We start from the raw sequence: 72,089 nt of genomic DNA, 5'->3' as shown, positions 1-72,089 counted from the left end.
CGCTGAGGCCGGTGGTATTTTGAAGATCATTGGTGGTGGTATCCGCACAAGATTTGTTATGAACTTCCTGGAAGCGGAATAAACAAGCCCCTCATCTCCTTCCATTGCGGGTTGATTCCTCCATAGGACAGGGTAAGCTCCTCTCCTGCCCCCTTGGCCAAAATAAAAGGGTTAAATAATAACTCCCACAATGGAAAGCATATCCAGTATTAAGGGACTTCTCGACGGTTGCGCATGCAAAACAGCGGCTGCAAGAGCCAGTCCTCGTTAGTATAGTGGACAGTATCTCCGCCTGTCACGCGGAAGACCGGGGTTCGATTCCCCGACGGGGAGGCTTCTTCTTTATGACGGCCAAATAACACCTTGCATAAGCTCAGGCCTTACCGTCAATCTGCTGATAAAGCCAACCCGCCATTCAAGACTCACCTGCTGATGATTAGCCGATTGCACGTGATAGGTCTTATTTTCAATAAAACGTTTGAAATGGGTTTGTAAAAGGTGTTTTTATGCATGTTTGGCCTGGGTTTGTGTTGCATTTCCACTGTTGTGACCAGCAGGGGCCACCAGCGTGTGGCGCTTCAAAGCAGTGAAACATTTCGCCAAGCGTTTGGTCCTATTGACTCAGAGCTTTGAAAAGCTTCAGCACTCTCTGTTTTTCAACCGATGCGTGTGGCTCTGCTGTGAGCAGAGCATCCAAAAATACCAAAAACTCGCAAATGTTCCCCTCCACGGAAATCTTTAGTAAAAGGCGAAAGATTTATGCGTGAATGAAGAGAAACTCGAGCTGTACCCTGAGAGGTTGGGCCAATGTGCTCCCACCAACATGCCACAATGCTCAGCAAGGGTAATGTCTGGTGCAGGCTCCTCCCACCCTGCTTTTTTCTTTTTCAAATCATCGAGCCATTTCCATTGGAAGGAGCAAATGTAATAAGAACCCGCCCCATCACCAGATGACCGCAAACCCTGTCTAAGAGGATGTCGCTGAGGCCGGTGGTATTTTGAAGATCATTGGTGGTGGTATCCGCACAAGATTTGTTATGAACTTCCTGGAAGCGGAATAAACAAGCCCCTCATCTCCTTCCATTGCGGGTTGATTCCTCCATAGGACAGGGTAAGCTCCTCTCCTGCCCCCTTGGCGAAAATAAAAGGGTTAAATAATAACTCCCACAATGGAAAGCATATCCAGTATTAAGGGACTTCTCGACGGTTGCGCATGCAAAACAGCGGCTGCAAGAGCCAGTCCTCGTTAGTATAGTGGACAGTATCTCCGCCTGTCACGCGGAAGACCGGGGTTCGATTCCCCGACGGGGAGGCTTCTTCTTTATGACGGCCAAATAACACCTTGCATAAGCTCAGGCCTTACCGTCAATCTGCTGATAAAGCCAACCCGCCGTTCAAGACTCACCTGCTGATGATTAGCCGATTGCACGTGATAGGTCTTATTTTCAATAAAACGTTTGAAATGGGTTTGTAAAAGGTGTTTTTATGCATGTTTGGCCTGGGTTTGTGTTGCATTTCCACTGTTGTGACCAGCAGGGGCCACCAGCGTGTGGCGCTTCAAAGCAGTGAAACATTTCGCCAAGCGTTTGGTCCTATTGACTCAGAGCTTTGAAAAGCTTCAGCACTCTCTGTTTTTCAACCGATGCGTGTGGCTCTGCTGTGAGCAGAGCATCCAAAAATACCAAAAACTCGCAAATGTTCCCCTCCACGGAAATCTTTAGTAAAAGGCGAAAGATTTATGCGTGAATGAAGAGAAACTCGAGCTGTACCCCTGAGAGGTTGGGCCAATGTGCTCCCACCAACATGCCACAATGCTCAGCAAGGGTAATGTCTGGTGCAGGCTCCTCCCACCCTGCTTTTTTCTTTTTCAAATCATCGAGCCATTTCCATTGGAAGGAGCAAATGTAATAAGAACCCGCCCCATCACCAGATGACCGCAAACCCTGTCTAAGAGGATGTCGCTGAGGCCGGTGGTATTTTGAAGATCATTGGTGGTGGTATCCGCACAAGATTTGTTATGAACTTCCTGGAAGCGGAATAAACAAGCCCCTCATCTCCTTCCATTGCGGGTTGATTCCTCCATAGGACAGGGTAAGCTCCTCTCCTGCCCCCTTGGCCAAAATAAAAGGGTTAAATAATAACTCCCACAATGGAAAGCATATCCAGTATTAAGGGACTTCTCGACGGTTGCGCATGCAAAACAGCGGCTGCAAGAGCCAGTCCTCGTTAGTATAGTGGACAGTATCTCCGCCTGTCACGCGGAAGACCGGGGTTCGATTCCCCGACGGGGAGGCTTCTTCTTTATGACGGCCAAATAACACCTTGCATAAGCTCAGGCCTTACCGTCAATCTGCTGATAAAGCCAACCCGCCGTTCAAGACTCACCTGCTGATGATTAGCCGATTGCACGTGATAGGTCTTATTTTCAATAAAACGTTTGAAATGGGTTTGTAAAAGGTGTTTTTATGCATGTTTGGCCTGGGTTTGTGTTGCATTTCCACTGTTGTGACCAGCAGGGGCCACCAGCGTGTGGCGCTTCAAAGCAGTGAAACATTTCGCCAAGCGTTTGGTCCTATTGACTCAGAGCTTTGAAAAGCTTCAGCACTCTCTGTTTTTCAACCGATGCGTGTGGCTCTGCTGTGAGCAGAGCATCCAAAAATACCAAAAACTCGCAAATGTTCCCCTCCACGGAAATCTTTAGTAAAAGGCGAAAGATTTATGCGTGAATGAAGAGAAACTCGAGCTGTACCCCTGAGAGGTTGGGCCAATGTGCTCCCACCAACATGCCGCAATGCTCAGCAAGGGTAATGTCTGGTGCAGGCTCCTCCCACCCTGCTTTTTTCTTTTTCAAATCATCGAGCCATTTCCATTGGAAGGAGCAAATGTAATAAGAACCCGCCCCATCACCAGATGACCGCAAACCCTGTCTAAGAGGATGTCGCTGAGGCCGGTGGTATTTTGAAGATCATTGGTGGTGGTATCCGCACAAGATTTGTTATGAACTTCCTGGAAGCGGAATAAACAAGCCCCTCATCTCCTTCCATTGCGGGTTGATTCCTCCATAGGACAGGGTAAGCTCCTCTCCTGCCCCCTTGGCCAAAATAAAAGGGTTAAATAATAACTCCCACAATGGAAAGCATATCCAGTATTAAGGGACTTCTCGACGGTTGCGCATGCAAAACAGCGTCTGCAAGAGCCAGTCCTCGTTAGTATAGTGGACAGTATCTCCGCCTGTCACGCGGAAGACCGGGGTTCGATTCCCCGACGGGGAGGCTTCTTCTTTATGACGGCCAAATAACACCTTGCATAAGCTCAGGCCTTACCGTCAATCTGCTGATAAAGCCAACCCGCCGTTCAAGACTCACCTGCTGATGATTAGCCGATTGCACGTGATAGGTCTTATTTTCAATAAAACGTTTGAAATGGGTTTGTAAAAGGTGTTTTTATGCATGTTTGGCCTGGGTTTGTGTTGCATTTCCACTGTTGTGACCAGCAGGGGCCACCAGCGTGTGGCGCTTCAAAGCAGTGAAACATTTCGCCAAGCGTTTGGTCCTATTGACTCAGAGCTTTGAAAAGCTTCAGCACTCTCTGTTTTTCAACCGATGCGTGTGGCTCTGCTGTGAGCAGAGCATCCAAAAATACCAAAAACTCGCAAATGTTCCCCTCCACGGAAATCTTTAGTAAAAGGCGAAAGATTTATGCGTGAATGAAGAGAAACTCGAGCTGTACCCCTGAGAGGTTGGGCCAATGTGCTCCCACCAACATGCCACAATGCTCAGCAAGGGTAATGTCTGGTGCAGGCTCCTCCCACCCTGCTTTTTTCTTTTTCAAATCATCGAGCCATTTCCATTGGAAGGAGCAAATGTAATAAGAACCCGCCCCATCACCAGATGACCGCAAACCCTGTCTAAGAGGATGTCGCTGAGGCCGGTGGTATTTTGAAGATCATTGGTGGTGGTATCCGCACAAGATTTGTTATGAACTTCCTGGAAGCGGAATAAACAAGCCCCTCATCTCCTTCCATTGCGGGTTGATTCCTCCATAGGACAGGGTAAGCTCCTCTCCTGCCCCCTTGGCCAAAATAAAAGGGTTAAATAATAACTCCCACAATGGAAAGCATATCCAGTATTAAGGGACTTCTCGACGGTTGCGCATGCAAAACAGCGGCTGCAAGAGCCAGTCCTCGTTAGTATAGTGGACAGTATCTCCGCCTGTCACGCGGAAGACCGGGGTTCGATTCCCCGACGGGGAGGCTTCTTCTTTATGACGGCCAAATAACACCTTGCATAAGCTCAGGCCTTACCGTCAATCTGCTGATAAAGCCAACCCGCCGTTCAAGACTCACCTGCTGATGATTAGCCGATTGCACGTGATAGGTCTTATTTTCAATAAAACGTTTGAAATGGGTTTGTAAAAGGTGTTTTTATGCATGTTTGGCCTGGGTTTGTGTTACATTTCCACTGTTGTGACCAGCAGGGGCCACCAGCGTGTGGCGCTTCAAAGCAGTGAAACATTTCGCCAAGCGTTTGGTCCTATTGACTCAGAGCTTTGAAAAGCTTCAGCACTCTCTGTTTTTCAACCGATGCGTGTGGCTCTGCTGTGAGCAGAGCATCCAAAAATACCAAAAACTCGCAAATGTTCCCCTCCACGGAAATCTTTAGTAAAAGGCGAAAGATTTATGCGTGAATGAAGAGAAACTCGAGCTGTACCCCTGAGAGGTTGGGCCAATGTGCTCCCACCAACATGCCGCAATGCTCAGCAAGGGTAATGTCTGGTGCAGGCTCCTCCCACCCTGCTTTTTTCTTTTTCAAATCATCGAGCCATTTCCATTGGAAGGAGCAAATGTAATAAGAACCCGCCCCATCACCAGATGACCGCAAACCCTGTCTAAGAGGATGTCGCTGAGGCCGGTGGTATTTTGAAGATCATTGGTGGTGGTATCCGCACAAGATTTGTTATGAACTTCCTGGAAGCGGAATAAACAAGCCCCTCATCTCCTTCCATTGCGGGTTGATTCCTCCATAGGACAGGGTAAGCTCCTCTCCTGCCCCCTTGGCCAAAATAAAAGGGTTAAATAATAACTCCCACAATGGAAAGCATATCCAGTATTAAGGGACTTCTCGACGGTTGCGCATGCAAAACAGCGGCTGCAAGAGCCAGTCCTCGTTAGTATAGTGGACAGTATCTCCGCCTGTCACGCGGAAGACCGGGGTTCGATTCCCCGACGGGGAGGCTTCTTCTTTATGACGGCCAAATAACACCTTGCATAAGCTCAGGCCTTACCGTCAATCTGCTGATAAAGCCAACCCGCCATTCAAGACTCACCTGCTGATGATTAGCCGATTGCACGTGATAGGTCTTATTTTCAATAAAACGTTTGAAATGGGTTTGTAAAAGGTGTTTTTATGCATGTTTGGCCTGGGTTTGTGTTGCATTTCCACTGTTGTGACCAGCAGGGGCCACCAGCGTGTGGCGCTTCAAAGCAGTGAAACATTTCGCCAAGCGTTTGGTCCTATTGACTCAGAGCTTTGAAAAGCTTCAGCACTCTCTGTTTTTCAACCGATGCGTGTGGCTCTGCTGTGAGCAGAGCATCCAAAAATACCAACAACTCGCAAATGTTCCCCTCCACGGAAATCTTTAGTAAAAGGCGAAAGATTTATGCGTGAATGAAGAGAAACTCGAGCTGTACCCTGAGAGGTTGGGCCAATGTGCTCCCACCAACATGCCACAATGCTCAGCAAGGGTAATGTCTGGTGCAGGCTCCTCCCACCCTGCTTTTTTCTTTTTCAAATCATCGAGCCATTTCCATTGGAAGGAGCAAATGTAATAAGAACCCGCCCCATCACCAGATGACCGCAAACCCTGTCTAAGAGGATGTCGCTGAGGCCGGTGGTATTTTGAAGATCATTGGTGGTGGTATCCGCACAAGATTTGTTATGAACTTCCTGGAAGCGGAATAAACAAGCCCCTCATCTCCTTCCATTGCGGGTTGATTCCTCCATAGGACAGGGTAAGCTCCTCTCCTGCCCCCTTGGCGAAAATAAAAGGGTTAAATAATAACTCCCACAATGGAAAGCATATCCAGTATTAAGGGACTTCTCGACGGTTGCGCATGCAAAACAGCGGCTGCAAGAGCCAGTCCTCGTTAGTATAGTGGACAGTATCTCCGCCTGTCACGCGGAAGACCGGGGTTCGATTCCCCGACGGGGAGGCTTCTTCTTTATGACGGCCAAATAACACCTTGCATAAGCTCAGGCCTTACCGTCAATCTGCTGATAAAGCCAACCCGCCGTTCAAGACTCACCTGCTGATGATTAGCCGATTGCACGTGATAGGTCTTATTTTCAATAAAACGTTTGAAATGGGTTTGTAAAAGGTGTTTTTATGCATGTTTGGCCTGGGTTTGTGTTGCATTTCCACTGTTGTGACCAGCAGGGGCCACCAGCGTGTGGCGCTTCAAAGCAGTGAAACATTTCGCCAAGCGTTTGGTCCTATTGACTCAGAGCTTTGAAAAGCTTCAGCACTCTCTGTTTTTCAACCGATGCGTGTGGCTCTGCTGTGAGCAGAGCATCCAAAAATACCAAAAACTCGCAAATGTTCCCCTCCACGGAAATCTTTAGTAAAAGGCGAAAGATTTATGCGTGAATGAAGAGAAACTCGAGCTGTACCCCTGAGAGGTTGGGCCAATGTGCTCCCACCAACATGCCACAATGCTCAGCAAGGGTAATGTCTGGTGCAGGCTCCTCCCACCCTGCTTTTTTCTTTTTCAAATCATCGAGCCATTTCCATTGGAAGGAGCAAATGTAATAAGAACCCGCCCCATCACCAGATGACCGCAAACCCTGTCTAAGAGGATGTCGCTGAGGCCGGTGGTATTTTGAAGATCATTGGTGGTGGTATCCGCACAAGATTTGTTATGAACTTCCTGGAAGCGGAATAAACAAGCCCCTCATCTCCTTCCATTGCGGGTTGATTCCTCCATAGGACAGGGTAAGCTCCTCTCCTGCCCCCTTGGCCAAAATAAAAGGGTTAAATAATAACTCCCACAATGGAAAGCATATCCAGTATTAAGGGACTTCTCGACGGTTGCGCATGCAAAACAGCGGCTGCAAGAGCCAGTCCTCGTTAGTATAGTGGACAGTATCTCCGCCTGTCACGCGGAAGACCGGGGTTCGATTCCCCGACGGGGAGGCTTCTTCTTTATGACGGCCAAATAACACCTTGCATAAGCTCAGGCCTTACCGTCAATCTGCTGATAAAGCCAACCCGCCGTTCAAGACTCACCTGCTGATGATTAGCCGATTGCACGTGATAGGTCTTATTTTCAATAAAACGTTTGAAATGGGTTTGTAAAAGGTGTTTTTATGCATGTTTGGCCTGGGTTTGTGTTGCATTTCCACTGTTGTGACCAGCAGGGGCCACCAGCGTGTGGCGCTTCAAAGCAGTGAAACATTTCGCCAAGCGTTTGGTCCTATTGACTCAGAGCTTTGAAAAGCTTCAGCACTCTCTGTTTTTCAACCGATGCGTGTGGCTCTGCTGTGAGCAGAGCATCCAAAAATACCAAAAACTCGCAAATGTTCCCCTCCACGGAAATCTTTAGTAAAAGGCGAAAGATTTATGCGTGAATGAAGAGAAACTCGAGCTGTACCCCTGAGAGGTTGGGCCAATGTGCTCCCACCAACATGCCGCAATGCTCAGCAAGGGTAATGTCTGGTGCAGGCTCCTCCCACCCTGCTTTTTTCTTTTTCAAATCATCGAGCCATTTCCATTGGAAGGAGCAAATGTAATAAGAACCCGCCCCATCACCAGATGACCGCAAACCCTGTCTAAGAGGATGTCGCTGAGGCCGGTGGTATTTTGAAGATCATTGGTGGTGGTATCCGCACAAGATTTGTTATGAACTTCCTGGAAGCGGAATAAACAAGCCCCTCATCTCCTTCCATTGCGGGTTGATTCCTCCATAGGACAGGGTAAGCTCCTCTCCTGCCCCCTTGGCCAAAATAAAAGGGTTAAATAATAACTCCCACAATGGAAAGCATATCCAGTATTAAGGGACTTCTCGACGGTTGCGCATGCAAAACAGCGGCTGCAAGAGCCAGTCCTCGTTAGTATAGTGGACAGTATCTCCGCCTGTCACGCGGAAGACCGGGGTTCGATTCCCCGACGGGGAGGCTTCTTCTTTATGACGGCCAAATAACACCTTGCATAAGCTCAGGCCTTACCGTCAATCTGCTGATAAAGCCAACCCGCCATTCAAGACTCACCTGCTGATGATTAGCCGATTGCACGTGATAGGTCTTATTTTCAATAAAACGTTTGAAATGGGTTTGTAAAAGGTGTTTTTATGCATGTTTGGCCTGGGTTTGTGTTGCATTTCCACTGTTGTGACCAGCAGGGGCCACCAGCGTGTGGCGCTTCAAAGCAGTGAAACATTTCGCCAAGCGTTTGGTCCTATTGACTCAGAGCTTTGAAAAGCTTCAGCACTCTCTGTTTTTCAACCGATGCGTGTGGCTCTGCTGTGAGCAGAGCATCCAAAAATACCAAAAACTCGCAAATGTTCCCCTCCACGGAAATCTTTAGTAAAAGGCGAAAGATTTATGCGTGAATGAAGAGAAACTCGAGCTGTACCCCTGAGAGGTTGGGCCAATGTGCTCCCACCAACATGCCACAATGCTCAGCAAGGGTAATGTCTGGTGCAGGCTCCTCCCACCCTGCTTTTTTCTTTTTCAAATCATCGAGCCATTTCCATTGGAAGGAGCAAATGTAATAAGAACCCGCCCCATCACCAGATGACCGCAAACCCTGTCTAAGAGGATGTCGCTGAGGCCGGTGGTATTTTGAAGATCATTGGTGGTGGTATCCGCACAAGATTTGTTATGAACTTCCTGGAAGCGGAATAAACAAGCCCCTCATCTCCTTCCATTGCGGGTTGATTCCTCCATAGGACAGGGTAAGCTCCTCTCCTGCCCCCTTGGCGAAAATAAAAGGGTTAAATAATAACTCCCACAATGGAAAGCATATCCAGTATTAAGGGACTTCTCGACGGTTGCGCATGCAAAACAGCGGCTGCAAGAGCCAGTCCTCGTTAGTATAGTGGACAGTATCTCCGCCTGTCACGCGGAAGACCGGGGTTCGATTCCCCGACGGGGAGGCTTCTTCTTTATGACGGCCAAATAACACCTTGCATAAGCTCAGGCCTTACCGTCAATCTGCTGATAAAGCCAACCCGCCGTTCAAGACTCACCTGCTGATGACTAGCCGATTGCACGTGATAGGTCTAATTTTCAATAAAACGTTTGAAATGGGTTTGTAAAAGGTGTTTTTATGCATGTTTGGCCTGGGTTTGTGTTGCATTTCCACTGTTGTGACCAGCAGGGGCCACCAGCGTGTGGCGCTTCAAAGCAGTGAAACATTTCGCCAAGCGTTTGGTCCTATTGACTCAGAGCTTTGAAAAGCTTCAGCACTCTCTGTTTTTCAACCGATGCGTGTGGCTCTGCTGTGAGCAGAGCATCCAAAAATACCAAAAACTCGCAAACGTTCCCCTCCACGGAAATCTTTAGTAAAAGGCGAAAGATTTATGCGTGAATGAAGAGAAACTCGAGCTGTACCCCTGAGAGGTTGGGCCAATGTGCTCCCACCAACATGCCACAATGCTCAGCAAGGGTAATGTCTGGTGCAGGCTCCTCCCACCCTGCTTTTTTCTTTTTCAAATCATCGAGCCATTTCCATTGGAAGGAGCAAATGTAATAAGAACCCGCCCCATCACCAGATGACCGCAAACCCTGTCTAAGAGGATGTCGCTGAGGCCGATGGTATTTTGAAGATCATTGGTGGTGGTATCCGCACAAGATTTGTTATGAACTTCCTGGAAGCGGAATAAACAAGCCCCTCATCTCCTTCCATTGTGGGTTGATTCCTCCATAGGACAGGGTAAGCTCCTCTCCTGCCCCCTTGGCCAAAATAAAAGGGTTAAATAATAACTCCCACAATGGAAAGCATATCCAGTATTAAGGGACTTCTCGACGGTTGCGCATGCAAAACAGCGGCTGCAAGAGCCAGTCCTCGTTAGTATAGTGGACAGTATCTCCGCCTGTCACGCGGAAGACCTGGGTTCGATTCCCCGACGGGGAGGCTTCTTCTTTATGACGGCCAAATAACACCTTGCATAAGCTCAGGCCTTACCGTCAATCTGCTGATAAAGCCAACCCGCCGTTCAAGACTCACCTGCTGATGATTAGCCGATTGCACGTGATAGGTCTAATTTTCAATAAAACGTTTGAAATGGGTTTGTAAAAGGTGTTTTTATGCATGTTTGGCCTGGGTTTGTGTTGCATTTCCACTGTTGTGACCAGCAGGGGCCACCAGCGTGTGGCGCTTCAAAGCAGTGAAACATTTCGCCAAGCGTTTGGTCCTATTGACTCAGAGCTTTGAAAAGCTTCAGCACTCTCTGTTTTTCAACCGATGCGTGTGGCTCTGCTGTGAGCAGAGCATCCAAAAATACCAAAAACTCGCAAATGTTCCCCTCCACGGAAATCTTTAGTAAAAGGCGAAAGATTTATGCGTGAATGAAGAGAAACTCGAGCTGTACCCCTGAGAGGTTGGGCCAATGTGCTCCCACCAACATGCCGCAATGCTCAGCAAGGGTAATGTCTGGTGCAGGCTCCTCCCACCCTGCTTTTTTCTTTTTCAAATCATCGAGCCATTTCCATTGGAAGGAGCAAATGTAATAAGAACCCGCCCCATCACCAGATGACCGCAAACCCTGTCTAAGAGGATGTCGCTGAGGCCGGTGGTATTTTGAAGATCATTGGTGGTGGTATCCGCACAAGATTTGTTATGAACTTCCTGGAAGCGGAATAAACAAGCCCCTCATCTCCTTCCATTGCGGGTTGATTCCTCCATAGGACAGGGTAAGCTCCTCTCCTGCCCCCTTGGCCAAAATAAAAGGGTTAAATAATAACTCCCACAATGGAAAGCATATCCAGTATTAAGGGACTTCTCGACGGTTGCGCATGCAAAACAGCGGCTGCAAGAGCCAGTCCTCGTTAGTATAGTGGACAGTATCTCCGCCTGTCACGCGGAAGACCGGGGTTCGATTCCCCGACGGGGAGGCTTCTTCTTTATGACGGCCAAATAACACCTTGCATAAGCTCAGGCCTTACCGTCAATCTGCTGATAAAGCCAACCCGCCGTTCAAGACTCACCTGCTGATGATTAGCCGATTGCACGTGATAGGTCTTATTTTCAATAAAACGTTTGAAATGGGTTTGTAAAAGGTGTTTTTATGCATGTTTGGCCTGGGTTTGTGTTGCATTTCCACTGTTGTGACCAGCAGGGGCCACCAGCGTGTGGCGCTTCAAAGCAGTGAAACATTTCGCCAAGCGTTTGGTCCTATTGACTCAGAGCTTTGAAAAGCTTCAGCACTCTCTGTTTTTCAACCGATGCGTGTGGCTCTGCTGTGAGCAGAGCATCCAAAAATACCAAAAACTCGCAAATGTTCCCCTCCACGGAAATCTTTAGTAAAAGGCGAAAGATTTATGCGTGAATGAAGAGAAACTCGAGCTGTACCCCTGAGAGGTTGGGCCAATGTGCTCCCACCAACATGCCGCAATGCTCAGCAAGGGTAATGTCTGGTGCAGGCTCCTCCCACCCTGCTTTTTTCTTTTTCAAATCATCGAGCCATTTCCATTGGAAGGAGCAAATGTAATAAGAACCCGCCCCATCACCAGATGACCGCAAACCCTGTCTAAGAGGATGTCGCTGAGGCCGGTGGTATTTTGAAGATCATTGGTGGTGGTATCCGCACAAGATTTGTTATGAACTTCCTGGAAGCGGAATAAACAAGCCCCTCATCTCCTTCCATTGCGGGTTGATTCCTCCATAGGACAGGGTAAGCTCCTCTCCTGCCCCCTTGGCCAAAATAAAAGGGTTAAATAATAACTCCCACAATGGAAAGCATATCCAGTATTAAGGGACTTCTCGACGGTTGCGCATGCAAAACAGCGGCTGCAAGAGCCAGTCCTCGTTAGTATAGTGGACAGTATCTCCGCCTGTCACGCGGAAGACCGGGGTTCGATTCCCCGACGGGGAGGCTTCTTCTTTATGACGGCCAAATAACACCTTGCATAAGCTCAGGCCTTACCGTCAATCTGCTGATAAAGCCAACCCGCCATTCAAGACTCACCTGCTGATGATTAGCCGATTGCACGTGATAGGTCTTATTTTCAATAAAACGTTTGAAATGGGTTTGTAAAAGGTGTTTTTATGCATGTTTGGCCTGGGTTTGTGTTGCATTTCCACTGTTGTGACCAGCAGGGGCCACCAGCGTGTGGCGCTTCAAAGCAGTGAAACATTTCGCCAAGCGTTTGGTCCTATTGACTCAGAGCTTTGAAAAGCTTCAGCACTCTCTGTTTTTCAACCGATGCGTGTGGCTCTGCTGTGAGCAGAGCATCCAAAAATACCAAAAACTCGCAAATGTTCCCCTCCACGGAAATCTTTAGTAAAAGGCGAAAGATTTATGCGTGAATGAAGAGAAACTCGAGCTGTACCCCTGAGAGGTTGGGCCAATGTGCTCCCACCAACATGCCACAATGCTCAGCAAGGGTAATGTCTGGTGCAGGCTCCTCCCACCCTGCTTTTTTCTTTTTCAAATCATCGAGCCATTTCCATTGGAAGGAGCAAATGTAATAAGAACCCGCCCCATCACCAGATGACCGCAAACCCTGTCTAAGAGGATGTCGCTGAGGCCGGTGGTATTTTGAAGATCATTGGTGGTGGTATCCGCACAAGATTTGTTATGAACTTCCTGGAAGCGGAATAAACAAGCCCCTCATCTCCTTCCATTGCGGGTTGATTCCTCCATAGGACAGGGTAAGCTCCTCTCCTGCCCCCTTGGCGAAAATAAAAGGGTTAAATAATAACTCCCACAATGGAAAGCATATCCAGTATTAAGGGACTTCTCGACGGTTGCGCATGCAAAACAGCGGCTGCAAGAGCCAGTCCTCGTTAGTATAGTGGACAGTATCTCCGCCTGTCACGCGGAAGACCGGGGTTCGATTCCCCGACGGGGAGGCTTCTTCTTTATGACGGCCAAATAACACCTTGCATAAGCTCAGGCCTTACCGTCAATCTGCTGATAAAGCCAACCCGCCGTTCAAGACTCACCTGCTGATGACTAGCCGATTGCACGTGATAGGTCTAATTTTCAATAAAACGTTTGAAATGGGTTTGTAAAAGGTGTTTTTATGCATGTTTGGCCTGGGTTTGTGTTGCATTTCCACTGTTGTGACCAGCAGGGGCCACCAGCGTGTGGCGCTTCAAAGCAGTGAAACATTTCGCCAAGCGTTTGGTCCTATTGACTCAGAGCTTTGAAAAGCTTCAGCACTCTCTGTTTTTCAACCGATGCGTGTGGCTCTGCTGTGAGCAGAGCATCCAAAAATACCAAAAACTCGCAAACGTTCCCCTCCACGGAAATCTTTAGTAAAAGGCGAAAGATTTATGCGTGAATGAAGAGAAACTCGAGCTGTACCCCTGAGAGGTTGGGCCAATGTGCTCCCACCAACATGCCACAATGCTCAGCAAGGGTAATGTCTGGTGCAGGCTCCTCCCACCCTGCTTTTTTCTTTTTCAAATCATCGAGCCATTTCCATTGGAAGGAGCAAATGTAATAAGAACCCGCCCCATCACCAGATGACCGCAAACCCTGTCTAAGAGGATGTCGCTGAGGCCGATGGTATTTTGAAGATCATTGGTGGTGGTATCCGCACAAGATTTGTTATGAACTTCCTGGAAGCGGAATAAACAAGCCCCTCATCTCCTTCCATTGTGGGTTGATTCCTCCATAGGACAGGGTAAGCTCCTCTCCTGCCCCCTTGGCCAAAATAAAAGGGTTAAATAATAACTCCCACAATGGAAAGCATATCCAGTATTAAGGGACTTCTCGACGGTTGCGCATGCAAAACAGCGGCTGCAAGAGCCAGTCCTCGTTAGTATAGTGGACAGTATCTCCGCCTGTCACGCGGAAGACCTGGGTTCGATTCCCCGACGGGGAGGCTTCTTCTTTATGACGGCCAAATAACACCTTGCATAAGCTCAGGCCTTACCGTCAATCTGCTGATAAAGCCAACCCGCCGTTCAAGACTCACCTGCTGATGATTAGCCGATTGCACGTGATAGGTCTAATTTTCAATAAAACGTTTGAAATGGGTTTGTAAAAGGTGTTTTTATGCATGTTTGGCCTGGGTTTGTGTTGCATTTCCACTGTTGTGACCAGCAGGGGCCACCAGCGTGTGGCGCTTCAAAGCAGTGAAACATTTCGCCAAGCGTTTGGTCCTATTGACTCAGAGCTTTGAAAAGCTTCAGCACTCTCTGTTTTTCAACCGATGCGTGTGGCTCTGCTGTGAGCAGAGCATCCAAAAATACCAAAAACTCGCAAATGTTCCCCTCCACGGAAATCTTTAGTAAAAGGCGAAAGATTTATGCGTGAATGAAGAGAAACTCGAGCTGTACCCCTGAGAGGTTGGGCCAATGTGCTCCCACCAACATGCCGCAATGCTCAGCAAGGGTAATGTCTGGTGCAGGCTCCTCCCACCCTGCTTTTTTCTTTTTCAAATCATCGAGCCATTTCCATTGGAAGGAGCAAATGTAATAAGAACCCGCCCCATCACCAGATGACAGCAAACCCTGTCTAAGAGGATGTCGCTGAGGCCGGTGGTATTTTGAAGATCATTGGTGGTGGTATCCGCACAAGATTTGTTATGAACTTCCTGGAAGCGGAATAAACAAGCCCCTCATCTCCTTCCATTGCGGGTTGATTCCTCCATAGGACAGGGTAAGCTCCTCTCCTGCCCCCTTGGCCAAAATAAAAGGGTTAAATAATAACTCCCACAATGGAAAGCATATCCAGTATTAAGGGACTTCTCGACGGTTGCGCATGCAAAACAGCGTCTGCAAGAGCCAGTCCTCGTTAGTATAGTGGACAGTATCTCCGCCTGTCACGCGGAAGACCGGGGTTCGATTCCCCGACGGGGAGGCTTCTTCTTTATGACGGCCAAATAACACCTTGCATAAGCTCAGGCCTTACCGTCAATCTGCTGATAAAGCCAACCCGCCGTTCAAGACTCACCTGCTGATGATTAGCCGATTGCACGTGATAGGTCTTATTTTCAATAAAACGTTTGAAATGGGTTTGTAAAAGGTGTTTTTATGCATGTTTGGCCTGGGTTTGTGTTGCATTTCCACTGTTGTGACCAGCAGGGGCCACCAGCGTGTGGCGCTTCAAAGCAGTGAAACATTTCGCCAAGCGTTTGGTCCTATTGACTCAGAGCTTTGAAAAGCTTCAGCACTCTCTGTTTTTCAACCGATGCGTGTGGCTCTGCTGTGAGCAGAGCATCCAAAAATACCAAAAACTCGCAAATGTTCCCCTCCACGGAAATCTTTAGTAAAAGGCGAAAGATTTATGCGTGAATGAAGAGAAACTCGAGCTGTACCCCTGAGAGGTTGGGCCAATGTGCTCCCACCAACATGCCACAATGCTCAGCAAGGGTAATGTCTGGTGCAGGCTCCTCCCACCCTGCTTTTTTCTTTTTCAAATCATCGAGCCATTTCCATTGGAAGGAGCAAATGTAATAAGAACCCGCCCCATCACCAGATGACCGCAAACCCTGTCTAAGAGGATGTCGCTGAGGCCGGTGGTATTTTGAAGATCATTGGTGGTGGTATCCGCACAAGATTTGTTATGAACTTCCTGGAAGCGGAATAAACAAGCCCCTCATCTCCTTCCATTGCGGGTTGATTCCTCCATAGGACAGGGTAAGCTCCTCTCCTGCCCCCTTGGCCAAAATAAAAGGGTTAAATAATAACTCCCACAATGGAAAGCATATCCAGTATTAAGGGACTTCTCGACGGTTGCGCATGCAAAACAGCGGCTGCAAGAGCCAGTCCTCGTTAGTATAGTGGACAGTATCTCCGCCTGTCACGCGGAAGACCGGGGTTCGATTCCCCGACGGGGAGGCTTCTTCTTTATGACGGCCAAATAACACCTTGCATAAGCTCAGGCCTTACCGTCAATCTGCTGATAAAGCCAACCCGCCGTTCAAGACTCACCTGCTGATGATTAGCCGATTGCACGTGATAGGTCTTATTTTCAATAAAACGTTTGAAATGGGTTTGTAAAAGGTGTTTTTATGCATGTTTGGCCTGGGTTTGTGTTGCATTTCCACTGTTGTGACCAGCAGGGGCCACCAGCGTGTGGCGCTTCAAAGCAGTGAAACATTTCGCCAAGCGTTTGGTCCTATTGACTCAGAGCTTTGAAAAGCTTCAGCACTCTCTGTTTTTCAACCGATGCGTGTGGCTCTGCTGTGAGCAGAGCATCCAAAAATACCAAAAACTCGCAAATGTTCCCCTCCACGGAAATCTTTAGTAAAAGGCGAAAGATTTATGCGTGAATGAAGAGAAACTCGAGCTGTACCCCTGAGAGGTTGGGCCAATGTGCTCCCACCAACATGCCGCAATGCTCAGCAAGGGTAATGTCTGGTGCAGGCTCCTCCCACCCTGCTTTTTTCTTTTTCAAATCATCGAGCCATTTCCATTGGAAGGAGCAAATGTAATAAGAACCCGCCCCATCACCAGATGACCGCAAACCTTGTCTAAGAGGATGTCGCTGAGGCCGGTGGTATTTTGAAGATCATTGGTGGTGGTATCCGCACAAGATTTGTTATGAACTTCCTGGAAGCGGAATAAACAAGCCCCTCATCTCCTTCCATTGCGGGTTGATTCCTCCATAGGACAGGGTAAGCTCCTCTCCTGCCCCCTTGGCCAAAATAAAAGGGTTAAATAATAACTCCCACAATGGAAAGCATATCCAGTATTAAGGGACTTCTCGACGGTTGCGCATGCAAAACAGCGGCTGCAAGAGCCAGTCCTCGTTAGTATAGTGGACAGTATCTCCGCCTGTCACGCGGAAGACCGGGGTTCGATTCCCCGACGGGGAGGCTTCTTCTTTATGACGGCCAAATAACACCTTGCATAAGCTCAGGCCTTACCGTCAATCTGCTGATAAAGCCAACCCGCCGTTCAAGACTCACCTGCTGATGATTAGCCGATTGCACGTGATAGGTCTTATTTTCAATAAAACGTTTGAAATGGGTTTGTAAAAGGTGTTTTTATGCATGTTTGGCCTGGGTTTGTGTTGCATTTCCACTGTTGTGACCAGCAGGGGCCACCAGCATGTGGCGCTTCAAAGCAGTGAAACATTTCGCCAAGCGTTTGGTCCTATTGACTCAGAGCTTTGAAAAGCTTCAGCACTCTCTGTTTTTCAACCGATGCGTGTGGCTCTGCTGTGAGCAGAGCATCCAAAAATACCAAAAACTCGCAAATGTTCCCCTCCACGGAAATCTTTAGTAAAAGGCGAAAGATTTATGCGTGAATGAAGAGAAACTCGAGCTGTACCCCTGAGAGGTTGGGCCAATGTGCTCCCACCAACATGCCACAATGCTCAGCAAGGGTAATGTCTGGTGCAGGCTCCTCCCACCCTGCTTTTTTCTTTTTCAAATCATCGAGCCATTTCCATTGGAAGGAGCAAATGTAATAAGAACCCGCCCCATCACCAGATGACCGCAAACCCTGTCTAAGAGGATGTCGCTGAGGCCGGTGGTATTTTGAAGATCATTGGTGGTGGTATCCGCACAAGATTTGTTATGAACTTCCTGGAAGCGGAATAAACAAGCCCCTCATCTCCTTCCATTGCGGGTTGATTCCTCCATAGGACAGGGTAAGCTCCTCTCCTGCCCCCTTGGCCAAAATAAAAGGGTTAAATAATAACTCCCACAATGGAAAGCATATCCAGTATTAAGGGACTTCTCGACGGTTGCGCATGCAAAACAGCGGCTGCAAGAGCCAGTCCTCGTTAGTATAGTGGACAGTATCTCCGCCTGTCACGCGGAAGACCGGGGTTCGATTCCCCGACGGGGAGGCTTCTTCTTTATGACGGCCAAATAACACCTTGCATAAGCTCAGGCCTTACCGTCAATCTGCTGATAAAGCCAACCCGCCGTTCAAGACTCACCTGCTGATGATTAGCCGATTGCACGTGATAGGTCTTATTTTCAATAAAACGTTTGAAATGGGTTTGTAAAAGGTGTTTTTATGCATGTTTGGCCTGGGTTTGTGTTGCATTTCCACTGTTGTGACCAGCAGGGGCCACCAGCGTGTGGCGCTTCAAAGCAGTGAAACATTTCGCCAAGCGTTCGGTCCTATTGACTCAGAGCTTTGAAAAGCTTCAGCACTCTCTGTTTTTCAACCGATGCGTGTGGCTCTGCTGTGAGCAGAGCATCCAAAAATACCAAAAACTCGCAAATGTTCCCCTCCACGGAAATCTTTAGTAAAAGGCGAAAGATTTATGCGTGAATGAAGAGAAACTCGAGCTGTACCCCTGAGAGGTTGGGCCAATGTGCTCCCACCAACATGCCACAATGCTCAGCAAGGGTAATGTCTGGTGCAGGCTCCTCCCACCCTGCTTTTTTCTTTTTCAAATCATCGAGCCATTTCCATTGGAAGGAGCAAATGTAATAAGAACCCGCCCCATCACCAGATGACCGCAAACCCTGTCTAAGAGGATGTCGCTGAGGCCGGTGGTATTTTGAAGATCATTGGTGGTGATATCCGCACAAGATTTGTTATGAACTTCCTGGAAGCGGAATAAACAAGCCCCTCATCTCCTTCCATTGCGGGTTGATTCCTCCATAGGACAGGGTAAGCTCCTCTCCTGCCCCCTTGGCCAAAATAAAAGGGTTAAATAATAACTCCCACAATGGAAAGCATATCCAGTATTAAGGGACTTCTCGACGGTTGCGCATGCAAAACAGCGGCTGCAAGAGCCAGTCCTCGTTAGTATAGTGGACAGTATCTCCGCCTGTCACGCGGAAGACCGGGGTTCGATTCCCCGACGGGGAGGCTTCTTCTTTATGACGGCCAAATAACACCTTGCATAAGCTCAGGCCTTACCGTCAATCTGCTGATAAAGCCAACCCGCCGTTCAAGACTCACCTGCTGATGATTAGCCGATTGCACGTGATAGGTCTTATTTTCAATAAAACGTTTGAAATGGGTTTGTAAAAGGTGTTTTTATGCATGTTTGGCCTGGGTTTGTGTTGCATTTCCACTGTTGTGACCAGCAGGGGCCACCAGCGTGTGGCGCTTTAAAGCAGTGAAACATTTCGCCAAGCGTTTGGTCCTATTGACTCAGAGCTTTGAAAAGCTTCAGCACTCTCTGTTTTTCAACCGATGCGTGTGGCTCTGCTGTGAGCAGAGCATCCAAAAATACCAAAAACTCGCAAATGTTCCCCTCCACGGAAATCTTTAGTAAAAGGCGAAAGATTTATGCGTGAATGAAGAGAAACTCGAGCTTTACCCCTGAGAGGTTGGGCCAATGTGCTCCCACCAACATGCCACAATGCTCAGCAAGGGTAATGTCTGGTGCAGGCTCCTCCCACCCTGCTTTTTTCTTTTTCAAATCATCGAGCCATTTCCATTGGAAGGAGCAAATGTAATAAGAACCCGCCCCATCACCAGATGACCGCAAACCCTGTCTAAGAGGATGTCGCTGAGGCCGGTGGTATTTTGAAGATCATTGGTGGTGATATCCGCACAAGATTTGTTATGAACTTCCTGGAAGCGGAATAAACAAGCCCCTCATCTCCTTCCATTGTGGGTTGATTCCTCCATAGGACAGGGTAAGCTCCTCTCCTGCCCCCTTGGCCAAAATAAAAGGGTTAAATAATAACTCCCACAATGGAAAGCATATCCAGTATTAAGGGACTTCTCGACGGTTGCGCATGCAAAACAGCGGCTGCAAGAGCCAGTCCTCGTTAGTATAGTGGACAGTATCTCCGCCTGTCACGCGGAAGACCTGGGTTCGTTTCCCCGACGGGGAGGCTTCTTCTTTATGACGGCCAAATAACACCTTGCATAAGCTCAGGCCTTACCGTCAATCTGCTGATAAAGCCAACCCGCCGTTCAAGACTCACCTGCTGATGATTAGCCGATTGCACGTGATAGGTCTTATTTTCAATAAAACGTTTGAAATGGGTTTGTAAAAGGTGTTTTTATGCATGTTTGGCCTGGGTTTGTGTTGCATTTCCACTGTTGTGACCAGCAGGGGCCACCAGCGTGTGGCGCTTCAAAGCAGTGAAACATTTCACCAAGCGTCTGGTCCTATTGACTCAGAGCTTTGAAAAGCTTCAGCACTTTCTGTTTTTCAACCGATGCTTGTGGCTCTGCTGTGAGCAGAGCATCCAAAAATACCAAAAACTCGCAAATGTTCCCCTCCACGGAAATCTTTAGTAAAAGGCGAAAGATTTATGCGTGAATGAAGAGAAACTCGAGCTGTACCCCTGAGAGGTTGGGCCAATGTGCTCCCACCAACATGCCACAATGCTCAGCAAGGGTAATGTCTGGTGCAGGCTCCTCCCACCCTGCTTTTTTCTTTTTCAAATCATCGAGCCATTTCCATTGGAAGGAGCAAATGTAATAAGAACCCGCCCCATCACCAGATGACCGCAAACCCTGTCTAAGAGGATGTCGCTGAGGCCGGTGGTATTTTGAAGATCATTGGTGGTGGTATCCGCACAAGATTTGTTATGAACTTCCTGGAAGCGGAATAAACAAGCCCCTCATCTCCTTCCATTGCGGGTTGATTCCTCCATAGGACAGGGTAAGCTCCTCTCCTGCCCCCTTGGCCAAAATAAAAGGGTTAAATAATAACTCCCACAATGGAAAGCATATCCAGTATTAAGGGACTTCTCGACGGTTGCGCATGCAAAACAGCGGCTGCAAGAGCCAGTCCTCGTTAGTATAGTGGACAGTATCTCCGCCTGTCACGCGGAAGACCGGGGTTCGATTCCCCGACGGGGAGGCTTCTTCTTTATGACGGCCAAATAACACCTTGCATAAGCTCAGGCCTTACCGTCAATCTGCTGATAAAGCCAACCCGCCGTTCAAGACTCACCTGCTGATGATTAGCCGATTGCACGTGATAGGTCTTATTTTCAATAAAACGTTTGAAATGGGTTTGTAAAAGGTGTTTTTATGCATGTTTGGCCTGGGTTTGTGTTGCATTTCCACTGTTGTGACCAGCAGGGGCCACCAGCGTGTGGCGCTTCAAAGCAGTGAAACATTTCGCCAAGCGTTTGGTCCTATTGACTCAGAGCTTTGAAAAGCTTCAGCACTCTCTGTTTTTCAACCGATGCGTGTGGCTCTGCTGTGAGCAGAGCATCCAAAAATACCAAAAACTCGCAAATGTTCCCCTCCACGGAAATCTTTAGTAAAAGGCGAAAGATTTATGCGTGAATGAAGAGAAACTCGAGCTGTACCCCTGAGAGGTTGGGCCAATGTGCTCCCACCAACATGCCGCAATGCTCAGCAAGGGTAATGTCTGGTGCAGGCTCCTCCCACCCTGCTTTTTTCTTTTTCAAATCATCGAGCCATTTCCATTGGAAGGAGCAAATGTAATAAGAACCCGCCCCATCACCAGATGACCGCAAACCTTGTCTAAGAGGATGTCGCTGAGGCCGGTGGTATTTTGAAGATCATTGGTGGTGGTATCCGCACAAGATTTGTTATGAACTTCCTGGAAGCGGAATAAACAAGCCCCTCATCTCCTTCCATTGCGGGTTGATTCCTCCATAGGACAGGGTAAGCTCCTCTCCTGCCCCCTTGGCCAAAATAAAAGGGTTAAATAATAACTCCCACAATGGAAAGCATATCCAGTATTAAGGGACTTCTCGACGGTTGCGCATGCAAAACAGCGGCTGCAAGAGCCAGTCCTCGTTAGTATAGTGGACAGTATCTCCGCCTGTCACGCGGAAGACCGGGGTTCGATTCCCCGACGGGGAGGCTTCTTCTTTATGACGGCCAAATAACACCTTGCATAAGCTCAGGCCTTACCGTCAATCTGCTGATAAAGCCAACCCGCCGTTCAAGACTCACCTGCTGATGATTAGCCGATTGCACGTGATAGGTCTTATTTTCAATAAAACGTTTGAAATGGGTTTGTAAAAGGTGTTTTTATGCATGTTTGGCCTGGGTTTGTGTTGCATTTCCACTGTTGTGACCAGCAGGGGCCACCAGCATGTGGCGCTTCAAAGCAGTGAAACATTTCGCCAAGCGTTTGGTCCTATTGACTCAGAGCTTTGAAAAGCTTCAGCACTCTCTGTTTTTCAACCGATGCGTGTGGCTCTGCTGTGAGCAGAGCATCCAAAAATACCAAAAACTCGCAAATGTTCCCCTCCACGGAAATCTTTAGTAAAAGGCGAAAGATTTATGCGTGAATGAAGAGAAACTCGAGCTGTACCCCTGAGAGGTTGGGCCAATGTGCTCCCACCAACATGCCACAATGCTCAGCAAGGGTAATGTCTGGTGCAGGCTCCTCCCACCCTGCTTTTTTCTTTTTCAAATCATCGAGCCATTTCCATTGGAAGGAGCAAATGTAATAAGAACCCGCCCCATCACCAGATGACCGCAAACCCTGTCTAAGAGGATGTCGCTGAGGCCGGTGGTATTTTGAAGATCATTGGTGGTGGTATCCGCACAAGATTTGTTATGAACTTCCTGGAAGCGGAATAAACAAGCCCCTCATCTCCTTCCATTGCGGGTTGATTCCTCCATAGGACAGGGTAAGCTCCTCTCCTGCCCCCTTGGCCAAAATAAAAGGGTTAAATAATAACTCCCACAATGGAAAGCATATCCAGTATTAAGGGACTTCTCGACGGTTGCGCATGCAAAACAGCGGCTGCAAGAGCCAGTCCTCGTTAGTATAGTGGACAGTATCTCCGCCTGTCACGCGGAAGACCGGGGTTCGATTCCCCGACGGGGAGGCTTCTTCTTTATGACGGCCAAATAACACCTTGCATAAGCTCAGGCCTTACCGTCAATCTGCTGATAAAGCCAACCCGCCGTTCAAGACTCACCTGCTGATGATTAGCCGATTGCACGTGATAGGTCTTATTTTCAATAAAACGTTTGAAATGGGTTTGTAAAAGGTGTTTTTATGCATGTTTGGCCTGGGTTTGTGTTGCATTTCCACTGTTGTGACCAGCAGGGGCCACCAGCGTGTGGCGCTTCAAAGCAGTGAAACATTTCGCCAAGCGTTCGGTCCTATTGACTCAGAGCTTTGAAAAGCTTCAGCACTCTCTGTTTTTCAACCGATGCGTGTGGCTCTGCTGTGAGCAGAGCATCCAAAAATACCAAAAACTCGCAAATGTTCCCCTCCACGGAAATCTTTAGTAAAAGGCGAAAGATTTATGCGTGAATGAAGAGAAACTCGAGCTGTACCCCTGAGAGGTTGGGCCAATGTGCTCCCACCAACATGCCACAATGCTCAGCAAGGGTAATGTCTGGTGCAGGCTCCTCCCACCCTGCTTTTTTCTTTTTCAAATCATCGAGCCATTTCCATTGGAAGGAGCAAATGTAATAAGAACCCGCCCCATCACCAGATGACCGCAAACCCTGTCTAAGAGGATGTCGCTGAGGCCGGTGGTATTTTGAAGATCATTGGTGGTGATATCCGCACAAGATTTGTTATGAACTTCCTGGAAGCGGAATAAACAAGCCCCTCATCTCCTTCCATTGCGGGTTGATTCCTCCATAGGACAGGGTAAGCTCCTCTCCTGCCCCCTTGGCCAAAATAAAAGGGTTAAATAATAACTCCCACAATGGAAAGCATATCCAGTATTAAGGGACTTCTCGACGGTTGCGCATGCAAAACAGCGGCTGCAAGAGCCAGTCCTCGTTAGTATAGTGGACAGTATCTCCGCCTGTCACGCGGAAGACCGGGGTTCGATTCCCCGACGGGGAGGCTTCTTCTTTATGACGGCCAAATAACACCTTGCATAAGCTCAGGCCTTACCGTCAATCTGCTGATAAAGCCAACCCGCCGTTCAAGACTCACCTGCTGATGATTAGCCGATTGCACGTGATAGGTCTTATTTTCAATAAAACGTTTGAAATGGGTTTGTAAAAGGTGTTTTTATGCATGTTTGGCCTGGGTTTGTGTTGCATTTCCACTGTTGTGACCAGCAGGGGCCACCAGCGTGTGGCGCTTTAAAGCAGTGAAACATTTCGCCAAGCGTTTGGTCCTATTGACTCAGAGCTTTGAAAAGCTTCAGCACTCTCTGTTTTTCAACCGATGCGTGTGGCTCTGCTGTGAGCAGAGCATCCAAAAATACCAAAAACTCGCAAATGTTCCCCTCCACGGAAATCTTTAGTAAAAGGCGAAAGATTTATGCGTGAATGAAGAGAAACTCGAGCTTTACCCCTGAGAGGTTGGGCCAATGTGCTCCCACCAACATGCCACAATGCTCAGCAAGGGTAATGTCTGGTGCAGGCTCCTCCCACCCTGCTTTTTTCTTTTTCAAATCATCGAGCCATTTCCATTGGAAGGAGCAAATGTAATAAGAACCCGCCCCATCACCAGATGACCGCAAACCCTGTCTAAGAGGATGTCGCTGAGGCCGGTGGTATTTTGAAGATCATTGGTGGTGGTATCCGCACAAGATTTGTTATGAACTTCCTGGAAGCGGAATAAACAAGCCCCTCATCTCCTTCCATTGCGGGTTGATTCCTCCATAGGACAGGGTAAGCTCCTCTCCTGCCCCCTTGGCCAAAATAAAAGGGTTAAATAATAACTCCCACAATGGAAAGCATATCCAGTATTAAGGGACTTCTCGACGGTTGCGCATGCAAAACAGCGGCTGCAAGAGCCAGTCCTCGTTAGTATAGTGGACAGTATCTCCGCCTGTCACGCGGAAGACCGGGGTTCGATTCCCCGACGGGGAGGCTTCTTCTTTATGACGGCCAAATAACACCTTGCATAAGCTCAGGCCTTACCGTCAATCTGCTGATAAAGCCAACCCGCCGTTCAAGACTCACCTGCTGATGATTAGCCGATTGCACGTGATAGGTCTTATTTTCAATAAAACGTTTGAAATGGGTTTGTAAAAGGTGTTTTTATGCATGTTTGGCCTGGGTTTGTGTTGCATTTCCACTGTTGTGACCAGCAGGGGCCACCAGCGTGTGGCGCTTTAAAGCAGTGAAACATTTCGCCAAGCGTTTGGTCCTATTGACTCAGAGCTTTGAAAAGCTTCAGCACTCTCTGTTTTTCAACCGATGCGTGTGGCTCTGCTGTGAGCAGAGCATCCAAAAATACCAAAAACTCGCAAATGTTCCCCTCCACGGAAATCTTTAGTAAAAGGCGAAAGATTTATGCGTGAATGAAGAGAAACTCGAGCTTTACCCCTGAGAGGTTGGGCCAATGTGCTCCCACCAACATGCCACAATGCTCAGCAAGGGTAATGTCTGGTGCAGGCTCCTCCCACCCTGCTTTTTTCTTTTTCAAATCATCGAGCCATTTCCATTGGAAGGAGCAAATGTAATAAGAACCCGCCCCATCACCAGATGACCGCAAACCCTGTCTAAGAGGATGTCGCTGAGGCCGGTGGTATTTTGAAGATCATTGGTGGTGATATCCGCACAAGATTTGTTATGAACTTCCTGGAAGCGGAATAAACAAGCCCCTCATCTCCTTCCATTGTGGGTTGATTCCTCCATAGGACAGGGTAAGCTCCTCTCCTGCCCCCTTGGCCAAAATAAAAGGGTTAAATAATAACTCCCACAATGGAAAGCATATCCAGTATTAAGGGACTTCTCGACGGTTGCGCATGCAAAACAGCGGCTGCAAGAGCCAGTCCTCGTTAGTATAGTGGACAGTATCTCCGCCTGTCACGCGGAAGACCTGGGTTCGTTTCCCCGACGGGGAGGCTTCTTCTTTATGACGGCCAAATAACACCTTGCATAAGCTCAGGCCTTACCGTCAATCTGCTGATAAAGCCAACCCGCCGTTCAAGACTCACCTGCTGATGATTAGCCGATTGCACGTGATAGGTCTTATTTTCAATAAAACGTTTGAAATGGGTTTGTAAAAGGTGTTTTTATGCATGTTTGGCCTGGGTTTGTGTTGCATTTCCACTGTTGTGACCAGCAGGGGCCACCAGCGTGTGGCGCTTCAAAGCAGTGAAACATTTCGCCAAGCGTCTGGTCCTATTGACTCAGAGCTTTGAAAAGCTTCAGCACTTTCTGTTTTTCAACCGATGCTTGTGGCTCTGCTGTGAGCAGAGCATCCAAAAATACCAAAAACTCGCAAATGTTCCCCTCCACGGAAATCTTTAGTAAAAGGCGAAAGATTTATGCGTGAATGAAGAGAAACTCGAGCTGTACCCCTGAGAGGTTGGGCCAATGTGCTCCCACCAACATGCCACAATGCTCAGCAAGGGTAATGTCTGGTGCAGGCTCCTCCCACCCTGCTTTTTTCTTTTTCAAATCATCGAGCCATTTCCATTGGAAGGAGCAAATGTAATAAGAACCCGCCCCATCACCAGATGACCGCAAACCCTGTCTAAGAGGATGTCGCTGAGGCCGGTGGTATTTTGAAGATCATTGGTGGTGGTATCCGCACAAGATTTGTTATGAACTTCCTGGAAGCGGAATAAACAAGCCCCTCATCTCCTTCCATTGCGGGTTGATTCCTCCATAGGACAGGGTAAGCTCCTCTCCTACCCCCTTGGCCAAAATAAAAGGGTTAAATAATAACTCCCACAATGGAAAGCATATCCAGTATTAAGGGACTTCTCGACGGTTGCGCATGCAAAACAGCGGCTGCAAGAGCCAGTCCTCGTTAGTATAGTGGACAGTATCTCCGCCTGTCACGCGGAAGACCGGGGTTCGATTCCCCGACGGGGAGGCTTCTTCTTTATGACGGCCAAATAACACCTTGCATAAGCTCAGGCCTTACCGTCAATCTGCTGATAAAGCCAACCCGCCGTTCAAGACTCACCTGCTGATGATTAGCCGATTGCACGTGATAGGTCTTATTTTCAATAAAACGTTTGAAATGGGTTTGTATAAGGTGTTTTTATGCATGTTTGGCCTGGGTTTGTGTTGCATTTCCACTGTTGTGACCAGCAGGGGCCACCAGCGTGTGGCGCTTCAAAGCAGTGAAACATTTCGCCAAGCGTTTGGTCCTATTGACTCAGAGTTTTGAAAAGCTTCAGCACTCTCTGTTTTTCAACCGATGCGTGTGGCTCTGCTGTGAGCAGAGCATCCAAAAATACCAAAAACTCGCAAATGTTCCCCTCCACGGAAATCTTTAGTAAAAGGCGAAAGATTTATGCGTGAATGAAGAGAAACTCGAGATGTACCCCTGAGAGGTTGGGCCAATGTGCTCCCACCAACATGCCACAATGCTCAGCAAGGGTAATGTCTGGTGCAGGCTCCTCCCACCCTGCTTTTTTCTTTTTCAAATCATCGAGCCATTTCCATTGGAAGGAGCAAATGTAATAAGAACCCGCCCCATCACCAGATGACCGCAAACCCTGTCTAAGAGGATGTCGCTGAGGCCGGTGGTATTTTGAAGATCATTGGTGGTGGTATCCGCACAAGATTTGTTATGAACTTCCTGGAAGCGGAATAAACAAGCCCCTCATCTCCTTCCATTGCGGGTTGATTCCTCCATAGGACAGGGTAAGCTCCTCTCCTACCCCCTTGGCCAAAATAAAAGGGTTAAATAATAACTCCCACAATGGAAAGCATATCCAGTATTAAGGGACTTCTCGACGGTTGCGCATGCAAAACAGCGGCTGCAAGAGCCAGTCCTCGTTAGTATAGTGGACAGTATCTCCGCCTGTCACGCGGAAGACCGGGGTTCGATTCCCCGACGGGGAGGCTTCTTCTTTATGACGGCCAAATAACACCTTGCATAAGCTCAGGCCTTACCGTCAATCTGCTGATAAAGCCAACCCGCCGTTCAAGACTCACCTGCTGATGATTAGCCGATTGCATGTGATAGGTCTTATTTTCAATAAAACGTTTGAAATGGGTTTGTAAAAGGTGTTTTTATGCATGTTTGGCCTGGGTTTGTGTTGCATTTCCACTGTTGTGACCAGCAGGGGCCACCAGCGTGTGGCGCTTCAAAGCAGTGAAACATTTCGCCAAGCGTTTGGTCCTATTGACTCAGAGTTTTGAAAAGCTTCAGCACTCTCTGTTTTTCAACCGATGCGTGTGGCTCTGCTGTGAGCAGAGCATCCAAAAATACCAAAAACTCGCAAATGTTCCCCTCCACGGAAATCTTTAGTAAAAGGCGAAAGATTTATGCGTGAATGAAGAGAAACTCGAGCTGTACCCCTGAGAGGTTGGGCCAATGTGCTCCCACCAACATGCCACAATGCTCAGCAAGGGTAATGTCTGGTGCAGGCTCCTCCCACCCTGCTTTTTTCTTTTTCAAATCATCGAGCCATTTCCATTGGAAGGAGCAAATGTAATAAGAACCCGCCCCATCACCAGATGACCGCAAACCCTGTCTAAGAGGATGTCGCTGAGGCCGGTGGTATTTTGAAGATCATTGGTGGTGGTATCCGCACAAGATTTGTTATGAACTTCCTGGAAGCGGAATAAACAAGCCCCTCATCTCCTTCCATTGCGGGTTGATTCCTCCATAGGACAGGGTAAGCTCCTCTCCTGCCCCCTTGGCCAAAATAAAAGGGTTAAATAATAACTCCCACAATGGAAAGCATATCCAGTATTAAGGGACTTCTCGACAGTTGCGCATGCAAAACAGCGGCTGCAAGAGCCAGTCCTCGTTAGTATAGTGGACAGTATCTCCGCCTGTCACGCGGAAGACCGGGGTTCGATTCCCCGACGGGGAGGCTTCTTCTTTATGACGGCCAAATAACACCTTGCATAAGCTCAGGCCTTACCGTCAATCTGCTGATAAAGCCAACCCGCCGTTCAAGACTCACCTGCTGATGATTAGCCGATTGCATGTGATAGGTCTTATTTTCAATAAAACGTTTGAAATGGGTTTGTAAAAGGTGTTTTTATGCATGTTTGGCCTGGGTTTGTGTTGCATTTCCACTGTTGTGACCAGCAGGGGCCACCAGCGTGTGGCGCTTCAAAGCAGTGAAACATTTCGCCAAGCGTTTGGTCCTATTGACTCAGAGTTTTGAAAAGCTTCAGCACTCTCTGTTTTTCAACCGATGCGTGTGGCTCTGCTGTGAGCAGAGCATCCAAAAATACCAAAAACTCGCAAATGTTCCCCTCCACGGAAATCTTTAGTAAAAGGCGAAAGATTTATGCGTGAATGAAGAGAAACTCGAGCTGTACCCCTGAGAGGTTGGGCCAATGTGCTCCCACCAACATGCCACAATGCTCAGCAAGGGTAATGTCTGGTGCAGGCTCCTCCCACCCTGCTTTTTTCTTTTTCAAATCATCGAGCCATTTCCATTGGAAGGAGCAAATGTAATAAGAACCCGCCCCATCACCAGATGACCGCAAACCCTGTCTAAGAGGATGTCGCTGAGGCCGGTGGTATTTTGAAGATCATTGGTGGTGGTATCCGCACAAGATTTGTTATGAACTTCCTGGAAGCGGAATAAACAAGCCCCTCATCTCCTTCCATTGCGGGTTGATTCCTCCATAGGACAGGGTAAGCTCCTCTCCTGCCCCCTTGGCCAAAATAAAAGGGTTAAATAATAACTCCCACAATGGAAAGCATATCCAGTATTAAGGGACTTCTCGACAGTTGCGCATGCAAAACAGCGGCTGCAAGAGCCAGTCCTCGTTAGTATAGTGGACAGTATCTCCGCCTGTCACGCGGAAGACCGGGGTTCGATTCCCCGACGGGGAGGCTTCTTCTTTATGACGGCCAAATAACACCTTGCATAAGCTCAGGCCTTACCGTCAATCTGCTGATAAAGCCAACCCGCCGTTCAAGACTCACCTGCTGATGATTAGCCGATTGCACGTGATAGGTCTTATTTTCAATAAAACGTTTGAAATGGGTTTGTAAAAGGTGTTTTTATGCATGTTTGGCCTGGGTTTGTGTTGCATTTCCACTGTTGTGACCAGCAGGGGCCACCAGCGTGTGGCGCTTCAAAGCAGTGAAACATTTCGCCAAGCGTTTGGTCCTATTGACTCAGAGCTTTGAAAAGCTTCAGCACTCTCTGTTTTTCAACCGATGCGTGTGGCTCTGCTGTGAGCAGAGCATCCAAAAATACCAAAAACTCGCAAATGTTCCCCTCCACGGAAATCTTTAGTAAAAGGCGAAAGATTTATGCGTGAATGAAGAGAAACTCGAGCTGTACCCCTGAGAGGTTGGGCCAATGTGCTCCCACCAACATGCCGCAATGCTCAGCAAGGGTAATGTCTGGTGCAGGCTCCTCCCACCCTGCTTTTTTCTTTTTCAAATCATCGAGCCATTTCCATTGGAAGGAGCAAATGTAATAAGAACCCGCCCCATCACCAGATGACCGCAAACCTTGTCTAAGAGGATGTCGCTGAGGCCGGTGGTATTTTGAAGATCATTGGTGGTGGTATCCGCACAAGATTTGTTATGAACTTCCTGGAAGCGGAATAAACAAGCCCCTCATCTCCTTCCATTGCGGGTTGATTCCTCCATAGGACAGGGTAAGCTCCTCTCCTGCCCCCTTGGCCAAAATAAAAGGGTTAAATAATAACTCCCACAATGGAAAGCATATCCAGTATTAAGGGACTTCTCGACGGTTGCGCATGCAAAACAGCGGCTGCAAGAGCCAGTCCTCGTTAGTATAGTGGACAGTATCTCCGCCTGTCACGCGGAAGACCGGGGTTCGATTCCCCGACGGGGAGGCTTCTTCTTTATGACGGCCAAATAACACCTTGCATAAGCTCAGGCCTTACCGTCAATCTGCTGATAAAGCCAACCCGCCGTTCAAGACTCACCTGCTGATGATTAGCCGATTGCACGTGATAGGTCTTATTTTCAATAAAACGTTTGAAATGGGTTTGTAAAAGGTGTTTTTATGCATGTTTGGCCTGGGTTTGTGTTGCATTTCCACTGTTGTGACCAGCAGGGGCCACCAGCATGTGGCGCTTCAAAGCAGTGAAACATTTCGCCAAGCGTTTGGTCCTATTGACTCAGAGCTTTGAAAAGCTTCAGCACTCTCTGTTTTTCAACCGATGCGTGTGGCTCTGCTGTGAGCAGAGCATCCAAAAATACCAAAAACTCGTAAATGTTCCCCTCCACGGAAATCTTTAGTAAAAGGCGAAAGATTTATGCGTGAATGAAGAGAAACTCGAGCTGTACCCCTGAGAGGTTGGGCCAATGTGCTCCCACCAACATGCCACAATGCTCAGCAAGGGTAATGTCTGGTGCAGGCTCCTCCCACCCTGCTTTTTTCTTTTTCAAATCATCGAGCCATTTCCATTGGAAGGAGCAAATGTAATAAGAACCCGCCCCATCACCAGATGACCGCAAACCCTGTCTAAGAGGATGTCGCTGAGGCCGGTGGTATTTTGAAGATCATTGGTGGTGGTATCCGCACAAGATTTGTTATGAACTTCCTGGAAGCGGAATAAACAAGCCCCTCATCTCCTTCCATTGCGGGTTGATTCCTCCATAGGACAGGGTAAGCTCCTCTCCTGCCCCCTTGGCCAAAATAAAAGGGTTAAATAATAACTCCCACAATGGAAAGCATATCCAGTATTAAGGGACTTCTCGACGGTTGCGCATGCAAAACAGCGGCTGCAAGAGCCAGTCCTCGTTAGTATAGTGGACAGTATCTCCGCCTGTCACGCGGAAGACCGGGGTTCGATTCCCCGACGGGGAGGCTTCTTCTTTATGACGGCCAAATAACACCTTGCATAAGCTCAGGCCTTACCGTCAATCTGCTGATAAAGCCAACCCGCCGTTCAAGACTCACCTGCTGATGATTAGCCGATTGCACGTGATAGGTCTTATTTTCAATAAAACGTTTGAAATGGGTTTGTAAAAGGTGTTTTTATGCATGTTTGGCCTGGGTTTGTGTTGCATTTCCACTGTTGTGACCAGCAGGGGCCACCAGCGTGTGGCGCTTCAAAGCAGTGAAACATTTCGCCAAGCGTTCGGTCCTATTGACTCAGAGCTTTGAAAAGCTTCAGCACTCTCTGTTTTTCAACCGATGCGTGTGGCTCTGCTGTGAGCAGAGCATCCAAAAATACCAAAAACTCGCAAATGTTCCCCTCCACGGAAATCTTTAGTAAAAGGCGAAAGATTTATGCGTGAATGAAGAGAAACTCGAGCTGTACCCCTGAGAGGTTGGGCCAATGTGCTCCCACCAACATGCCACAATGCTCAGCAAGGGTAATGTCTGGTGCAGGCTCCTCCCACCCTGCTTTTTTCTTTTTCAAATCATCGAGCCATTTCCATTGGAAGGAGCAAATGTAATAAGAACCCGCCCCATCACCAGATGACCGCAAACCCTGTCTAAGAGGATGTCGCTGAGGCCGGTGGTATTTTGAAGATCATTGGTGGTGATATCCGCACAAGATTTGTTATGAACTTCCTGGAAGCGGAATAAACAAGCCCCTCATCTCCTTCCATTGCGGGTTGATTCCTCCATAGGACAGGGTAAGCTCCTCTCCTGCCCCCTTGGCCAAAATAAAAGGGTTAAATAATAACTCCCACAATGGAAAGCATATCCAGTATTAAGGGACTTCTCGACGGTTGCGCATGCAAAACAGCGGCTGCAAGAGCCAGTCCTCGTTAGTATAGTGGACAGTATCTCCGCCTGTCACGCGGAAGACCGGGGTTCGATTCCCCGACGGGGAGGCTTCTTCTTTATGACGGCCAAATAACACCTTGCATAAGCTCAGGCCTTACCGTCAATCTGCTGATAAAGCCAACCCGCCGTTCAAGACTCACCTGCTGATGATTAGCCGATTGCACGTGATAGGTCTTATTTTCAATAAAACGTTTGAAATGGGTTTGTAAAAGGTGTTTTTATGCATGTTTGGCCTGGGTTTGTGTTGCATTTCCACTGTTGTGACCAGCAGGGGCCACCAGCGTGTGGCGCTTTAAAGCAGTGAAACATTTCGCCAAGCGTTTGGTCCTATTGACTCAGAGCTTTGAAAAGCTTCAGCACTCTCTGTTTTTCAACCGATGCGTGTGGCTCTGCTGTGAGCAGAGCATCCAAAAATACCAAAAACTCGCAAATGTTCCCCTCCACGGAAATCTTTAGTAAAAGGCGAAAGATTTATGCGTGAATGAAGAGAAACTCGAGCTTTACCCCTGAGAGGTTGGGCCAATGTGCTCCCACCAACATGCCACAATGCTCAGCAAGGGTAATGTCTGGTGCAGGCTCCTCCCACCCTGCTTTTTTCTTTTTCAAATCATCGAGCCATTTCCATTGGAAGGAGCAAATGTAATAAGAACCCGCCCCATCACCAGATGACCGCAAACCCTGTCTAAGAGGATGTCGCTGAGGCCGGTGGTATTTTGAAGATCATTGGTGGTGATATCCGCACAAGATTTGTTATGAACTTCCTGGAAGCGGAATAAACAAGCCCCTCATCTCCTTCCATTGTGGGTTGATTCCTCCATAGGACAGGGTAAGCTCCTCTCCTGCCCCCTTGGCCAAAATAAAAGGGTTAAATAATAACTCCCACAATGGAAAGCATATCCAGTATTAAGGGACTTCTCGACGGTTGCGCATGCAAAACAGCGGCTGCAAGAGCCAGTCCTCGTTAGTATAGTGGACAGTATCTCCGCCTGTCACGCGGAAGACCTGGGTTCGTTTCCCCGACGGGGAGGCTTCTTCTTTATGACGGCCAAATAACACCTTGCATAAGCTCAGGCCTTACCGTCAATCTGCTGATAAAGCCAACCCGCCGTTCAAGACTCACCTGCTGATGATTAGCCGATTGCACGTGATAGGTCTTATTTTCAATAAAACGTTTGAAATGGGTTTGTAAAAGGTGTTTTTATGCATGTTTGGCCTGGGTTTGTGTTGCATTTCCACTGTTGTGACCAGCAGGGGCCACCAGCGTGTGGCGCTTCAAAGCAGTGAAACATTTCACCAAGCGTCTGGTCCTATTGACTCAGAGCTTTGAAAAGCTTCAGCACTTTCTGTTTTTCAACCGATGCTTGTGGCTCTGCTGTGAGCAGAGCATCCAAAAATACCAAAAACTCGCAAATGTTCCCCTCCACGGAAATCTTTAGTAAAAGGCGAAAGATTTATGCGTGAATGAAGAGAAACTCGAGCTGTACCCCTGAGAGGTTGGGCCAATGTGCTCCCACCAACATGCCACAATGCTCAGCAAGGGTAATGTCTGGTGCAGGCTCCTCCCACCCTGCTTTTTTCTTTTTCAAATCATCGAGCCATTTCCATTGGAAGGAGCAAATGTAATAAGAACCCGCCCCATCACCAGATGACCGCAAACCCTGTCTAAGAGGATGTCGCTGAGGCCGGTGGTATTTTGAAGATCATTGGTGGTGGTATCCGCACAAGATTTGTTATGAACTTCCTGGAAGCGGAATAAACAAGCCCCTCATCTCCTTCCATTGCGGGTTGATTCCTCCATAGGACAGGGTAAGCTCCTCTCCTGCCCCCTTGGCCAAAATAAAAGGGTTAAATAATAACTCCCACAATGGAAAGCATATCCAGTATTAAGGGACTTCTCGACGGTTGCGCATGCAAAACAGCGGCTGCAAGAGCCAGTCCTCGTTAGTATAGTGGACAGTATCTCCGCCTGTCACGCGGAAGACCGGGGTTCGATTCCCCGACGGGGAGGCTTCTTCTTTATGACGGCCAAATAACACCTTGCATAAGCTCAGGCCTTACCGTCAATCTGCTGATAAAGCCAACCCGCCGTTCAAGACTCACCTGCTGATGATTAGCCGATTGCACGTGATAGGTCTTATTTTCAATAAAACGTTTGAAATGGGTTTGTAAAAGGTGTTTTTATGCATGTTTGGCCTGGGTTTGTGTTGCATTTCCACTGTTGTGACCAGCAGGGGCCACCAGCGTGTGGCGCTTCAAAGCAGTGAAACATTTCGCCAAGCGTTTGGTCCTATTGACTCAGAGCTTTGAAAAGCTTCAGCACTCTCTGTTTTTCAACAGATGCGTGTGGCTCTGCTGTGAGCAGAGCATCCAAAAATACCAAAAACTCGCAAATGTTCCCCTCCACGGAAATCTTTAGTAAAAGGCGAAAGATTTATGCGTGAATGAAGAGAAACTCGAGCTGTACCCCTGAGAGGTTGGGCCAATGTGCTCCCACCAACATGCCGCAATGCTCAGCAAGGGTAATGTCTGGTGCAGGCTCCTCCCACCCTGCTTTTTTCTTTTTCAAATCATCGAGCCATTTCCATTGGAAGGAGCAAATGTAATAAGAACCCGCCCCATCACCAGATGACCGCAAACCTTGTCTAAGAGGATGTCGCTGAGGCCGGTGGTATTTTGAAGATCATTGGTGGTGGTATCCGCACAAGATTTGTTATGAACTTCCTGGAAGCGGAATAAACAAGCCCCTCATCTCCTTCCATTGCGGGTTGATTCCTCCATAGGACAGGGTAAGCTCCTCTCCTGCCCCCTTGGCCAAAATAAAAGGGTTAAATAATAACTCCCACAATGGAAAGCATATCCAGTATTAAGGGACTTCTCGACGGTTGCGCATGCAAAACAGCGGCTGCAAGAGCCAGTCCTCGTTAGTATAGTGGACAGTATCTCCGCCTGTCACGCGGAAGACCGGGGTTCGATTCCCCGACGGGGAGGCTTCTTCTTTATGACGGCCAAATAACACCTTGCATAAGCTCAGGCCTTACCGTCAATCTGCTGATAAAGCCAACCCGCCGTTCAAGACTCACCTGCTGATGATTAGCCGATTGCACGTGATAGGTCTTATTTTCAATAAAACGTTTGAAATGGGTTTGTAAAAGGTGTTTTTATGCATGTTTGGCCTGGGTTTGTGTTGCATTTCCACTGTTGTGACCAGCAGGGGCCACCAGCGTGTGGCGCTTCAAAGCAGTGAAACATTTCGCCAAGCGTTTGGTCCTATTGACTCAGAGCTTTGAAAAGCTTCAGCACTCTCTGTTTTTCAACCGATGCGTGTGGCTCTGCTGTGAGCAGAGCATCCAAAAATACCAAAAACTCGCAAATGTTCCCCTCCACGGAAATCTTTAGTAAAAGGCGAAAGATTTATGCGTGAATGAAGAGAAACTCGAGCTGTACCCCTGAGAGGTTGGGCCAATGTGCTCCCACCAACATGCCGCAATGCTCAGCAAGGGTAATGTCTGGTGCAGGCTCCTCCCACCCTGCTTTTTTCTTTTTCAAATCATCGAGCCATTTCCATTGGAAGGAGCAAATGTAATAAGAACCCGCCCCATCACCAGATGACCGCAAACCTTGTCTAAGAGGATGTCGCTGAGGCCGGTGGTATTTTGAAGATCATTGGTGGTGGTATCCGCACAAGATTTGTTATGAACTTCCTGGAAGCGGAATAAACAAGCCCCTCATCTCCTTCCATTGCGGGTTGATTCCTCCATAGGACAGGGTAAGCTCCTCTCCTGCCCCCTTGGCCAAAATAAAAGGGTTAAATAATAACTCCCACAATGGAAAGCATATCCAGTATTAAGGGACTTCTCGACGGTTGCGCATGCAAAACAGCGGCTGCAAGAGCCAGTCCTCGTTAGTATAGTGGACAGTATCTCCGCCTGTCACGCGGAAGACCGGGGTTCGATTCCCCGACGGGGAGGCTTCTTCTTTATGACGGCCAAATAACACCTTGCATAAGCTCAGGCCTTACCGTCAATCTGCTGATAAAGCCAACCCGCCGTTCAAGACTCACCTGCTGATGATTAGCCGATTGCACGTGATAGGTCTTATTTTCAATAAAACGTTTGAAATGGGTTTGTAAAAGGTGTTTTTATGCATGTTTGGCCTGGGTTTGTGTTGCATTTCCACTGTTGTGACCAGCAGGGGCCACCAGCATGTGGCGCTTCAAAGCAGTGAAACATTTCGCCAAGCGTTTGGTCCTATTGACTCAGAGCTTTGAAAAGCTTCAGCACTCTCTGTTTTTCAACCGATGCGTGTGGCTCTGCTGTGAGCAGAGCATCCAAAAATACCAAAAACTCGCAAATGTTCCCCTCCACGGAAATCTTTAGTAAAAGGCGAAAGATTTATGCGTGAATGAAGAGAAACTCGAGCTGTACCCCTGAGAGGTTGGGCCAATGTGCTCCCACCAACATGCCACAATGCTCAGCAAGGGTAATGTCTGGTGCAGGCTCCTCCCACCCTGCTTTTTTCTTTTTCAAATCATCGAGCCATTTCCATTGGAAGGAGCAAATGTAATAAGAACCCGCCCCATCACCAGATGACCGCAAACCCTGTCTAAGAGGATGTCGCTGAGGCCGGTGGTATTTTGAAGATCATTGGTGGTGGTATCCGCACAAGATTTGTTATGAACTTCCTGGAAGCGGAATAAACAAGCCCCTCATCTCCTTCCATTGCGGGTTGATTCCTCCATAGGACAGGGTAAGCTCCTCTCCTGCCCCCTTGGCCAAAATAAAAGGGTTAAATAATAACTCCCACAATGGAAAGCATATCCAGTATTAAGGGACTTCTCGACGGTTGCGCATGCAAAACAGCGGCTGCAAGAGCCAGTCCTCGTTAGTATAGTGGACAGTATCTCCGCCTGTCACGCGGAAGACCGGGGTTCGATTCCCCGACGGGGAGGCTTCTTCTTTATGACGGCCAAATAACACCTTGCATAAGCTCAGGCCTTACCGTCAATCTGCTGATAAAGCCAACCCGCCGTTCAAGACTCACCTGCTGATGATTAGCCGATTGCACGTGATAGGTCTTATTTTCAATAAAACGTTTGAAATGGGTTTGTAAAAGGTGTTTTTATGCATGTTTGGCCTGGGTTTGTGTTGCATTTCCACTGTTGTGACCAGCAGGGGCCACCAGCGTGTGGCGCTTCAAAGCAGTGAAACATTTCGCCAAGCGTTCGGTCCTATTGACTCAGAGCTTTGAAAAGCTTCAGCACTCTCTGTTTTTCAACCGATGCATGTGGCTCTGCTGTGAGCAGAGCATCCAAAAATACCAAAAACTCGCAAATGTTCCCCTCCACGGAAATCTTTAGTAAAAGGCGAAAGATTTATGCGTGAATGAAGAGAAACTCGAGCTGTACCCCTGAGAGGTTGGGCCAATGTGCTCCCACCAACATGCCACAATGCTCAGCAAGGGTAATGTCTGGTGCAGGCTCCTCCCACCCTGCTTTTTTCTTTTTCAAATCATCGAGCCATTTCCATTGGAAGGAGCAAATGTAATAAGAACCCGCCCCATCACCAGATGACCGCAAACCCTGTCTAAGAGGATGTCGCTGAGGCCGGTGGTATTTTGAAGATCATTGGTGGTGATATCCGCACAAGATTTGTTATGAACTTCCTGGAAGCGGAATAAACAAGCCCCTCATCTCCTTCCATTGCGGGTTGATTCCTCCATAGGACAGGGTAAGCTCCTCTCCTGCCCCCTTGGCCAAAATAAAAGGGTTAAATAATAACTCCCACAATGGAAAGCATATCCAGTATTAAGGGACTTCTCGACGGTTGCGCATGCAAAACAGCGGCTGCAAGAGCCAGTCCTCGTTAGTATAGTGGACAGTATCTCCGCCTGTCACGCGGAAGACCGGGGTTCGATTCCCCGACGGGGAGGCTTCTTCTTTATGACGGCCAAATAACACCTTGCATAAGCTCAGGCCTTACCGTCAATCTGCTGATAAAGCCAACCCGCCGTTCAAGACTCACCTGCTGATGATTAGCCGATTGCACGTGATAGGTCTTATTTTCAATAAAACGTTTGAAATGGGTTTGTAAAAGGTGTTTTTATGCATGTTTGGCCTGGGTTTGTGTTGCATTTCCACTGTTGTGACCAGCAGGGGCCACCAGCGTGTGGCGCTTTAAAGCAGTGAAACATTTCGCCAAGCGTTTGGTCCTATTGACTCAGAGCTTTGAAAAGCTTCAGCACTCTCTGTTTTTCAACCGATGCGTGTGGCTCTGCTGTGAGCAGAGCATCCAAAAATACCAAAAACTCGCAAATGTTCCCCTCCACGGAAATCTTTAGTAAAAGGCGAAAGATTTATGCGTGAATGAAGAGAAACTCGAGCTTTACCCCTGAGAGGTTGGGCCAATGTGCTCCCACCAACATGCCACAATGCTCAGCAAGGGTAATGTCTGGTGCAGGCTCCTCCCACCCTGCTTTTTTCTTTTTCAAATCATCGAGCCATTTCCATTGGAAGGAGCAAATGTAATAAGAACCCGCCCCATCACCAGATGACCGCAAACCCTGTCTAAGAGGATGTCGCTGAGGCCGGTGGTATTTTGAAGATCATTGGTGGTGGTATCCGCACAAGATTTGTTATGAACTTCCTGGAAGCGGAATAAACAAGCCCCTCATCTCCTTCCATTGCGGGTTGATTCCTCCATAGGACAGGGTAAGCTCCTCTCCTGCCCCCTTGGCCAAAATAAAAGGGTTAAATAATAACTCCCACAATGGAAAGCATATCCAGTATTAAGGGACTTCTCGACGGTTGCGCATGCAAAACAGCGGCTGCAAGAGCCAGTCCTCGTTAGTATAGTGGACAGTATCTCCGCCTGTCACGCGGAAGACCGGGGTTCGATTCCCCGACGGGGAGGCTTCTTCTTTATGACGGCCAAATAACACCTTGCATAAGCTCAGGCCTTACCGTCAATCTGCTGATAAAGCCAACCCGCCGTTCAAGACTCACCTGCTGATGATTAGCCGATTGCACGTGATAGGTCTTATTTTCAATAAAACGTTTGAAATGGGTTTGTAAAAGGTGTTTTTATGCATGTTTGGCCTGGGTTTGTGTTGCATTTCCACTGTTGTGACCAGCAGGGGCCACCAGCGTGTGGCGCTTCAAAGCAGTGAAACATTTCGCCAAGCGTTCGGTCCTATTGACTCAGAGCTTTGAAAAGCTTCAGCACTCTCTGTTTTTCAACCGATGCGTGTGGCTCTGCTGTGAGCAGAGCATCCAAAAATACCAAAAACTCGCAAATGTTCCCCTCCACGGAAATCTTTAGTAAAAGGCGAAAGATTTATGCGTGAATGAAGAGAAACTCGAGCTGTACCCCTGAGAGGTTGGGCCAATGTGCTCCCACCAACATGCCACAATGCTCAGCAAGGGTAATGTCTGGTGCAGGCTCCTCCCACCCTGCTTTTTTCTTTTTCAAATCATCGAGCCATTTCCATTGGAAGGAGCAAATGTAATAAGAACCCGCCCCATCACCAGATGACCGCAAACCCTGTCTAAGAGGATGTCGCTGAGGCCGGTGGTATTTTGAAGATCATTGGTGGTGATATCCGCACAAGATTTGTTATGAACTTCCTGGAAGCGGAATAAACAAGCCCCTCATCTCCTTCCATTGCGGGTTGATTCCTCCATAGGACAGGGTAAGCTCCTCTCCTGCCCCCTTGGCCAAAATAAAAGGGTTAAATAATAACTCCCACAATGGAAAGCATATCCAGTATTAAGGGACTTCTCGACGGTTGCGCATGCAAAACAGCGGCTGCAAGAGCCAGTCCTCGTTAGTATAGTGGACAGTATCTCCGCCTGTCACGCGGAAGACCGGGGTTCGATTCCCCGACGGGGAGGCTTCTTCTTTATGACGGCCAAATAACACCTTGCATAAGCTCAGGCCTTACCGTCAATCTGCTGATAAAGCCAACCCGCCGTTCAAGACTCACCTGCTGATGATTAGCCGATTGCACGTGATAGGTCTTATTTTCAATAAAACGTTTGAAATGGGTTTGTAAAAGGTGTTTTTATGCATGTTTGGCCTGGGTTTGTGTTGCATTTCCACTGTTGTGACCAGCAGGGGCCACCAGCGTGTGGCGCTTTAAAGCAGTGAAACATTTCGCCAAGCGTTTGGTCCTATTGACTCAGAGCTTTGAAAAGCTTCAGCACTCTCTGTTTTTCAACCGATGCGTGTGGCTCTGCTGTGAGCAGAGCATCCAAAAATACCAAAAACTCGCAAATGTTCCCCTCCACGGAAATCTTTAGTAAAAGGCGAAAGATTTATGCGTGAATGAAGAGAAACTCGAGCTTTACCCCTGAGAGGTTGGGCCAATGTGCTCCCACCAACATGCCACAATGCTCAGCAAGGGTAATGTCTGGTGCAGGCTCCTCCCACCCTGCTTTTTTCTTTTTCAAATCATCGAGCCATTTCCATTGGAAGGAGCAAATGTAATAAGAACCCGCCCCATCACCAGATGACCGCAAACCCTGTCTAAGAGGATGTCGCTGAGGCCGGTGGTATTTTGAAGATCATTGGTGGTGATATCCGCACAAGATTTGTTATGAACTTCCTGGAAGCGGAATAAACAAGCCCCTCATCTCCTTCCATTGTGGGTTGATTCCTCCATAGGACAGGGTAAGCTCCTCTCCTGCCCCCTTGGCCAAAATAAAAGGGTTAAATAATAACTCCCACAATGGAAAGCATATCCAGTATTAAGGGACTTCTCGACGGTTGCGCATGCAAAACAGCGGCTGCAAGAGCCAGTCCTCGTTAGTATAGTGGACAGTATCTCCGCCTGTCACGCGGAAGACCTGGGTTCGTTTCCCCGACGGGGAGGCTTCTTCTTTATGACGGCCAAATAACACCTTGCATAAGCTCAGGCCTTACCGTCAATCTGCTGATAAAGCCAACCCGCCGTTCAAGACTCACCTGCTGATGATTAGCCGATTGCACGTGATAGGTCTTATTTTCAATAAAACGTTTGAAATGGGTTTGTAAAAGGTGTTTTTATGCATGTTTGGCCTGGGTTTGTGTTGCATTTCCACTGTTGTGACCAGCAGGGGCCACCAGCGTGTGGCGCTTCAAAGCAGTGAAACATTTCGCCAAGCGTCTGGTCCTATTGACTCAGAGCTTTGAAAAGCTTCAGCACTTTCTGTTTTTCAACCGATGCTTGTGGCTCTGCTGTGAGCAGAGCATCCAAAAATACCAAAAACTCGCAAATGTTCCCCTCCACGGAAATCTTTAGTAAAAGGCGAAAGATTTATGCGTGAATGAAGAGAAACTCGAGCTGTACCCCTGAGAGGTTGGGCCAATGTGCTCCCACCAACATGCCACAATGCTCAGCAAGGGTAATGTCTGGTGCAGGCTCCTCCCACCCTGCTTTTTTCTTTTTCAAATCATCGAGCCATTTCCATTGGAAGGAGCAAATGTAATAAGAACCCGCCCCATCACCAGATGACCGCAAACCCTGTCTAAGAGGATGTCGCTGAGGCCGGTGGTATTTTGAAGATCATTGGTGGTGGTATCCGCACAAGATTTGTTATGAACTTCCTGGAAGCGGAATAAACAAGCCCCTCATCTCCTTCCATTGCGGGTTGATTCCTCCATAGGACAGGGTAAGCTCCTCTCCTACCCCCTTGGCCAAAATAAAAGGGTTAAATAATAACTCCCACAATGGAAAGCATATCCAGTATTAAGGGACTTCTCGACGGTTGCGCATGCAAAACAGCGGCTGCAAGAGCCAGTCCTCGTTAGTATAGTGGACAGTATCTCCGCCTGTCACGCGGAAGACCGGGGTTCGATTCCCCGACGGGGAGGCTTCTTCTTTATGACGGCCAAATAACACCTTGCATAAGCTCAGGCCTTACCGTCAATCTGCTGATAAAGCCAACCCGCCGTTCAAGACTCACCTGCTGATGATTAGCCGATTGCACGTGATAGGTCTTATTTTCAATAAAACGTTTGAAATGGGTTTGTATAAGGTGTTTTTATGCATGTTTGGCCTGGGTTTGTGTTGCATTTCCACTGTTGTGACCAGCAGGGGCCACCAGCGTGTGGCGCTTCAAAGCAGTGAAACATTTCGCCAAGCGTTTGGTCCTATTGACTCAGAGTTTTGAAAAGCTTTAGCACTCTCTGTTTTTCAACCGATGCGTGTGGCTCTGCTGTGAGCAGAGCATCCAAAAATACCAAAAACTCGCAAATGTTCCCCTCCACGGAAATCTTTAGTAAAAGGCGAAAGATTTATGCGTGAATGAAGAGAAACTCGAGATGTACCCCTGAGAGGTTGGGCCAATGTGCTCCCACCAACATGCCACAATGCTCAGCAAGGGTAATGTCTGGTGCAGGCTCCTCCCACCCTGCTTTTTTCTTTTTCAAATCATCGAGCCATTTCCATTGGAAGGAGCAAATGTAATAAGAACCCGCCCCATCACCAGATGACCGCAAACCCTGTCTAAGAGGATGTCGCTGAGGCCGGTGGTATTTTGAAGATCATTGGTGGTGGTATCCGCACAAGATTTGTTATGAACTTCCTGGAAGCGGAATAAACAAGCCCCTCATCTCCTTCCATTGCGGGTTGATTCCTCCATAGGACAGGGTAAGCTCCTCTCCTACCCCCTTGGCCAAAATAAAAGGGTTAAATAATAACTCCCACAATGGAAAGCATATCCAGTATTAAGGGACTTCTCGACGGTTGCGCATGCAAAACAGCGGCTGCAAGAGCCAGTCCTCGTTAGTATAGTGGACAGTATCTCCGCCTGTCACGCGGAAGACCGGGGTTCGATTCCCCGACGGGGAGGCTTCTTCTTTATGACGGCCAAATAACACCTTGCATAAGCTCAGGCCTTACCGTCAATCTGCTGATAAAGCCAACCCGCCGTTCAAGACTCACCTGCTGATGATTAGCCGATTGCATGTGATAGGTCTTATTTTCAATAAAACGTTTGAAATGGGTTTGTAAAAGGTGTTTTTATGCATGTTTGGCCTGGGTTTGTGTTGCATTTCCACTGTTGTGACCAGCAGGGGCCACCAGCGTGTGGCGCTTCAAAGCAGTGAAACATTTCGCCAAGCGTTTGGTCCTATTGACTCAGAGTTTTGAAAAGCTTCAGCACTCTCTGTTTTTCAACCGATGCGTGTGGCTCTGCTGTGAGCAGAGCATCCAAAAATACCAAAAACTCGCAAATGTTCCCCTCCACGGAAATCTTTAGTAAAAGGCGAAAGATTTATGCGTGAATGAAGAGAAACTCGAGCTGTACCCCTGAGAGGTTGGGCCAATGTGCTCCCACCAACATACCACAATGCTCAGCAAGGGTAATGTCTGGTGCAGGCTCCTCCCACCCTGCTTTTTTCTTTTTCAAATCATCGAGCCATTTCCATTGGAAGGAGCAAATGTAATAAGAACCCGCCCCATCACCAGATGACCGCAAACCCTGTCTAAGAGGATGTCGCTGAGGCCGGTGGTATTTTGAAGATCATTGGTGGTGGTATCCGCACAAGATTTGTTATGAACTTCCTGGAAGCGGAATAAACAAGCCCCTCATCTCCTTCCATTGCGGGTTGATTCCTCCATAGGACAGGGTAAGCTCCTCTCCTGCCCCCTTGGCCAAAATAAAAGGGTTAAATAATAACTCCCACAATGGAAAGCATATCCAGTATTAAGGGACTTCTCGACGGTTGCGGATGCAAAACAGCGGCTGCAAGAGCCAGTCCTCGTTAGTATAGTGGACAGTATCTCCGCCTGTCACGCGGAAGACCGGGGTTCGATTCCCCGACGGGGAGGCTTCTTCTTTATGACGGCCAAATAACACCTTGCATAAGCTCAGGCCTTACCGTCAATCTGCTGATAAAGCCAACCCGCCGTTCAAGACTCACCTGCTGATGATTAGCCGATTGCACGTGATAGGTCTTATTTTCAATAAAACGTTTGAAATGGGTTTGTAAAAGGTGTTTTTATGCATGTTTGGCCTGGGTTTGTGTTGCATTTCCACTGTTGTGACCAGCAGGGGCCACCAGCGTGTGGCGCTTCAAAGCAGTGAAACATTTCGCCAAGCGTTTGGTCCTATTGACTCAGAGCTTTGAAAAGCTTCAGCACTCTCTGTTTTTCAACCGATGCGTGTGGCTCTGCTGTGAGCAGAGCATCCAAAAATACCAAAAACTCGCAAATGTTCCCCTCCACGGAAATCTTTAGTAAAAGGCGAAAGATTTATGCGTGAATGAAGAGAAACTCGAGCTGTACCCCTGAGAGGTTGGGCCAATGTGCTCCCACCAACATGCCACAATGCTCAGCAAGGGTAATGTCTGGTGCAGGCTCCTCCCACCCTGCTTTTTTCTTTTTCAAATCATCGAGCCATTTCCATTGGAAGGAGCAAATGTAATAAGAACCCGCCCCATCACCAGATGACCGCAAACCCTGTCTAAGAGGATGTCGCTGAGGCCGATGGTATTTTGAAGATCATTGGTGGTGGTATCCGCACAAGATTTGTTATGAACTTCCTGGAAGCGGAATAAACAAGCCCCTCATCTCCTTCCATTGCGGGTTGATTCCTCCATAGGACAGGGTAAGCTCCTCTCCTGCCCCCTTGGCCAAAATAAAAGGGTTAAATAATAACTCCCACAATGGAAAGCATATCCAGTATTAAGCGACTTCTCGATGGTTGCGCATGCAAAACAGCGGCTGCAAGAGCCAGTCCTCGTTAGTATAGTGGACAGTATCTCCGCCTGTCACGCGGAAGACCGGGGTTCGATTCCCCGACGGGGAGGCTTCTTCTTTATGACGGCCAAATAACACCTTGCATAAGCTCAGGCCTTACCGTCAATCTGCTGATAAAGCCAACCCGCCGTTCAAGACTCACCTGCTGATGATTAGCCGATTGCACGTGATAGGTCTTATTTTCAATAAAACGTTTGAAATGGGTTTGTAAAAGGTTTTTTTATGCATGTTTGGCCTGGGTTTGTGTTGCATTTCCACTGTTGTGACCAGCAGGGGCCACCAGCGTGTGGCGCTTCAAAGCAGTGAAACATTTCGCCAAGCGTTTGGTCCTATTGACTCAGAGCTTTGAAAAGCTTCAGCACTCTCTGTTTTTCAACCGATGCGTGTGGCTCTGCTGTGAGCAGAGCATCCAAAAATACCAAAAACTCGCAAATGTTCCCCTCCACGGAAATCTTTAGTAAAAGGCGAAAGATTTATGCGTGAATGAAGAGAAACTCGAGCTGTACCCCTGAGAGGTTGGGCCAATGTGCTCCCACCAACATGCCACAATGCTCAGCAAGGGTAATGTCTGGTGCAGGCTCCTCCCACCCTGCTTTTTTCTTTTTTAAATCATCGAGCCATTTCCATTGGAAGGAGCAAATGTAATAAGAACCCGCCCCATCACCAGATGACCGCAAACCCTGTCTAAGAGGATGTCGCTGAGGCCGGTGGTATTTTGAAGATCATTGGTGGTGGTATCCGCACAAGATTTGTTATGAACTTCCTGGAAGCGGAATAAACAAGCCCCTCATCTCCTTCCATTGCGGGTTGATTCCTCCATAGGACAGGGTAAGCTCCTCTCCTGCCCCCTTGGCCAAAATAAAAGGGTTAAATAATAACTCCCACAATGGAAAGCATATCCAGTATTAAGGGACTTCTCGACGGTTGCGCATGCAAAACAGCGGCTGCAAGAGCCAGTCCTCGTTAGTATAGTGGACAGTATCTCCGCCTGTCACGCGGAAGACCGGGGTTCGATTCCCCGACGGGGAGGCTTCTTCTTTATGACGGCCAAATAACACCTTGCATAAGCTCAGGCCTTACCGTCAATCTGCTGATAAAGCCAACCCGCCGTTCAAGACTCACCTGCTGATGATTAGCCGATTGCACGTGATAGGTCTTATTTTCAATAAAACGTTTGAAATGGGTTTGTAAAAGGTGTTTTTATGCATGTTTGGCCTGGGTTTGTGTTGCATTTCCACTGTTGTGACCAGCAGGGGCCACCAGCGTGTGGCGCTTCAAAGCAGTGAAACATTTCGCCAAGCGTTTGGTCCTATTGACTCAGAGCTTTGAAAAGCTTCAGCACTCTCTGTTTTTCAACCGATGCGTGTGGCTCTGCTGTGAGCAGAGCATCCAAAAATACCAAAAACTCGCAAATGTTCCCCTCCACGGAAATCTTTAGTAAAAGGCGAAAGATTTATGCGTGAATGAAGAGAAACTCGAGCTGTACCCCTGAGAGGTTGGGCCAATGTGCTCCCACCAACATGCCACAATGCTCAGCAAGGGTAATGTCTGGTGCAGGCTCCTCCCACCCTGCTTTTTTCTTTTTCAAATCATCGAGCCATTTCCATTGGAAGGAGCAAATGTAATAAGAACCCGCCCCATCACCAGATGACCGCAAACCCTGTCTAAGAGGATGTCGCTGAGGCCGATGGTATTTTGAAGATCATTGGTGGTGATATCCGCACAAGATTTGTTATGAACTTCCTGGAAGCGGAATAAACAAGCCCCTCATCTCCTTCCATTGCGGGTTGATTCCTCCATAGGACAGGGTAAGCTCCTCTCCTGCCCCCTTGGCCAAAATAAAAGGGTTAAATAATAACTCCCACAATGGAAAGCATATCCAGTATTAAGGGACTTCTCGACGGTTGCGCATGCAAAACAGCGGCTGCAAGAGCCAGTCCTCGTTAGTATAGTGGACAGTATCTCCGCCTGTCACGCGGAAGACCGGGGTTCGATTCCCCGACGGGGAGGCTTCTTCTTTATGACGGCCAAATAACACCTTGCATAAGCTCAGGCCTTACCGTCAATCTGCTGATAAAGCCAACCCGCCGTTCAAGACTCACCTGCTGATGATTAGCCGATTGCACGTGATAGGTCTTATTTTCAATAAAACGTTTGAAATGGGTTTGTAAAAGGTGTTTTTATGCATGTTTGGCCTGGGTTTGTGTTGCATTTCCACTGTTGTGACCAGCAGGGGCCACCAGCGTGTGGCGCTTTAAAGCAGTGAAACATTTCGCCAAGCGTTTGGTCCTATTGACTCAGAGCTTTGAAAAGCTTCAGCACTCTCTGTTTTTCAACCGATGCGTGTGGCTCTGCTGTGAGCAGAGCATCCAAAAATACCAAAAACTCGCAAATGTTCCCCTCCACGGAAATCTTTAGTAAAAGGCGAAAGATTTATGCGTGAATGAAGAGAAACTCGAGCTGTACCCCTGAGAGGTTGGGCCAATGTGCTCCCACCAACATGCCACAATGCTCAGCAAGGGTAATGTCTGGTGCAGGCTCCTCCCACCCTGCTTTTTTCTTTTTTAAATCATCGAGCCATTTCCATTGGAAGGAGCAAATGTAATAAGAACCCGCCCCATCACCAGATGACCGCAAACCCTGTCTAAGAGGATGTCGCTGAGGCCGGTGGTATTTTGAAGATCATTGGTGGTGGTATCCGCACAAGATTTGTTATGAACTTCCTGGAAGCGGAATAAACAAGCCCCTCATCTCCTTCCATTGCGGGTTGATTCCTCCATAGGACAGGGTAAGCTCCTCTCCTGCCCCCTTGGCCAAAATAAAAGGGTTAAATAATAACTCCCACAATGGAAAGCATATCCAGTATTAAGCGACTTCTCGACGGTTGCGCATGCAAAACAGCGGCTGCAAGAGCCAGTCCTCGTTAGTATAGTGGACAGTATCTCCGCCTGTCACGCGGAAGACCGGGGTTCGATTCCCCGACGGGGAGGCTTCTTCTTTATGACGGCCAAATAACACCTTGCATAAGCTCAGGCCTTACCGTCAATCTGCTGATAAAGCCAACCCGCCGTTCAAGACTCACCTGCTGATGATTAGCCGATTGCACGTGATAGGTCTTATTTTCAATAAAACGTTTGAAATGGGTTTGTAAAAGGTTTTTTTATGCATGTTTGGCCTGGGTTTGTGTTGCATTTCCACTGTTGTGACCAGCAGGGGCCACAAGCGTGTGGCGCTTCAAAGCAGTGAAACATTTCGCCAAGCGTTTGGTCCTATTGACTCAGAGCTTTGAAAAGCTTCAGCACTCTCTGTTTTTCAACCGATGCGTGTGGCTCTGCTGTGAGCAGAGCATCCAAAAATACCAAAAACTCGCAAATGTTCCCCTCCACGGAAATCTTTAGTAAAAGGCGAAAGATTTATGCGTGAATGAAGAGAAACTCGAGCTGTACCCCTGAGAGGTTGGGCCAATGTGCTCCCACCAACATGCCACAATGCTCAGCAAGGGTAATGTCTGGTGCAGGCTCCTCCCACCCTGCTTTTTTCTTTTTTAAATCATCGAGCCATTTCCATTGGAAGGAGCAAATGTAATAAGAACCCGCCCCATCACCAGATGACCGCAAACCCTGTCTAAGAGGATGTCGCTGAGGCCGGTGGTATTTTGAAGATCATTGGTGGTGGTATCCGCACAAGATTTGTTATGAACTTCCTGGAAGCGGAATAAACAAGCCCCTCATCTCCTTCCATTGCGGGTTGATTCCTCCATAGGACAGGGTAAGCTCCTCTCCTGCCCCCTTGGCCAAAATAAAAGGGTTAAATAATAACTCCCACAATGGAAAGCATATCCAGTATTAAGGGACTTCTCGACGGTTGCGCATGCAAAACAGCGGCTGCAAGAGCCAGTCCTCGTTAGTATAGTGGACAGTATCTCCGCCTGTCACGCGGAAGACCGGGGTTCGATTCCCCGACGGGGAGGCTTCTTCTTTATGACGGCCAAATAACACCTTGCATAAGCTCAGGCCTTACCGTCAATCTGCTGATAAAGCCAACCCGCCGTTCAAGACTCACCTGCTGATGATTAGCCGATTGCACGTGATAGGTCTTATTTTCAATAAAACGTTTGAAATGGGTTTGTAAAAGGTGTTTTTATGCATGTTTGGCCTGGGTTTGTGTTGCATTTCCACTGTTGTGACCAGCAGGGGCCACCAGCGTGTGGCGCTTCAAAGCAGTGAAACATTTCGCCAAGCGTTTGGTCCTATTGACTCAGAGCTTTGAAAAGCTTCAGCACTCTCTGTTTTTCAACCAATGCGTGTGGCTCTGCTGTGAGCAGAGCATCCAAAAATACCAAAAACTCGCAAATGTTCCCCTCCACGGAAATCTTTAGTAAAAGGCGAAAGATTTATGCGTGAATGAAGAGAAACTCGAGCTGTACCCCTGAGAGGTTGGGCCAATGTGCTCCCACCAACATGCCACAATGCTCAGCAAGGGTAATGTCTGGTGCAGGCTCCTCCCACCCTGCTTTTTTCTTTTTCAAATCATCGAGCCATTTCCATTGGAAGGAGCAAATGTAATAAGAACCCGCCCCATCACCAGATGACCGCAAACCCTGTCTAAGAGGATGTCGCTGAGGCCGATGGTATTTTGAAGATCATTGGTGGTGGTATCCGCACAAGATTTGTTATGAACTTCCTGGAAGCGGAATAAACAAGCCCCTCATCTCCTTCCATTGCGGGTTGATTCCTCCATAGGACAGGGTAAGCTCCTCTCCTGCCCCCTTTGCCAAAATAAAAGGGTTAAATAATAACTCCCACAATGGAAAGCATATCCAGTATTAAGGGACTTCTCGACGGTTGCGCATGCAAAACAGCGGCTGCAAGAGCCAGTCCTCGTTAGTATAGTGGAAAGTATCTCCGCCTGTCACGCGGAAGACCGGGGTTCGATTCCCCGACGGGGAGGCTTCTTCTTTATGACGGCCAAATAACACCTTGCATAAGCTCAGGCCTTACCGTCAATCTGCTGATAAAGCCAGCCCGCCGTTCAAGACTCACCTGCTGATGATTAGCCGATTGCACGTGATAGGTCTAATTTTCAATAAAACGTTTGAAATGGGTTTGTAAAAGGTGTTTTTATGCATGTTTGGCCTGGGTTTGTGTTGCATTACCACTGTTGTGACCAGCAGGGGCCACCAGCGTGTGGCGCTTCAAAGCAGTGAGACATTTCGCCAAGCGTTTGGTCCTATTGACTCAGAGCTTTGAAAAGCTTCAGCACTCTCTGTTTTTCAACCGATGCGTGTGGCTCTGCTGTGAGCAGAGCATCCAAAAATACCAAAAACTCACAAATGTTCCCCTCCACGGAAATCTTTAGTAAAAGGCGAAAGATTTAAGCGTGAATGAAGAGAAACTCGAGCTGTACCCCTGAGAGGTTGGGCCAATGTGCTCCCACCAACATGCCACAATGCTCAGCAAGGGTAATGTCTGGTGCAGGCTCCTCCCACCCTGCTTTTTTCTTTTTCAAATCATCGAGCCATTTCCATTGGAAGGAGCAAATGTAATAAGAACCCGCCCCATCACCAGATGACCGCAAACCCTGTCTAAGAGGATGTCGCTGAGGCCGGTGGTATTTTGAAGATCATTGGTGGTGGTATCCGCACAAGATTTGTTATGAACTTCCTGGAAGCGGAATAAACAAGCCCCTCATCTCCTTCCATTGCGGGTTGATTCCTCCATAGGACAGGGTAAGCTCCTCTCCTGCCCCCTTGGCCAAAATAAAAGGGTTAAATAATAACTCCCACAATGGAAAGCATATCCAGTATTAAGCGACTTCTCGACGGTTGCGCATGCAAAACAGCGGCTGCAAGAGCCAGTCCTCGTTAGTATAGTGGACAGTATCTCCGCCTGTCACGCGGAAGACCGGGGTTCGATTCCCCGACGGGGAGGCTTCTTCTTTATGACGGCCAAATAACACCTTGCATAAGCTCAGGCCTTACCGTCAATCTGCTGATAAAGCCAACCCGCCGTTCAAGACTCACCTGCTGATGATTAGCCGATTGCACGTGATAGGTCTTATTTTCAATAAAACGTTTGAAATGGGTTTGTAAAAGGTGTTTTTATGCATGTTTGGCCTGGGTTTGTGTTGCATTTCCACTGTTGTGACCAGCAGGGGCCACCAGCGTGTGGCGCTTCAAAGCAGTGAAACATTTCGCCAAGCGTTTGGTCCTATTGACTCAGAGCTTTGAAAAGCTTCAGCACTCTCTGTTTTTCAACCGATGCGTGTGGCTCTGCTGTGAGCAGAGCATCCAAAAATACCAAAAACTCGCAAATGTTCCCCTCCACGGAAATCTTTAGTAAAAGGCGAAAGATTTATGCGTGAATGAAGAGAAACTCGAGCTGTACCCCTGAGAGGTTGGGCCAATGTGCTCCCACCAACATGCCACAATGCTCAGCAAGGGTAATGTCTGGTGCAGGCTCCTCCCACCCTGCTTTTTTCTTTTTCAAATCATCGAGCCATTTCCATTGGAAGGAGCAAATGTAATAAGAACCCGCCCCATCACCAGATGACCGCAAACCCTGTCTAAGAGGATGTCGCTGAGGCCGATGGTATTTTGAAGATCATTGGTGGTGATATCCGCACAAGATTTGTTATGAACTTCCTGGAAGCGGAATAAACAAGCCCCTCATCTCCTTCCATTGCGGGTTGATTCCTCCATAGGACAGGGTAAGCTCCTCTCCTGCCCCCTTGGCCAAAATAAAAGGGTTAAATAATAACTCCCACAATGGAAAGCATATCCAGTATTAAGGGACTTCTCGACGGTTGCGCATGCAAAACAGCGGCTGCAAGAGCCAGTCCTCGTTAGTATAGTGGACAGTATCTCCGCCTGTCACGCGGAAGACCGGGGTTCGATTCCCTGACGGGGAGGCTTCTTCTTTATGACGGCCAAATAACACCTTGCATAAGCTCAGGCCTTACCGTCAATCTGCTGATAAAGCCAGCCCGCCGTTCAAGACTCACCTGCTGATGATTAGCCGATTGCACGTGATAGGTCTAATTTTCAATAAAACGTTTGAAATGGGTTTGTAAAAGGTGTTTTTATGCATGTTTGGCCTGGGTTTGTGTTGCATTTCCACTGTTGTGACCAGCAGGGGCCACCAGCGTGTGGCGCTTCAAAGCAGTGAAACATTTCGCCAAGCGTTTGGTCCTATTGACTCAGAGCTTTGAAAAGCTTCAGCACTCTCTGTTTTTCAACCGATGCGTGTGGCTCTGCTGTGAGCAGAGCATCCAAAAATACCAAAAACTCACAAATGTTCCCCTCCACGGAAATCTTTAGTAAAAGGCGAAAGATTTATGCGTGAATGAAGAGAAACTCGAGCTGTACCCCTGAGAGGTTGGGCCAATGTGCTCCCACCAACATGCCACAATGCTCAGCAAGGGTAATGTCTGGTGCAGGCTCCTCCCACCCTGCTTTTTTCTTTTTCAAATCATCGAGCCATTTCCATTGGAAGGAGCAAATGTAATAAGAACCCGCCCCATCACCAGATGACCGCAAACCCTGTCTAAGAGGATGTCGCTGAGGCCGGTGGTATTTTGAAGATCATTGGTGGTGGTATCCGCACAAGATTTGTTATGAACTTCCTGGAAGCGGAATAAACAAGCCCCTCATCTCCTTCCATTGCGGGTTGATTCCTCCATAGGACAGGGTAAGCTCCTCTCCTGCCCCCTTGGCCAAAATAAAAGGGTTAAATAATAACTCCCACAATGGAAAGCATATCCAGTATTAAGGGACTTCTCGACGGTTGCGCATGCAAAACAGCGGCTGCAAGAGCCAGTCCTCGTTAGTATACTATAACGTCCTTCCCTAATCAGAAACCGTGGGTGGACAGTTCAATTCGCACTGCAGTAAACTCGCGCACCACCGCTTACAATGCCGGTCTCCTAACGGGGGATATGAGGGAGTACAAAGCTTCATGTTACGCCCTCCGGCGCGCCGTTAAAGCCGCAAAACTCCGCTATAAAGACCGAGTGGAATCTCATTTCCAACTCAACGACTCCCGGCGGATGTGGCAGGGACTGAGAACCATCTGTGCTTTTGGAACTAAATCCTCTGCAGAGGTGAGAGCTGATCCGTTACTGGTGAACGAGTTAAACTCTTTCTACGCTCGCTTTGATGGTAATCGCGGCAGCGCGACTCCGGCGAGTGACGCGTCAGAGAGAGTCCCTCAGAGCAGCAACGGTCACGTGATCTCTGTCTCGGAGGACGAGGTTCGGAGGGCACTCAAACGTGTGGATGTCAGGAAAGCTGCTGGGCCGGATGGTATTTCAGGTCGTGTTCTGCGGTCCTGTGCTGATCAGCTCGCAGGGCTCTTTACATCCATATTCAACGAGTCCCTTGCTACATCTGTTGTCCCCACCTCCTTCAAACGATCCTCCATCATCCCTGTACCTAAGATCAGTAAACCCTCTTGCCTAAATGACTATCGTCCAGTGGCTCTCACATCTTTAGTCATGAAGGTCTTTGAGAGACTCATTAAAAACAACATTTGCTCCTCCATTCCTGACACTTTGGACCCTCTTCAGTTTGCCTATCGTCCCAATAGATCGACTGAAGATGCCATTTCTCACGTCCTTCACTCCTGCCTCACTCACATCGACAGCAAAAGTGGGAACTATGTCAGGCTGCTATTTATTGACTATAGCTCAGCCTTTAACACCATAGTTCCCATTAAGCTAACACACAAACTCCTGGATCTAGGCCTGAATTCTTCTCTCTGCCTCTGGATTGAAGATTTCCTCACTGGCAGACCCCAGGCGGTGAGAGTAGGCCAGTTCACCTCCACCTCCATCACCCTGAGTGTTGGAGCTCCACAGGGCTGTGTGCTGAGTCCCCTGCTCTACTCTCTCTACACCCATGACTGTTTGTCCACACACAGCTCCACCTCGATCATCAAGTTTGCTGATGATACTGTTGTCCTGGGTCTCATCTCCAACAACAATGAGACGGCATACTTGGACGAAGTGGAGCAACTGACATCATGGTGCCAGGACAACTGTCTCTCTCTGAATGTTAACAAGACCAAAGAACTGATTGTGGACTTCAGGAAGAGACAGCATCGGTCATACTCCCCTCTCATGATCAGCGGGACACCGGTAGAGAGAGTGAGCAGCTTCAAATACCTGGGTGTGAACATCTCCGAGGATCTGACCTGGACTACACACATCCAGACACAGGTGAAAAAAGCCAGGCAAAGACTGTACCACCTGCGCCAGCTGAGGAAATTCAGGGTTTCACCAGCCATCCTGAAAACTTTCTATCGAGGGGCGATAGAAAGTGTCCTGACTCAGTGCATCACAGCGTGGTACGGGAACAGCACCAGTCACGACTGCAAAGCCCTGCAAAGAGTGGTGCGCTTATCCGAGCGCATCTCAGGCTCAGCTCTCCCGTCTCTGCAGGACATCTTCACCAAACGCTGCAGAGGTAGAGCTACTAAAATCATCAGAGACATTAATCACCCTGCAAACTCTCACTTCACCCTGCTGCCATCTGGTAAGCGCTTCCGTAGCCTGATGGCAAAGACTGAAAGACTCAGGAGGAGTTTCTTCCCCCAGGCCATCAGACTCCTGAACTCAGTCACGTGACTCACTTCACCCCCGCACACGCATAAACATACGGTCTTTCAACATTAACATCCACATACTGCAATTGCACTGCACTTTACGTCCCTATTGTTACTGCGTAACAACCTGTAATAAACCTTGCACATTATACTTCTTTATATATACATATTATATATTTTATGTTAACCACTTATTTTTAAGTCTACAGTTTATCTCACTTATCATATCCACATATTTTTTATATTTTTATTTTTATCTTATTTCCTATTTTTATCTTTTACTTGATTTATTTATAATTCTACTTATGTTAATACTTTTTATTCTAATTTTATTCTATTTCTATTTAATTTCTTGTAACTGTTATTTGCACTGTCCATGGAGCGGACCTGTTTACATTTCACTGCCAGTTGTATATTGTGTATATAACTGTGTATGTGACAAATAAAACTCTTGAATCTTGAATCTTGAATCTAGTGGACAGTATCTCCGCCTGTCACGCGGAAGACCGGGGTTCGATTCCCCGACGGGGAGGCTTCTTCTTTATGACGGCCAAATAACACCTTGCATAAGCTCAGGCCTTACCGTCAATCTGCTGATAAAGCCAACCCGCCGTTCAAGACTCACCTGCTGATGATTAGCCGATTGCACGTGATAGGTCTTATTTTCAATAAAACGTTTGAAATGGGTTTGTAAAAGGTGTTTTTATGCATGTTTGGCCTGGGTTTGTGTTGCATTTCCACTGTTGTGACCAGCAGGGGCCACCAGCGTGTGGCGCTTCAAAGCAGTGAAACATTTCGCCAAGCGTTTGGTCCTATTGACTCAGAGCTTTGAAAAGCTTCAGCACTCTCTGTTTTTCAACCGATGCGTGTGGCTCTGCTGTGAGCAGAGCATCCAAAAATACCAAAAACTCGCAAATGTTCCCCTCCACGGAAATCTTTAGTAAAAGGCGAAAGATTTATGCGTGAATGAAGAGAAACTCGAGCTGTACCCCTGAGAGGTTGGGCCAATGTGCTCCCACCAACATGCCACAATGCTCAGCAAGGGTAATGTCTGGTGCAGGCTCCTCCCACCCTGCTTTTTTCTTTTTCAAATCATCGAGCCATTTCCATTGGAAGGAGCAAATGTAATAAGAACCCGCCCCATCACCAGATGACCGCAAACCCTGTCTAAGAGGATGTCGCTGAGGCCGGTGGTATTTTGAAGATCATTGGTGGTGGTATCCGCACAAGATTTGTTATGAACTTCCTGGAAGCGGAATAAACAAGCCCCTCATCTCCTTCCATTGCGGGTTGATTCCTCCATAGGACAGGGTAAGCTCCTCTCCTGCCCCCTTGGCCAAAATAAAAGGGTTAAATAATAACTCCCACAATGGAAAGCATATCCAGTATTAAGGGACTTCTCGACGGTTGCGCATGCAAAACAGCGGCTGCAAGAGCCAGTCCTCGTTAGTATAGTGGACAGTATCTCCGCCTGTCACGCGGAAGACCGGGGTTCGATTCCCCGACGGGGAGGCTTCTTCTTTATGACGGCCAAATAACACCTTGCATAAGCTCAGGCCTTACCGTCAATCTGCTGATAAAGCCAACCCGCCGTTCAAGACTCACCTGCTGATGATTAGCCGATTGCACGTGATAGGTCTTATTTTCAATAAAACGTTTGAAATGGGTTTGTAAAAGGTGTTTTTATGCATGTTTGGCCTGGGTTTGTGTTGCATTTCCACTGTTGTGACCAGCAGGGGCCACCAGCGTGTGGCGCTTCAAAGCAGTGAAACATTTCGCCAAGCGTTTGGTCCTATTGACTCAGAGCTTTGAAAAGCTTCAGCACTCTCTGTTTTTCAACCGATGCGTGTGGCTCTGCTGTGAGCAGAGCATCCAAAAATACCAAAAACTCGCAAATGTTCCCCTCCACGGAAATCTTTAGTAAAAGGCGAAAGATTTATGCGTGAATGAAGAGAAACTCGAGCTGTACCCCTGAGAGGTTGGGCCAATGTGCTCCCACCAACATGCCACAATGCTCAGCAAGGGTAATGTCTGGTGCAGGCTCCTCCCACCCTGCTTTTTTCTTTTTCAAATCATCGAGCCATTTCCATTGGAAGGAGCAAATGTAATAAGAACCCGCCCCATCACCAGATGACCGCAAACCCTGTCTAAGAGGATGTCGCTGAGGCCGGTGGTATTTTGAAGATCATTGGTGGTGGTATCCGCACAAGATTTGTTATGAACTTCCTGGAAGCGGAATAAACAAGCCCCTCATCTCCTTCCATTGCGGGTTGATTCCTCCATAGGACAGGGTAAGCTCCTCTCCTGCCCCCTTGGCCAAAATAAAAGGGTTAAATAATAACTCCCACAATGGAAAGCATATCCAGTATTAAGGGACTTCTCGACGGTTGCGCATGCAAAACAGCGGCTGCAAGAGCCAGTCCTCGTTAGTATACTATAACGTCCTTCCCTAATCAGAAACCGTGGGTGGACAGTTCAATTCGCACTGCAGTAAACTCGCGCACCACCGCTTACAATGCCGGTCTCCTAACGGGGGATATGAGGGAGTACAAAGCTTCATGTTACGCCCTCCGGCGCGCCGTTAAAGCCGCAAAACTCCGCTATAAAGACCGAGTGGAATCTCATTTCCAACTCAACGACTCCCGGCGGATGTGGCAGGGACTGAGAACCATCTGTGCTTTTGGAACTAAATCCTCTGCAGAGGTGAGAGCTGATCCGTTACTGGTGAACGAGTTAAACTCTTTCTACGCTCGCTTTGATGGTAATCGCGGCAGCGCGACTCCGGCGAGTGACGCGTCAGAGAGAGTCCCTCAGAGCAGCAACGGTCACGTGATCTCTGTCTCGGAGGACGAGGTTCGGAGGGCACTCAAACGTGTGGATGTCAGGAAAGCTGCTGGGCCGGATGGTATTTCAGGTCGTGTTCTGCGGTCCTGTGCTGATCAGCTCGCAGGGCTCTTTACATCCATATTCAACGAGTCCCTTGCTACATCTGTTGTCCCCACCTCCTTCAAACGATCCTCCATCATCCCTGTACCTAAGATCAGTAAACCCTCTTGCCTAAATGACTATCGTCCAGTGGCTCTCACATCTTTAGTCATGAAGGTCTTTGAGAGACTCATTAAAAACAACATTTGCTCCTCCATTCCTGACACTTTGGACCCTCTTCAGTTTGCCTATCGTCCCAATAGATCGACTGAAGATGCCATTTCTCACGTCCTTCACTCCTGCCTCACTCACATCGACAGCAAAAGTGGGAACTATGTCAGGCTGCTATTTATTGACTATAGCTCAGCCTTTAACACCATAGTTCCCATTAAGCTAACACACAAACTCCTGGATCTAGGCCTGAATTCTTCTCTCTGCCTCTGGATTGAAGATTTCCTCACTGGCAGACCCCAGGCGGTGAGAGTAGGCCAGTTCACCTCCACCTCCATCACCCTGAGTGTTGGAGCTCCACAGGGCTGTGTGCTGAGTCCCCTGCTCTACTCTCTCTACACCCATGACTGTTTGTCCACACACAGCTCCACCTCGATCATCAAGTTTGCTGATGATACTGTTGTCCTGGGTCTCATCTCCAACAACAATGAGACGGCATACTTGGACGAAGTGGAGCAACTGACATCATGGTGCCAGGACAACTGTCTCTCTCTGAATGTTAACAAGACCAAAGAACTGATTGTGGACTTCAGGAAGAGACAGCATCGGTCATACTCCCCTCTCATGATCAGCGGGACACCGGTAGAGAGAGTGAGCAGCTTCAAATACCTGGGTGTGAACATCTCCGAGGATCTGACCTGGACTACACACATCCAGACACAGGTGAAAAAAGCCAGGCAAAGACTGTACCACCTGCGCCAGCTGAGGAAATTCAGGGTTTCACCAGCCATCCTGAAAACTTTCTATCGAGGGGCGATAGAAAGTGTCCTGACTCAGTGCATCACAGCGTGGTACGGGAACAGCACCAGTCACGACTGCAAAGCCCTGCAAAGAGTGGTGCGCTTATCCGAGCGCATCTCAGGCTCAGCTCTCCCGTCTCTGCAGGACATCTTCACCAAACGCTGCAGAGGTAGAGCTACTAAAATCATCAGAGACATTAATCACCCTGCAAACTCTCACTTCACCCTGCTGCCATCTGGTAAGCGCTTCCGTAGCCTGATGGCAAAGACTGAAAGACTCAGGAGGAGTTTCTTCCCCCAGGCCATCAGACTCCTGAACTCAGTCACGTGACTCACTTCACCCCCGCACACGCATAAACATACGGTCTTTCAACATTAACATCCACATACTGCAATTGCACTGCACTTTACGTCCCTATTGTTACTGCGTAACAACCTGTAATAAACCTTGCACATTATACTTCTTTATATATACATATTATATATTTTATGTTAACCACTTATTTTTAAGTCTACAGTTTATCTCACTTATCATATCCACATATTTTTTATATTTTTATTTTTATCTTATTTCCTATTTTTATCTTTTACTTGATTTATTTATAATTCTACTTATGTTAATACTTTTTATTCTAATTTTATTCTATTTCTATTTAATTTCTTGTAACTGTTATTTGCACTGTCCATGGAGCGGACCTGTTTACATTTCACTGCCAGTTGTATATTGTGTATATAACTGTGTATGTGACAAATAAAACTCTTGAATCTTGAATCTTGAATCTAGTGGACAGTATCTCCGCCTGTCACGCGGAAGACCGGGGTTCGATTCCCCGACGGGGAGGCTTCTTCTTTATGACGGCCAAATAACACCTTGCATAAGCTCAGGCCTTACCGTCAATCTGCTGATAAAGCCAACCCGCCGTTCAAGACTCACCTGCTGATGATTAGCCGATTGCACGTGATAGGTCTTATTTTCAATAAAACGTTTGAAATGGGTTTGTAAAAGGTGTTTTTATGCATGTTTGGCCTGGGTTTGTGTTGCATTTCCACTGTTGTGACCAGCAGGGGCCACCAGCGTGTGGCGCTTCAAAGCAGTGAAACATTTCGCCAAGCGTTTGGTCCTATTGACTCAGAGCTTTGAAAAGCTTCAGCACTCTCTGTTTTTCAACCGATGCGTGTGGCTCTGCTGTGAGCAGAGCATCCAAAAATACCAAAAACTCGCAAATGTTCCCCTCCACGGAAATCTTTAGTAAAAGGCGAAAGATTTATGCGTGAATGAAGAGAAACTCGAGCTGTACCCCTGAGAGGTTGGGCCAATGTGCTCCCACCAACATGCCACAATGCTCAGCAAGGGTAATGTCTGGTGCAGGCTCCTCCCACCCTGCTTTTTTCTTTTTCAAATCATCGAGCCATTTCCATTGGAAGGAGCAAATGTAATAAGAACCCGCCCCATCACCAGATGACCGCAAACCCTGTCTAAGAGGATGTCGCTGAGGCCGGTGGTATTTTGAAGATCATTGGTGGTGGTATCCGCACAAGATTTGTTATGAACTTCCTGGAAGCGGAATAAACAAGCCCCTCATCTCCTTCCATTGCGGGTTGATTCCTCCATAGGACAGGGTAAGCTCCTCTCCTGCCCCCTTGGCCAAAATAAAAGGGTTAAATAATAACTCCCACAATGGAAAGCATATCCAGTATTAAGGGACTTCTCGACGGTTGCGCATGCAAAACAGCGGCTGCAAGAGCCAGTCCTCGTTAGTATAGTGGACAGTATCTCCGCCTGTCACGCGGAAGACCGGGGTTCGATTCCCCGACGGGGAGGCTTCTTCTTTATGACGGCCAAATAACACCTTGCATAAGCTCAGGCCTTACCGTCAATCTGCTGATAAAGCCAACCCGCCGTTCAAGACTCACCTGCTGATGATTAGCCGATTGCACGTGATAGGTCTTATTTTCAATAAAACGTTTGAAATGGGTTTGTAAAAGGTGTTTTTATGCATGTTTGGCCTGGGTTTGTGTTGCATTTCCACTGTTGTGACCAGCAGGGGCCACCAGCGTGTGGCGCTTCAAAGCAGTGAAACATTTCGCCAAGCGTTTGGTCCTATTGACTCAGAGCTTTGAAAAGCTTCAGCACTCTCTGTTTTTCAACCGATGCGTGTGGCTCTGCTGTGAGCAGAGCATCCAAAAATACCAAAAACTCGCAAATGTTCCCCTCCACGGAAATCTTTAGTAAAAGGCGAAAGATTTATGCGTGAATGAAGAGAAACTCGAGCTGTACCCCTGAGAGGTTGGGCCAATGTGCTCCCACCAACATGCCACAATGCTCAGCAAGGGTAATGTCTGGTGCAGGCTCCTCCCACCCTGCTTTTTTCTTTTTCAAATCATCGAGCCATTTCCATTGGAAGGAGCAAATGTAATAAGAACCCGCCCCATCACCAGATGACCGCAAACCCTGTCTAAGAGGATGTCGCTGAGGCCGGTGGTATTTTGAAGATCATTGGTGGTGGTATCCGCACAAGATTTGTTATGAACTTCCTGGAAGCGGAATAAACAAGCCCCTCATCTCCTTCCATTGCGGGTTGATTCCTCCATAGGACAGGGTAAGCTCCTCTCCTGCCCCCTTGGCCAAAATAAAAGGGTTAAATAATAACTCCCACAATGGAAAGCATATCCAGTATTAAGGGACTTCTCGACGGTTGCGCATGCAAAACAGCGGCTGCAAGAGCCAGTCCTCGTTAGTATACTATAACGTCCTTCCCTAATCAGAAACCGTGGGTGGACAGTTCAATTCGCACTGCAGTAAACTCGCGCACCACCGCTTACAATGCCGGTCTCCTAACGGGGGATATGAGGGAGTACAAAGCTTCATGTTACGCCCTCCGGCGCGCCGTTAAAGCCGCAAAACTCCGCTATAAAGACCGAGTGGAATCTCATTTCCAACTCAACGACTCCCGGCGGATGTGGCAGGGACTGAGAACCATCTGTGCTTTTGGAACTAAATCCTCTGCAGAGGTGAGAGCTGATCCGTTACTGGTGAACGAGTTAAACTCTTTCTACGCTCGCTTTGATGGTAATCGCGGCAGCGCGACTCCGGCGAGTGACGCGTCAGAGAGAGTCCCTCAGAGCAGCAACGGTCACGTGATCTCTGTCTCGGAGGACGAGGTTCGGAGGGCACTCAAACGTGTGGATGTCAGGAAAGCTGCTGGGCCGGATGGTATTTCAGGTCGTGTTCTGCGGTCCTGTGCTGATCAGCTCGCAGGGCTCTTTACATCCATATTCAACGAGTCCCTTGCTACATCTGTTGTCCCCACCTCCTTCAAACGATCCTCCATCATCCCTGTACCTAAGATCAGTAAACCCTCTTGCCTAAATGACTATCGTCCAGTGGCTCTCACATCTTTAGTCATGAAGGTCTTTGAGAGACTCATTAAAAACAACATTTGCTCCTCCATTCCTGACACTTTGGACCCTCTTCAGTTTGCCTATCGTCCCAATAGATCGACTGAAGATGCCATTTCTCACGTCCTTCACTCCTGCCTCACTCACATCGACAGCAAAAGTGGGAACTATGTCAGGCTGCTATTTATTGACTATAGCTCAGCCTTTAACACCATAGTTCCCATTAAGCTAACACACAAACTCCTGGATCTAGGCCTGAATTCTTCTCTCTGCCTCTGGATTGAAGATTTCCTCACTGGCAGACCCCAGGCGGTGAGAGTAGGCCAGTTCACCTCCACCTCCATCACCCTGAGTGTTGGAGCTCCACAGGGCTGTGTGCTGAGTCCCCTGCTCTACTCTCTCTACACCCATGACTGTTTGTCCACACACAGCTCCACCTCGATCATCAAGTTTGCTGATGATACTGTTGTCCTGGGTCTCATCTCCAACAACAATGAGACGGCATACTTGGACGAAGTGGAGCAACTGACATCATGGTGCCAGGACAACTGTCTCTCTCTGAATGTTAACAAGACCAAAGAACTGATTGTGGACTTCAGGAAGAGACAGCATCGGTCATACTCCCCTCTCATGATCAGCGGGACACCGGTAGAGAGAGTGAGCAGCTTCAAATACCTGGGTGTGAACATCTCCGAGGATCTGACCTGGACTACACACATCCAGACACAGGTGAAAAAAGCCAGGCAAAGACTGTACCACCTGCGCCAGCTGAGGAAATTCAGGGTTTCACCAGCCATCCTGAAAACTTTCTATCGAGGGGCGATAGAAAGTGTCCTGACTCAGTGCATCACAGCGTGGTACGGGAACAGCACCAGTCACGACTGCAAAGCCCTGCAAAGAGTGGTGCGCTTATCCGAGCGCATCTCAGGCTCAGCTCTCCCGTCTCTGCAGGACATCTTCACCAAACGCTGCAGAGGTAGAGCTACTAAAATCATCAGAGACATTAATCACCCTGCAAACTCTCACTTCACCCTGCTGCCATCTGGTAAGCGCTTCCGTAGCCTGATGGCAAAGACTGAAAGACTCAGGAGGAGTTTCTTCCCCCAGGCCATCAGACTCCTGAACTCAGTCACGTGACTCACTTCACCCCCGCACACGCATAAACATACGGTCTTTCAACATTAACATCCACATACTGCAATTGCACTGCACTTTACGTCCCTATTGTTACTGCGTAACAACCTGTAATGAACCTTGCACATTATACTTCTTTATATATACATATTATATATTTTATGTTAACCACTTATTTTTAAGTCTACAGTTTATCTCACTTATCATATCCACATATTTTTTATATTTTTATTTTTATCTTATTTCCTATTTTTATCTTTTACTTGATTTATTTATAATTCTACTTATGTTAATACTTTTTATTCTAATTTTATTCTATTTCTATTTAATTTCTTGTAACTGTTATTTGCACTGTCCATGGAGCGGACCTGTTTACATTTCACTGCCAGTTGTATATTGTGTATATAACTGTGTATGTGACAAATAAAACTCTTGAATCTTGAATCTTGAATCTAGTGGACAGTATCTCCGCCTGTCACGCGGAAGACCGGGGTTCGATTCCCCGACGGGGAGGCTTCTTCTTTATGACGGCCAAATAACACCTTGCATAAGCTCAGGCCTTACCGTCAATCTGCTGATAAAGCCAACCCGCCGTTCAAGACTCACCTGCTGATGATTAGCCGATTGCACGTGATAGGTCTTATTTTCAATAAAACGTTTGAAATGGGTTTGTAAAAGGTGTTTTTATGCATGTTTGGCCTGGGTTTGTGTTGCATTTCCACTGTTGTGACCAGCAGGGGCCACCAGCGTGTGGCGCTTCAAAGCAGTGAAACATTTCGCCAAGCGTTTGGTCCTATTGACTCAGAGCTTTGAAAAGCTTCAGCACTCTCTGTTTTTCAACCGATGCGTGTGGCTCTGCTGTGAGCAGAGCATCCAAAAATACCAAAAACTCGCAAATGTTCCCCTCCACGGAAATCTTTAGTAAAAGGCGAAAGATTTATGCGTGAATGAAGAGAAACTCGAGCTGTACCCCTGAGAGGTTGGGCCAATGTGCTCCCACCAACATGCCACAATGCTCAGCAAGGGTAATGTCTGGTGCAGGCTCCTCCCACCCTGCTTTTTTCTTTTTCAAATCATCGAGCCATTTCCATTGGAAGGAGCAAATGTAATAAGAACCCGCCCCATCACCAGATGACCGCAAACCCTGTCTAAGAGGATGTCGCTGAGGCCGGTGGTATTTTGAAGATCATTGGTGGTGGTATCCGCACAAGATTTGTTATGAACTTCCTGGAAGCGGAATAAACAAGCCCCTCATCTCCTTCCATTGCGGGTTGATTCCTCCATAGGAGAGGGTAAGCTCCTCTCCTGCCCCCTTGGCCAAAATAAAAGGGTTAAATAATAACTCCCACAATGGAAAGCATATCCAGTATTAAGGGACTTCTCGACGGTTGCGCATGCAAAACAGCGGCTGCAAGAGCCAGTCCTCGTTAGTATAGTGGACAGTATCTCCGCCTGTCACGCGGAAGACCGGGGTTCGATTCCCCGACGGGGAGGCTTCTTCTTTATGACGGCCAAATAACACCTTGCATAAGCTCAGGCCTTACCGTCAATCTGCTGATAAAGCCAACCCGCCGTTCAAGACTCACCTGCTGATGATTAGCCGATTGCACGTGATAGGTCTTATTTTCAATAAAACGTTTGAAATGGGTTTGTAAAAGGTGTTTTTATGCATGTTTGGCCTGGGTTTGTGTTGCATTTCCACTGTTGTGACCAGCAGGGGCCACCAGCGTGTGGCGCTTCAAAGCAGTGAAACATTTCGCCAAGCGTTTGGTCCTATTGACTCAGAGCTTTGAAAAGCTTCAGCACTCTCTGTTTTTCAACCGATGCGTGTGGCTCTGCTGTGAGCAGAGCATCCAAAAATACCAAAAACTCGCAAATGTTCCCCTCCACGGAAATCTTTAGTAAAAGGCGAAAGATTTATGCGTGAATGAAGAGAAACTCGAGCTGTACCCCTGAGAGGTTGGGCCAATGTGCTCCCACCAACATGCCACAATGCTCAGCAAGGGTAATGTCTGGTGCAGGCTCCTCCCACCCTGCTTTTTTCTTTTTCAAATCATCGAGCCATTTCCATTGGAAGGAGCAAATGTAATAAGAACCCGCCCCATCACCAGATGACCGCAAACCCTGTCTAAGAGGATGTCGCTGAGGCCGGTGGTATTTTGAAGATCATTGGTGGTGGTATCCGCACAAGATTTGTTATGAACTTCCTGGAAGCGGAATAAACAAGCCCCTCATCTCCTTCCATTGCGGGTTGATTCCTCCATAGGACAGGGTAAGCTCCTCTCCTGCCCCCTTGGCCAAAATAAAAGGGTTAAAAAATAACTCCCACAATGGAAAGCATATCCAGTATTAAGGGACTTCTCGACGGTTGCGCATGCAAAACAGCGGCTGCAAGAGCCAGTCCTCGTTAGTATAGTGGACAGTATCTCCGCCTGTCACGCGGAAGACCGGGGTTCGATTCCCCGACGGGGAGGCTTCTTCTTTATGACGGCCAAATAACACCTTGCATAAGCTCAGGCCTTACCGTCAATCTGCTGATAAAGCCAACCCGCCGTTCAAGACTCACCTGCTGATGATTAGCCGATTGCAGGTGATAGGTCTTATTTTCAATAAAACGTTTGAAATGGGTTTGTAAAAGGTGTTTTTATGCATGTTTGGCCTGGGTTTGTGTTGCATTTCCACTGTTGTGACCAGCAGGGGCCACCAGCGTGTGGCGCTTCAAAGCAGTGAAACATTTCGCCAAGCGTTTGGTCCTATTGACTCAGAGCTTTGAAAAGCTTCAGCACTCTCTGTTTTTCAACCGATGCGTGTGGCTCTGCTGTGAGCAGAGCATCCAAAAATACCAAAAACTCGCAAATGTTCCCCTCCACGGAAATCTTTAGTAAAAGGCGAAAGATTTATGCGTGAATGAAGAGAAACTCGAGCTGTACCCCTGAGAGGTTGGGCCAATGTGCTCCCACCAACATGCCACAATGCTCAGCAAGGGTAATGTCTGGTGCAGGCTCCTCCCACCCTGCTTTTTTCTTTTTCAAATCATCGAGCCATTTCCATTGGAAGGAGCAAATGTAATAAGAACCCGCCCCATCACCAGATGACCGCAAACCCTGTCTAAGAGGATGTCGCTGAGGCCGGTGGTATTTTGAAGATCATTGGTGGTGGTATCCGCACAAGATTTGTTATGAACTTCCTGGAAGCGGAATAAACAAGCCCCTCATCTCCTTCCATTGCGGGTTGATTCCTCCATAGGACAGGGTAAGCTCCTCTCCTGCCCCCTTGGCCAAAATAAAAGGGTTAAATAATAACTCCCACAATGGAAAGCATATCCAGTATTAAGGGACTTCTCGACGGTTGCGCATGCAAAACAGCGTCTGCAAGAGCCAGTCCTCGTTAGTATAGTGGACAGTATCTCCGCCTGTCACGCGGAAGACCGGGGTTCGATTCCCCGACGGGGAGGCTTCTTCTTTATGACGGCCAAATAACACCTTGCATAAGCTCAGGCCTTACCGTCAATCTGCTGATAAAGCCAACCCGCCGTTCAAGACTCACCTGCTGATGATTAGCCGATTGCACGTGATAGGTCTTATTTTCAATAAAACGTTTGAAATGGGTTTGTAAAAGGTGTTTTTATGCATGTTTGGCCTGGGTTTGTGTTGCATTTCCACTGTTGTGACCAGCAGGGGCCACCAGCGTGTGGCGCTTCAAAGCAGTGAAACATTTCGCCAAGCGTTTGGTACTATTGACTCAGAGCTTTGAAAAGCTTCAGCACTCTCTGTTTTTCAACCGATGCGTGTGGCTCTGCTGTGAGCAGAGCATCCAAAAATACCAAAAACTCGCAAATGTTCCCCTCCACGGAAATCTTTAGTAAAAGGCGAAAGATTTATGCGTGAATGAAGAGAAACTTGAGCTGTACCCCTGAGAGGTTGGGCCAATGTGCTCCCACCAACATGCCACAATGCTCAGCAAGGGTAATGTCTGGTGCAGGCTCCTCCCACCCTGCTTTTTTCTTTTTCAAATCATCGAGCCATTTCCATTGGAAGGAGCAAATGTAATAAGAACCCGCCCCATCACCAGATGACCGCAAACCCTGTCTAAGAGGATGTCGCTGAGGCCGGTGGTATTTTGAAGATCATTGGTGGTGGTATCCGCACAAGATTTGTTATGAACTTCCTGGAAGCGGAATAAACAAGCCCCTCATCTCCTTCCATTGCGGGTTGATTCCTCCATAGGACAGGGTAAGCTCCTCTCCTGCCCCCTTGGCCAAAATAAAAGGGTTAAATAATAACTCCCACAATGGAAAGCATATCCAGTATTAAGGGACTTCTCGACGGTTGCACATGCAAAACAGCGGCTGCAAGAGCCAGTCCTCGTTAGTATAGTGGACAGTATCTCCGCCTGTCACGCGGAAGACCGGGGTTCGATTCCCCGACGGGGAGGCTTCTTCTTTATGACGGCCAAATAACACCTTGCATAAGCTCAGGCCTTACCGTCAATCTGCTGATAAAGCCAACCCGCCGTTCAAGACTCACCTGCTGATGATTAGCCGATTGCACGTGATAGGTCTTATTTTCAATAAAACGTTTGAAATGGGTTTGTAAAAGGTGTTTTTATGCATGTTTGGCCTGGGTTTGTGTTGCATTTCCACTGTTGTGACCAGCAGGGGCCACCAGCGTGTGGCGCTTCAAAGCAGTGAAACATTTCGCCAAGCGTTTGGTCCTATTGACTCAGAGCTTTGAAAAGCTTCAGCACTCTCTGTTTTTCAACCGATGCGTGTGGCTCTGCTGTGAGCAGAGCATCCAAAAATACCAAAAACTCGCAAATGTTCCCCTCCACGGAAATCTTTAGTAAAAGGCGAAAGATTTATGCGTGAATGAAGAGAAACTCGAGCTGTACCCCTGAGAGGTTGGGCCAATGTGCTCCCACCAACATGCCACAATGCTCAGCAAGGGTAATGTCTGGTGCAGGCTCCTCCCACCCTGCTTTTTTCTTTTTCAAATCATCGAGCCATTTCCATTGGAAGGAGCAAATGTAATAAGAACCCGCCCCATCACCAGATGACCGCAAACCCTGTCTAAGAGGATGTCGCTGAGGCCGGTGGTATTTTGAAGATCATTGGTGGTGGTATCCGCACAAGATTTGTTATGAACTTCCTGGAAGCGGAATAAACAAGCCCCTCATCTCCTTCCATTGCGGGTTGATTCCTCCATAGGACAGGGTAAGCTCCTCTCCTGCCCCCTTGGCCAAAATAAAAGGGTTAAATAATAACTCCCACAATGGAAAGCATATCCAGTATTAAGGGACTTCTCGACGGTTGCGCATGCAAAACAGCGGCTGCAAGAGCCAGTCCTCGTTAGTATAGTGGACAGTATCTCCGCCTGTCACGCGGAAGACCGGGGTTCGATTCCCCGACGGGGAGGCTTCTTCTTTATGACGGCCAAATAACACCTTGCATAAGCTCAGGCCTTACCGTCAATCTGCTGATAAAGCCAACCCGCCGTTCAAGACTCACCTGCTGATGATTAGCCGATTGCAGGTGATAGGTCTTATTTTCAATAAAACGTTTGAAATGGGTTTGTAAAAGGTGTTTTTATGCATGTTTGGCCTGGGTTTGTGTTGCATTTCCACTGTTGTGACCAGCAGGGGCCACCAGCGTGTGGCGCTTCAAAGCAGTGAAACATTTCGCCAAGCGTTTGGTCCTATTGACTCAGAGCTTTGAAAAGCTTCAGCACTCTCTGTTTTTCAACCGATGCGTGTGGCTCTGCTGTGAGCAGAGCATCCAAAAATACCAAAAACTCGCAAATGTTCCCCTCCACGGAAATCTTTAGTGAAAGGCGAAAGATTTATGCGTGAATGAAGAGAAACTCGAGCTGTACCCCTGAGAGGTTGGGCCAATGTGCTCCCACCAACATGCCACAATGCTCAGCAAGGGTAATGTCTGGTGCAGGCTCCTCCCACCCTGCTTTTTTCTTTTTCAAATCATCGAGCCATTTCCATTGGAAGGAGCAAATGTAATAAGAACCCGCCCCATCACCAGATGACCGCAAACCCTGTCTAAGAGGATGTCGCTGAGGCCGATGGTATTTTGAAGATCATTGGTGGTGATATCCGCACAAGATTTGTTATGAACTTCCTGGAAGCGGAATAAACAAGCCCCTCATCTCCTTCCATTGCGGGTTGATTCCTCCATAGGACAGGGTAAGCTCCTCTCCTGCCCCCTTGGCCAAAATAAAAGGGTTAAATAATAACTCCCACAATGGAAAGCATATCCAGTATTAAGGGACTTCTCGACGGTTGCGCATGCAAAACAGCGGCTGCAAGAACCAGTCCTCGTTAGTATAGTGGACAGTATCTCCGCCTGTCACGCGGAAGACCGGGGTTCGAATCCCTGAAGGGGAGGCTTCTTCTTTATGACGGCCAAATAACACCTTGCATAAGCTCAGGCCTTACCGTCAATCTGCTGATAAAGCCAACCCGCCGTTCAAGACTCACCTGCTGATGATTAGCCGATTGCACGTGATAGGTCTTATTTTCAATAAAACGTTTGAAATGGGTTTGTAAAAGGTGTTTTTATGCATGTTTGGCCTGGGTTTGTGTTGCATTTCCACTGTTGTGACCAGCAGGGGCCACCAGCGTGTGGCGCTTCAAAGCAGTGAAACATTTCACCAAGCGTTTGGTCCTATTGACTCAGAGCTTTGAAAAGCTTCAGCACTCTCTGTTTTTCAACCGATGCGTGTGGCTCTGCTGTGAGCAGAGCATCCAAAAATACCAAAAACTCGCAAATGTTCCCCTCCACGGAAATCTTTAGTAAAAGGCGAAAGATTTATGCGTGAATGAAGAGAAACTCGAGCTGTACCCCTGAGAGGTTGGGCCAATGTGCTCCCACCAACATGCCACAATGCTCAGCAAGGGTAATGTCTGGTGCAGGCTCCTCCCACCCTGCTTTTTTCTTTTTCAAATCATCGAGCCATTTCCATTGGAAGGAGCAAATGTAATAAGAACCCGCCCCATCACCAGATGACCGCAAACCCTGTCTAAGAGGATGTCGCTGAGGCCGATGGTATTTTGAAGATCATTGGTGGTGGTATCCGCACAAGATTTGTTATGAACTTCCTGGAAGCGGAATAAACAAGCCCCTCATCTCCTTCCATTGCGGGTTGATTCCTCCATAGGACAGGGTAAGCTCCTCTCCTGCCCCCTTGGCCAAAATAAAAGGGTTAAATAATAACTCCCACAATGGAAAGCATATCCAGTATTAAGGGACTTCTCGACGGTTGCGCATGCAAAACAGCGGCTGCAAGAGCCAGTCCTCGTTAGTATAGTGGACAGTATCTCCGCCTGTCACGCGGAAGACCGGGGTTCGATTCCCCGAAGGGGAGGCTTCTTCTTTATGACGGCCAAATAACACCTTGCATAAGCTCAGGCCTTACCGTCAATCTGCTGATAAAGCCAACCCGCCGTTCAAGACTCACCTGCTGATGATTAGCCGATTGCACGTGATAGGTCTTATTTTCAATAAAACGTTTGAAATGGGTTTGTAAAAGGTGTTTTTATGCATGTTTGGCCTGGGTTTGTGTTGCATTTCCACTGTTGTGACCAGCAGGGGCCACCAGCGTGTGGCGCTTCAAAGCAGTGAAACATTTCGCCAAGCGTTTGGTCCTATTGACTCAGAGCTTTGAAAAGCTTCAGCACTCTCTGTTTTTCAACCGATGCGTGTGGCTCTGCTGTGAGCAGAGCATCCAAAAATACCAAAAACTCGCAAATGTTCCCCTCCACGGAAATCTTTAGTAAAAGGCGAAAGATTTATGCGTGAATGAAGAGAAACTCAAGCTGTACCCCTGAGAGGTTGGGCCAATGTGCTCCCACCAACATGCCACAATGCTCAGCAAGGGTAATGTCTGGTGCAGGCTCCTCCCACCCTGCTTTTTTCTTTTTCAAATCATCGAGCCATTTCCATTGGAAGGAGCAAATGTAATAAGAACCCGCCCCATCACCAGATGACCGCAAACCCTGTCTAAGAGGATGTCGCTGAGGCCGGTGGTATTTTGAAGATCATTGGTGGTGGTATCCGCACAAGATTTGTTATGAACTTCCTGGAAGCGGAATAAACAAGCCCCTCATCTCCTTCCATTGCGGGTTGATTCCTCCATAGGACAGGGTAAGCTCCTCTCCTGCCCCCTTGGCCAAAATAAAAGGGTTAAATAATAACTCCCACAATGGAAAGCATATCCAGTATTAAGGGACTTCTCGACGGTTGCGCATGCAAAACAGCGGCTGCAAGAGCCAGTCCTCGTTAGTATAGTGGACAGTATCTCCGCCTGTCACGCGGAAGACCGGGGTTCGATTCCCCGACGGGGAGGCTTCTTCTTTATGACGGCCAAATAACACCTTGCATAAGCTCAGGCCTTACCGTCAATCTGCTGATAAAGCCAACCCGCCGTTCAAGACTCACCTGCTGATGATTAGCCGATTGCACGTGATAGGTCTTATTTTCAATAAAACGTTTGAAATGGGTTTGTAAAAGGTGTTTTTATGCATGTTTGGCCTGGGTTTGTGTTGCATTTCCACTGTTGTGACCAGCAGGGGCCACCAGCGTGTGGCGCTTCAAAGCAGTGAAACATTTCGCCAAGCGTTTGGTCCTATTGACTCAGAGCTTTGAAAAGCTTCAGCACTCTCTGTTTTTCAACCGATGCGTGTGGCTC

This window comes from Gobio gobio, assembly GCF_949357685.1.
Source record: "Gobio gobio genome assembly, chromosome: 21".
Lineage (NCBI taxonomy): Eukaryota > Metazoa > Chordata > Actinopteri > Cypriniformes > Gobionidae > Gobio > Gobio gobio.
The sequence above is the reverse complement of the archived record's forward strand: the minus strand, read 5'-3'. Positions refer to the sequence as shown.